Here is a 72,089-nt window from a genome sequence, read left to right as displayed (position 1 = left end):
ATCTATTAAAAAATAACACCTTGGATGCATTATGCACTGCTAGTATTGTGTTCTTTTATTGTAAAATGGTTTAGCTGATCTCTTTAGTTTAGGCACCGCCAAAACTGGGGGGTGCAGGTCAGTATTTTTGACGGACCGTCTTTTCAAAAATCTATCAAAAATCAGGTAATTATCCGATCAATACGAAATTTTCAGCGATTATTAGGAGAAGAATGAACTTTATAACAGTGTACTTATTTTTCATAAACGATATTTATATATATATATATTTTTGCTTACAAACCCCCCCCTTGTTTTGAAGTGGGAACAAATATGCTTAAAATAATCATCTGAAACTGAACACAAGATATTGTGTTGTTGTAAGGGACAGAATTATAGATTAAAAAAAAAAAAAAAAATTGTTTGCATACCTTATTTTGACGTCTGAATATCAGAACTTCGATTGTGTTTAATTATCCCGCTTTTGAGTTTTGAAGTGTGAAATTCGGTGAATATGTTAAGTAAAATAATTAATTAAAGTTAAGCAAAACAAAAAAAATTTTTTTTTAATATTTATACGAAAAAAGCCATTTTAAAATTTTTGATAAATAAATTAACAATTTTTTTTTAGCGAGCGAATAATGCATGACCATTATCAAACAGGGCATGCTTTGAATAATCAATACAAAAAAAAAATTCGATAAATATTGTGCCCTTTGTGTTAAAAATAGCATCATTTTTTTCGATCTCGTTTGAAAACGTTTGCCGCCTTTCGACTACGGTGGACCAAACGCGCTGAAATAATTTTTTTTTATTCTGCTTTAAATTGCCCCCCCCCCCATTTTGGGGAGCCTGGCCCCCACACACATACACATTAAAAACCAAACTCATACAAATGGTCACCCATCTGGTACTGGCCAGCCTCAGCTTAATAATACATTGAAATTTTCATCACTGAAAAATAAGTTTTTTGGGCCTGTTTGGTCTTCCATAGTTTTCTTTTTATCAAACGCAAACGTAAACAGTGTCGATATAGACTCTAGATCCACGCGAGATATCTGGTTACGTATATGAATAAGTGGAATTATTTGAAATTCAGGTACTTATATTATAATACTTTTGCATATTCTCTTAGAAAATCATCCTAAATCTTAGTTAGACAATAAATAAATAAATTAATTATTTCAAAAACCTTTTTTTTTAAATATTTAAGTACGTTTTTTGTGCAAGACAAAAAATGTCAATTGTTAACTTTTTGGGAAAATTTAACATCTAAAATTTAATTAAAAATAGTAGAAAAAGTTTTACATTATTCTGTTTTCTATATGATAAAATTCAGGGTTTTATCTTTCTGGAAAAAAAAAAGTTACTCAGAAATAATGGATTTTAATAAATGTAATTTCGTTTTAAAAAACAACAACAACTTGATTTTGCGGCCATTTTTGGCGGTGCCTACTTTAGTTATTGATGAAACTGTTAACGTAACTGCTATGGATCTGCTACTAGAAATTTAACTGGTAAATTTCAAGACTTCAATATTGATTTGACTTTCAATCAGCTTTTCAAACCTATACGTCACAATGTTGGGAATTCCCAAGATAACAGAATATTCTTTGCTGAAAGAGGTATCTTTGATATCTCAATTGACATGCAGCCTTTCTGTTATATATTGGGAGCAATATAAAAGTAGAGACTATGTTAACATATGAATTTTGACGAGGGTTCTATTAATACATGTCAGAATAACATGACGGCAAACTGTAATAGATCCAGCTGGAGTGGCATGATTGAAGCGAAATATCATGAGTTACCTCCCTAGAAAAAATGCGCTAGAAATGCAGATATCAAATAAAATACATAAAAATGATGTCACATGTTTAGAGGATAAAACAAAGTTTTGAGCAGTTGAAGTTGGGAAATGAGAGAGACAGCATACATCTGGAAATGTAAAGAGAATCTTAGTGAATATAGTTTTGACCCCACATGGCCCCACCAACAGGCCACTGTCCCCAAACAATGTGTGTGCCATGGATTTTTCATTCATCTTCTTATCTTCTTATGGCTGTATCATCATTTTCTCACTGGTAACCGTCGATATGGATGCATTGGTCCACAAGTAGAAAAATAAAACAAAACAAACGCAGGATAAACACAGACATCGATGCTTCACACATATGTTGGTTGGACTCTGAGTGTGTTTTCTACATCAACCCTCTACATGCTAGGGCCAACATCTTCGTGCTGTTGAGACTGAGTATGTCTATTGCTGTATCTGTAACAACATTGCATGCCTGGGTAACGCCAATTCACCTTGTTTACAGGTTGGAAGTTGGGTGCGGTTTTATACATGGGGTTTAGGAAACTTATCTTTTCTCCAAAGTCTGAAATATGTCTTTATTGCCGATATGATAAACAGAAAAGAACAGTAAAGTTGACATGGCAACAAAAAATCTGATTTGGTATCTAGGAAATATTTGGTCCACCTGTTGTATTTAAGTGGTAGACCACCAAGTAAGTGATGGGAATTGAACCTTGGAAGATAATACTGTTCTTTGAGAGAAAAATCGTTTGGGTTGGAGAGAGAGAGGGAAAGGGGAAGGGGGAGTTGGAGGGAGGTGTGGGTGCGAATATAAAATAATGGGATAGAGAAAGAAGAGATTCAGAGGAAAAGAGGAAGGATAATCTTCAAATGACAGAGAGGGGAAACAGAATGATATTAAGGGGTGAGTGGCTGGAGATTACGTTTGATAGGGACTGTTGTATTTTTAGAAATAAGAGATTTTGCTGGCTGGTATCAAGGAGTGCAGATCGCCTTGGGCTCCCACCCGGGAGGAGAGGAACAAACCCCCAGAAAAGCTAAACTGAAAAGCTCTTGTTCCCAGCTAGGAAATTGTCTAAATGAACTTAGTTGTAACAACCTGCATTAGAAGGCCGTTAAGAACCCCAAGGACTCAACTTTATGCAAGTGTACCCTGTATATCTTCAGGATATTTTATTTGTTTATTTTATTTGTTTATTTTATTTGTTTATAAGAAAATGACCCCGAGTTCTTCTTTACTTATCGAATGTCAGCTTGAGTGAGGATGCAGTTCGTTTCACATATACCCTGATGCCAGACGATGGAAGGCACAGATCAGATTCAGCACAAAGTTAAAGTGACGGCCAAAGTAAACAGTGTTGCCATGCATGTTTTATGTGCCCTGAGTATCAGAGCAGTATTTTCCAGTGACCAGTGAGAGTCTGGTCACCCTTGAAGGGTCCACCACTAGACAGAGCTAAAAGTGTAACCCTGCTGGTTTGCATTTATGTTTTGCATTTACAGTCCTGTCAAGCAGGATCCGACGAATGCAGCCCATAGGACATAGGGTTATACATCTCCCCATCTCCCTCAAAAACCTCTGAACAACCAACTGCCCTTGGCGGTATCCAAAATCCAACTGTCCACCTCGGAGTTCAGGCTTCAACTGACTAAGCATCCGATTGACTCCACCCTGTTAAGTGTCATTCCTATTCTTCCCTACCTATTAGTCGTTCAGTCACCTGGTCAATCGTCACACCCTGAATTAAACCCTACCCTTATTTCTCTTTGTCTGCATTAAAAACAAATTCCTATCTATTGTCTATTGATGCCCTTTTTAGTACTCACTATTCTTTGTTCCCTTCCTACTCTCTCAGTACTCAACAAACAGTATCACACACTTCCCATGCCTAACTTGTTATTTATTACATAAATTACAAAAACCATAGTCATGCAGTTATATTCACATCAATTTTACACAGTTCATACATTCATATTACATAATTATGAAACAGCAGACAAGAATGACAAAATTAAACCCGACCAAATGATTTTCAAACTGGAATCAGAAGTGTGCATCTAATCCATTCACCATCTAAAGAATATTTGAATTCCCTAAAAAAACAGCATAGAAATTCCTTTTCCAACAGGTTCCTGCTGACTAGTACATGGTTTTCATAGCAGAGAGGAAAAATCAACCTCGTCCCTCCATCGATGTAGAAGGACTTTAAAACACCTTCTATATAACCAGGCATTCTGCCATTTCACCCCCCCCCCACCAAAAAAAAAAACAGCGGAAGGAATTTTAACCACCTCTCACATAACTTTTGCATAAACAGGCATTCCGTTATTTTACTACTCTCCCTCCCCTTCAAAAAGAAAAAAAATAGAAAGATTTTAAACCACGTGATATAAAAAGGCATTCTGCCATTTTCCTTTCTCCCCCCCCCTTTTAAAAAAAATCAGGAAGATTTTTTCATCTCCTACCCAAAGGACCTTATGCACACCCATGAGCCTGTCAGGTATTCTTCCATTCTCTTTTTTATTTTACAAGCAATAAGAACAACATTCTTATACAAATTTACATAAGCAAAACAAATGACATTATTTTCAAAACAATTGACATTATTTCCAAAACAATTGACATTTTAACAAAAACACATAATATCTCTACTGTTCTTGTTTTCAACAACACTAAAACAACAATATAATTCAACACAAGAAAACCCACAACCTGGAAAAAACACAGCATTTAACAATCATAAGTTTCTTCTTTTTCTTTCTTTCTCATTGTTTTGTGACGATTAATAAAAATGCCTTCTACAATTTTACACAGAAAAAACTGAGGGAGTCTTTACAACAAGCAATGCACAAGATACAGTATTGAGGTAGATTTCTTTTTTATAACACAAAAATGTTCTTTTTTATAACAAGCCTCTTTTCTTTTTCATTCTGATTGTCTTGTTTTTAAGTGAGGAGCTTTCTCTCTCTACACACACAAATTATCGGCGTGCCTCTTTTAATTTTTGATCCCCTCACATGAATCATGGACTATAATAAAAAAAAAAATCACATTAAAATCCTAAAATTCTTGAGTGACTCCAGTACAATCACAACCTTGGTACTTACTAGTTACTCAATCCCTAAACATTAAGCTTTCACCCAATCTGCTAACATTTCCTGATGCGCAGTACACATCTCGACTCTGTATCATTTTTCTCAATGATTTCCTGTCTTAAATTGGGTCATAGAACCGATCACACATTCTGTGCCAGGTGGAAGACACATTTCCATGCACAGGGTTTCACTGTTATATCCCTATCTAACTACCCAGATCCCTGGATGCCTTTTTTTCACATTCCACAAAAATTTTCACCAACTTCCCTGGCCAAGTAAAATCACCTTGACTTAAATATTTTTCTTAACTACCACCCCCATCCACCAGCACATAGTGCAAGAGAAATCCCCATTCCCACTTTCCATCTTTCCTTCAATCAGATGAGACACCACCCCTCTCTCTCCTCTTTTAATTATTGGTCGCCAACACTTGACCAACACTACTACTATTATCGTAAATCTCTCTCTTGCTCTCTCTTAGTGAATCGCATGTGTAACCACTTTTTTTCAAAATAAAATCAAAACAAAATAAAATAAAAAAAAAGGCTATCACATCAAATGGGAGAAAATGTTGTAGTTATTATTTTCTTGTGCATAGAAGGACTGAACCCCCCCCCATCAAGTGTTGTTCCGATTGTTCCCTACTCTATTTGGCCATTCATCACACCCTGATTTAAACCTTACTCTTATTTCTCTTTGTCTGCATGAAGAACAAATTCCTATTGATTGTCTATTGATAAGTCCTTTTATTACTTGCTAAACCTACTTCCTTTTCTTGTGTCATCTATTCTTTGTTCTCTTCCTACCTCACTCCAATACTTAATGAACATAGTGACACATTGAGACTCTACCTGTATGTCGACCATGTTAAGGCTAAAGAAGAAAATTAAATAAGAAATAATTTATGTAATCTCTCTCCCAAATAAAACCTTTGAAACTCTAGCAAATCTCCATTGTGTTCCATGTACAAGTTTACAACCCACACATGGAAAAGCAACAATAAAAAGAATGAAACACCAGTGATCACGCACACATGTAAAATGACTTTATTGATCACTCACTTTATTTTAACTTGTGGCGATAGCACACATGTGCACAAGTATATTTTTGTTGGAAACGATATATATGAACAGTTCATTTAATGTTTGCTTAATGTGAAAATGTGACAATTCTTCCAAGGTCAATCAAATCTGCTTCCTGTGGGGACTGGAACTGAGTTGGAAAAACTTAGAACACATAATGAAACACTTTATTTGGAGATGTAAGAAGCATGCTATCAAATGTCTTTCAAAGGTTGTAAATTTTGAATTTCTTCAAACTATCTTCTTCGGTAAATTGATCAATTAGGTCTTCAAGGCCATCATTATCATCACTGTCATCATCTTCTTCTGGGTTTCATGAATGATTGAGTTGTTGCGTCTGATCAGTCTCTTTTTCCTCTGTGTAGAATTAACTGTTGGGACTCTCAGCTTCAATGTGTTAGGAATCAGTTTTCTCACTAAGTGGTGATTGACCTCATTTTGACTTGTCTAATGGTATAATATTATAGATATTATACATGGTATAATATTATACATGGTATAATAATATAGATATTATATATGGTATAGTATTATAGATATTATATATGGTATAGTATTATAGATATTATATATGGTATAGTATTATAGATATTGTATATGGTATAATATTATAGATATTATATATGGTAAAGTATTATAGATATTATATATGTTATAAACTTTGAATTTTGCAGCTAATTCTAACCTTTGCGACCAAGGCTACCAACCTCCAATATTTCCTCCTATATCAGAAAACATGCTATGTGATATACAAATATCTGTACGAGATGTTGCCAAGCTAATCAAAAACCTTGATTCCAGTAAAGCAACTGGCCCTGACAGTATTCCAATTATAGTACTCAAAAGACTTCAACCAGAACTTGCGCCCATCCTGTTTAAACGTTGTCTTAAGGAGAATTACTTCCCATCACATTCCCTCATATTTAAGAATCGCTCATCTCCCTTACAGTACAGGCCAATAAGTCTCCTGTGCGTCATGAGTAAGTTGCTGGAATCTGTGTTAAATAGAGAAGTAATCAACCATCTCAGCAAAAATAACCTTCTTAGTGACACGCAATATGGTTTCCGTTCTGCTAGATCTACAGCAGATGTGCTTACAGTTATATCTCATAGGATTAGTGAATCTCTTGACGGAGGCTACCTTTCTAGGGAAATTGCTCTTGACATATCAAAGGCCTTTGATAGAGTATGGCATAAAGGTTTACTTCACAAGATCTCCAGCTATGGTATAGCTGGAAATGTCTTCTCAATTGTTGAATCATTTCTCTCTGATAGGTTCATAAGAGTAGTAGTTGATGGGCAAAAATCAGAAGCTCTTAGTATTAATGCTGGAGTCCCTCAGAGGTCCATCCTGGGCCCAACTCTCTTCCTGATCTATATTAATGATCTTCCAAATCACATCCTTACATCATTCATAGACATCTATGCTGATGACACTACTATCTATGGTAGCACATCTAAGACCTTAAACAACCAAGTTTTCTCTGATTCTCTCTCCTCTGATCTTGAGCAAGTGGTACAATGGGGAAAGATGTGGCTTTACTCCTGATCTTAAATGGAACACATACATCAAATCTGTTGCCAAGGCCGCTGGAAAAATGGTCGGATCCTTCTATCGATCCAGTAGATATCTCACTGCTGATGCAATTCTCTATCTATATAAGAGCCAGGTACGTCCAAGGATGGAGTACTGTTGCCACATCTGGGCAGGAGCTGCTAGAAAGGACTTGTCCTGCCTTGATAGAGTTCAAAATAGACTTTGTAGCCTCGTAGATGTTCTTTTCTCTTCCCTGCAACCCCTTTCTCACAGAAAAGATGTTGCGAGTTTGTCTCTGCTTTATCGTTATTTTCATGGCAGGTGCTCGGCTTAGCTCCATTCTATGGTCCCCCCTCGCCAAACTTTCACAAGAAACACCCGTCTAGCAGAAAACACTATCAATAATTTCCCCCACTCTTTATCTGTGCCTAAACCTAAACGTAGATTCCATGAGCAAAGCTTCTTTCTTAGAACTGCACGCCTATGGAATTGTCTTCTGTTTTTCTGCTTCCCAGCTGACTACAATATGGTTGTCTTCAAGTCTAACGTAAACAAGTTTTTGATGAGCCATTTCATATAAGTTAACAAATTTACTGAATCTCCATTACTAACGGTTACTATATTGTCCAATTTCTACTGTACACTCTTTAACCCTTATCCTCGAGTGGCCTCTTGGCCTTGATAAGTGGTGATGCCTATGTAAAAAAAGAGATGATTTATGGTAGCATAGATCAGGGCTGTGGAGCGAACAAATAGATTTCTTTAAATTAAATCAAGATGACATTTTAAAATGTCACAAGTCAGAATATGGGTGAATTGTTTAGTACACCAACTTCATAGGATGGTTTTCATCATGTATCACTGAGGTCATTAAAAACAGAGGAAAAGTATTGTCTTAAAAACATGTGAGCTCACTTTAAAATAAAATAAAAAATAAATGGATTAAAATATGTCAAAATTAGCCTTTGCTGCTAATTTATAACAGCTTTGTAGGTTTCTATTCATTTTCCGTTGTAGAAAGATGGAAATCAAAGTATGTGTAAACAAGTGAGAAATTATCATTTCACAGAAATAAATCAATAACATAAAAATGGCTGCAAAATTGCCAAAAACTAGTGGAGGAAGACCTGATTGATGACCTCCTAGAGTTGGAGATTCAAACAAAAATATCTAGTCTAAAATTGCTTAGGGAGTAAATAGGTTCTGCTTTGCACTCCTGTCTAATAGGCAAGTGCAAAGGTACCTTCAAAGATACCCAGTGTTTGGCCTTGTTTCCTGACTAGGACAATAAATGCCACCTCACCCATCTTTACTTTCTATATCTGAACAATTTGGGGATGAATTTCTTGTCTCTTAGTTCACATGACTCATCTGCGCCACTCTTTTATTCTTACAGATTGAGGTTTGACAGCTACTGTTTCTAACCGGTAGTATAGAATCCCTAGGTAATGCTAAGAGCAACTGTTCTGTCAACAGTTTTATAGTATCGGCATAACTGTAGTGCCATGTCTTATATGGAAAAAGATCCTAGACTCATCTCCATAGAGGAGGATTTAACTAAAAGTCTAGTTGTTTGCACTTACTGGCATCAATTCTTTTTCTCCCTTGTAGAAATATCTGAGGGCTAAGAACAAACTTCAATGATGTAGAATCATTTATCATAGTAAATGCCCCAGATAATGAAAACAATTTACAGTTCTCAATCTCCTCAATGCTCTTTGAATATCTTGAAGACTGCGTGATATGAATTGGAGAATTGTGGAATCACTGGCTTATAAGAAGGATCGTAGAATAGAATTCATCAAAAAACTACGAAAACAAAAAAAAAAAAAAAAAAAAAGGCATGGTAAATTCCTTGGCGAGAGAGATAAGCATTAAAGTGGCAATTATGAATAGAGCACTGAACTAGAATCTCTGCCACTCCTTATACAAGAGTTGCAACAGCCAACTACTCACTACCAAGGCCTAAGATAACTCCTTTACAAAGTCAAGAAGCTCCTCAACAAGATGAAGCACCGAGTCAAGCCAGGCATGCATTGGTTCTTTTTAGACAAGGGTTTATTTTTTCAATGCATGGTTCATTTTGAAGAGTAATAATTAAAAAAAAAAACTAATCATTTTTTTTTTCTTTTTTGTGTTCACGCATACATATAAATCCATATTTATGAACACTACATTTATTTTATATAACAAAAACAGGTGCCAGTGAACAAAAAAAATTTGAAGAATTCATCTGAAAAAGTGTTCTCAGTGTTTTCATTTATCATTCATTTTGATTTTGATATATACTTAAAACACATTAAATAAAATAAAACCAAAGAATTGAATTTATTTAACACTTTCCAAAATAGCATACTCTGACAAAAAATGCTTTTAATAAGATTTAATGTTTAAAACTGTAGTTATATTTTCATGAACTATTTTCTTTCTATGTAAGCTTATGTTTTTATGTGGAGTGATTTGGTTATCCAATGAAAATACTTTGCATGTGACTTTTGTTTAATTACTTACAGTTTTCCCACTTTGTAACCAGTTGGATTGAAAATATCAACAAGAGCAATGATGTTGTAAATACACCTTTTTAAACTCACCAGTGACATGGAGCCCTTTCCTAACCTTTGACCTTAAATAAGCTCTTTCATTTATTAGTTTATCTAATATGCCCTTAACACGAAATTTAGAGTTTAATAAATCATCATACAAAAGCCCAACTTTCTTATCTCCATCTCCATATATATTTTGATTGCAGAAATTTCCCTCTAGACCAAATTACTGTAGGTTTGCAATAACAGATGTCACATAAAAATTTATTATGTCTAAACTGTCTACTATCTTATGCCGTTTTATACACATTTATTCATTATAATAAAGTCCTACATTACATCCTAGGAGAAACATGATCACAATCGTCAACATCTTCAGAGGAAGTAGTTACTACTTTTCCCTCTAAATCTTAAGTCCTCATACTGACACTAGTCAACACCGGGAACTAATATATACATTATACATATACTGTCCTGTCTACCTTCATAACTGGCTCATAACTGCATACAAAAACCATTACCTTTCCTTTTCCCGTTACAAAAACAATAATTTCTCCTTCATTCAGTCCCGGCAATTCTCATTGGTTGCCAGTTCAAAAATTGCTTATTCAGGAATACACATCTTAAATAAACAAACACACTAGACCTTAACAAACGTTGCCATTTTCTCTAATCAATGCAATCATTTTAACCTAAAACAAACCATTTTTTTCCTGTTTTTTCCCCTAAATATAATACTTCTTTTACTATATTAATGTTCATTACACTTTTTTTCCTGCATAACAGCAGGCAAGAGACTATGGAAGCAGATATACACGGACATATATATGAGAGAGAGAGAGAGAGAGAGAGAGAGAAAGAGAAAGTGTTGTCATCATCATAGCCGTGTTGAACTTTTGAACTCATTTTATTTGATTAAGTAAGTATACACGGAGAGAGAGAGAGAGAGAGAGAGAGAGAGAGAGAGAGAGAAAGAGAGCGTTGTCATCATCATAGTTGTGCAAAAATTTGGTACTCATTTTATTTGGGTCACAAAGTCATTCACGCCGCCTGATACATTTTAAAGGCATTATTTTGAAGGCCCGTAACAACAGAAGTTCACCATGGCCAAGACAACTAAAGCGTTTCCTTTTTCTTCATCTCTTTTTCCTCTTAGCCTTACATGTTCGAGCCTGACTACTACAGGTAATTTTTAAATTTTTTTTTGCGCTTGAAAGGGTATTCAATGCTATTTTCATTTTTTATAGGGAGTTGCTTAATTAAAAAAAATTTTTTTCTGAGGGCTCGCGCGGGTAATAACTAATAAAGGTTTTGTTTTTATTTTATTTTTAAATGCAAATAGGTCACAAACCTAATTAACTTGTTTTTGACTAATTGCCCACAATTTTATTTTCTTATAGGCGTATATATTGAAAAATGTCTGAACAATATTTCTTTCAAAAATAAAAAAAATCTGTTTCCGTAGTCTAAAATTAAAATTTAAAAAAGTTTACATTGAACAAAAAATTTTTTCGAACATTCATAGTATTTGTGCATGGGAATCTTGACAGCAATTATCAAAGTTACATTTCACGCAAATTTTTTGAAAACCATGCCCCTACTCACAAAATGGGGTGTCTATTCCGAAAGCCATTAACATGATGAGGTTGGTGGTTGGGCTAAAACAACAACAACAGTTGTACTTTAATTTTTTATGCAGGGAGTGGCAGGGGAAACTACCACCGGGAAAAACCAGTTAACAGGTCCTGCAAGTTGATATCCAAGTACCAGAATTACTTTTAGTCATTGTTTCCTTAAATTAAATAGTAAGAGAGGAGGCAGACAATTTTCTGTAAAAAAGTGTATATTTTTAGCCATGTGCAAGCGACTCTATAAGTCACTCCGTCGGTCGGTCTGTCCGTAACACTTTTGTGCTTGGCCTTTTTGGTTAAGATCAAAAGTCTGTTGTTAATAGATGCTGTTCTTAGCTTTTAAAGCTTTTTTTGGCCTTCGGGCTGGGATCTAAATTTGTTTTGTAATTTTGAATTTTGCTTTTAATTTATTTCAATTTTACATTGATTTAATTTGATTGTAATTTTCATTTTCACAAAATAAATTAAATATCTGGGATCAAAGTGTAGTATCTGTTCCGGCAGATACTGCAAGCAAAGACCATATGTGGGGGTCAATGTAGGGGCAACCCTTCATACCAACTGTCACTATCCAGCTTCCATTTCCCACCCATCGGGAGCTGGTCCCCTTTTCTCTCCCCCTCCCTCTTTCTCCACATTAAAAAACGGCCTTGTGCCTAATTTGCTCAGTGGGGAAGCAAATAAATACTCCTTGGTCAATGTAGGGGCAACTCTTCATACAAATTGTCACTATCCAGCTACCCTACTCCCCGGGGAGTTGGTCTCTATTTCCCTTCACTCCTCACATTAAAAACCGGCCTTGTGCCTAATTTGCTCAGTGGGGGAGCAAAAAAAAAATAACCAAACATATAAGACCTTAGTCAATGTAGGGGAAACCCTTCATACCAATTGTCACTATCCAGCTCCACTACTCCCCGGGGAGTTGGTCCCCATTTCCCCTTCACACCTCACATTTAAAATCGGCCTTGTGCCTAATTTCCTCGGTGGGGGAGCAAATAAATACCCTTTTTCTTGGCCTTTTGGCCAAGATCAAAGTGTAGTATCTGTTCTCATACCTACATCGCGCGAGGCAGTGCTGTTCTGGCGACACATTCTCGTGCCCAGAACACCTGACGAGCTTTTTGGGTAGCGTTCTGTCCACACCTTCACTTTGTCTGTCTTTCTCTGCTCTTCCCTCTCATGGGGGGAGGATCCAAGCTGATAATTTACAACCTTCCCATGAGGGAGGGTCGGAAACACTTTCTCTCCTTCTTCCACTAACTTCCCACTCCCTCTCTCAGTTCTATCGCCCCCTTTGGCGCCACTTCTTTTTGGCGCCAAAGTCGGCTCCCCACTTTGGACGCTGTCTCCACGTCAGTCAAAACAGTGATTTGTTTTTCGGATTTTACTACACACATTGAAACCACAGATACGGGAAGAGAGAAAAAAGAAACAACACCAGGTAATGAAATGATAACTCCCCCAAAGGACGACTCCCCACATGGGGGGAGCAACACACAAAACCAAAGAGGTGTACCGCCTGGACAACATGAAAGCAGGGGAAGCAGCCCCAAAAGACTGTGCCCAGGGAGAAGCTCCCCACGAGGGCAGCTCCCCCCAAAAAGAAGAGGCTTACAGCCCAGAAATGAACGCTGGCAAGGAGGTAGCCGCCTCAAGAAACATTATGAAGGGGTATGGTCCCCCAAAGGGAAGCTCCCCAAATAAGGGAGCAGTACTGGACACACCCAAGCAAAGCATGGGAGAATCAACCCATAAAGGGAAACTTGTCTCACAAAACACCTCAAAGACAGCGGAACGACCCCTCGCCCAAGACATCAGAGGGATTTGCATGGGGTAAAACCGCTGATAAGAGACTCTCCCACAAGAATATAAAGACTTGTACCTTACCAAGTACAAGGAATATATTGAGGGGAACGTCCTCAAGCCAATACCTGGGGACTGGGAGGCAGTGGAGGACAAGATCCTGTCCTTCATCACTTTAGACATCCGGGCAAATCAGCTCAAGGGGATGAAAAAAGAGGAAATGGCAGAGCTCCTCCAGAAACTGAATATACTCGCCAAGTATATACACCAGAGGAGCTTCATGATGTGGGACGTACTGCTCCCCAACAAGGATGAAGCAGAAAAGTTCTCATGCACAGAACTTAAATGCGCAGGTATCAAGTTATTGCCAGAGTATCGGGGCAGGAAGAGAATCCGAGTACAAATATTCAATGCTCCTGCTGATCTACGCACAGAACTGCTGGGAGCTTTCCTCAGTAATTTTGGAGAGGTGGAGCGGATGGACGCGGCATGCTCCAAAATCGGTGTCCACCTGGGAAGTTATACAGTAGCAATGTGAGTCAAAAAAGAAGGCTTCCTAGGCAGACCAGCAACAATATCTTTCAAGAAACCCAACATGACAGTGGTGGTTGAGGGTCGGCACCCTCACTGTTGGTTTTGTCTGAAGCAGGGCCACATGGCAAAGAACTGCCCCCAAAAAGCAGTTCCAAGCCAACCAGCGCCACAAGTAAAAACAGTTCCAGTAGCGGGGGTGGCAACAGCCACTGAAACTAGGGAATCACCAACATCAGCCCTTGAGTTGGCAAAGCCCAAGGATCAATGGAGTATGGTGGCAGGGCGTAAACGGAAAAATACATCTATCTCCACATCAACTCGACCACCTGCTCAACAGCAACAACAGTTGCAGCCACAATGACAACAGCAGCAGCAACAACATAAGTAGCAGCAGCAGGAGTAGAAACAGCAGCAAAAACAACAGCTGCAGCAGCCAAAGCCGCAAAATCAGCTGCAACAACAACTGTCGCAGCCGCAAAATCAGCAGCACCAACAACCACCACAGCAGCTAGAGCGGCAGCAAAATCAATAACAGGAGCAGCAACCAGAGGAGCAGCAACAACCAACGGTCCCCACACCAATCGAGACGAGGACCAAGCAGAAAAAAAATGCTACTCTGAGGATGAATCAGCTAGTGAGAGGGAGAAGAACCCAACCTCACCACTCTCTGGTTCATTCGAAATGCAGAAAAAGAAAAAGAAAAGAAGAAAAAGGGAAGACAAGGTGGTCCCCACTCTCTGTGAGCATACACCACCCCAAACAACAACACAACCCACTTCCCCCTCCAAACCACACACTGCACCAACACCAGACACCGTTCCAATACCAGACATTACACCAACACAAGATACCGCACCAACACCAACACCAGACACTGCATCAACACCAGACACCACACAAACACCAGACACAACACAAACACCAACACCAGACACCACACATACACCTGTCCCCACACAAATGCAGACTGAGCCACCACCCCAAAAAGAAAAGAGTGAACCTGGGAAGGGAAGAGACCCTTCAGCTTCTCCCGCTCACGGACTTATTGCATCAGAAACTCTTCCCCTTGAAATGAGGGAGAAACTGTGTTTTATAGACCCCCTGTCTGTGGCAATGGATTTACACCACTGACAGAGAAAAAATTAAAAACCTCTGCTGGATTGCCAACGGATAGGGGAAAAGACATTAATGTCCCCTCTAATTTCCCAGATGACCTACTGCTAACAACTTTTGTCAGGCTTCCAGAGGCTTGCAAGACAAATTTGTGGACAATGCTGGAGGCCGCTGAAAGGGGTGTTTCGGGAATTGAAAAATGACCCTTCCTTTGAGGAACTCGCAAAACAATGCAAAACGAAGGGTCCCAGTGTTGGTTCATCCATCACTCTATAGGGCCTTTAAATTGATTTTCCCTTTGGACATTGGCGGCATTGTGAGAGAACATCAGGATATGAAAAACCTGACCACCTTGAGCATTGCATACAGTGTCGGCGTTCTTTCCCCGACCGCTTTCAGAGCTGAGTGTAACACATCTTAAGGTAGGTACCATGGCTTTGAATTTGGCTAGTCTGAATGCGAGGGCCTTGAGATCAACGGGCCGGGCGACTCGCCTCCGGCACGACCTCTTGTCCCTTGGAGTGGATGTGGCTGCGATTTAGGAGACGCATTTTGTTTCTTCTGTGGACTGTCAGGTGCTGGCACGAGATTTTGAGGTTTTCTCAGCATATGGCAGCCCGCGGAGGAAGGGAGTCTCCTTGCTGGTTAAACGTACCCTGTCCGTGACGGTCAACGTTGTTTATAGGGATGCAAAGGGCAGACTGGTCGTGGCCGATGTTGCCATAAAAGATTGTTTCGGGTGGTCGCAGTTCATGCACCCAGCACCGCTCGTGAGAGGGTCTCATTCTTCGATCAGCTCAACGTGTTTGTAGATTGTCGGAAGCGGGTAGTGCTAATGGGGGATTGGAACGCCATCTTAGACCCCAAGATAGATAAGGTAGGAGGCAAAGCTAGACGGTTGGAGAGGTGCGAGTCCAGCCTGGCTGATCTGATGGCTAGATACGGTCTGATCGAGCATCCGAGGCGAGAGATGTGGACGTGGACCAATAGTGTTCCCTCCTATCCAAACATCTATTTAGACAGGATGTTACTTAGGAGAGGCGAAGTAGACTCCCTTTCTTGTCCCACGTTCACTTGGCTAGGCCAGACGGACCATAAACTAGTTATGGCCTGGCTGAAGCTAGGAAATAGGCCTAAGTTAGCGGGGTACTGGAAGTTAAACACCTCCCTTCTGGAGATACAAGACTTCCAAGATCAGTTAAGAGAACTAGTTAAAAAGGCACTAGTGGGGGTGGTTACCGGGAGTAAGTGGTGGTTAGGTCTCAAAGCCAAGATCAGAAGCTTCTCCGTCAAGTATGCCCAGCGCCTCGCACTAGATAAGGCCAAGACGAAGAAGCAGCTAGAGTGAAACTAGCCGGGGCTATGGGGATGGGTGATAAGGTTAGTCAGGAACTAGCTAAGCAGGACCTTCTATGCGAGACTAGTGAGCGTTACAAAGGCCAAGTAGTTAGAGCTAGGCTTAGAAAGATAGGCAACGAAGCAGTCAATTCTGATGCAGACGTGTGCCGTGAGGTTTCTAGGCATGGTTCGAACAAATACATTGTGAAAGTCAGACATCCGGATGAACGCACCCTGGAATCAATTCAGGAGATCTGCGAGGGGTTTCGAGAACATTTTGAGGAGCGTTTTACGCAGCAGCCCAATCTTCCGGTCCTTGAGTTTAGCGATTATTTAGCTGACTCTTGCCGCCTTGAGGCAGCTAGAGCGGCTAGTTGTGAGGGCCAGGTGACGGAGCGGGAGGTCTTTACTGCGTTAAAGCAAGTCAGCTGTGACAGATCGCTGGGACTCAATGGTCTGCCATACAAACTGTATTTGAGGCTGTCGCCTATATTTCTGCCTCTTCTGACGAATGTGTTCAACCATTGCTTTGCTCAGGGATCCATCCCAGGGCAAGTCACCAAGGAAGTGATCACATTGCTAAAGAAAGGTGACGGGCATGGAGGGGAAGATTTAGACAACTACAGGCCCATAACTCTGCTTAACACAGAGTTAAAGATTTTGGCCAAGGTCCTGTCGAATTGGCTGCAGGTTGTTATCGGCGAGTTGGTTGAACTGGAACAGAACTACGCTGTGAAGGGGAGATCGATTCAGAACAACTTGCACCTGATCCGCACGATCCTAGAGGGGGGAATAGATGACGACACGGAAGCTGCGCTGACCAATTTAGATCAGTCCAAAGCGTTCGATAGGGTCAAGCATTGTTTCCTGGCATCTGTCTTAGAGGCCGCCAGTTTTAAACCGGACTTTTGCAAGTGGATCTCCGTGATGTATCACAGTCCACGGCTGTTGTGCAAGTCAACAAAGGGTTTTGAGCGCTTTCCGTTATCTCTCGGTCGGTTCGTCAGGGTTGTCCACTGTCGCCCCTGGAGTCCTGGCCTTGGAGCCTCTGCACTGCAAGCTGAGACGTGGGGAGGCAAATTTGGCCCTGTGCAGAATAGCTCTGCCTGGCGGCTCAGCTGCCAAGATATCTGCGTTCGCCGATAAAGTCACAGTCTTTGTGTCGAGTTTCAGAGACATTGAGATCGTGTCGGAGGCACTCGCACAGTACGAAAGAATCACGGGGCCAAGATAAACCGCAGTAAGTCGGTTGGACTGCGGTTAGGTGCCTGGAGTGGCAACGCAAACCTCCCGGAAATGGGATGAAAATTACCAAATAGTTCTAATTATGTTAAAATTATATCATAAGTATACGTATTTAGAATTACATCAAACTTAGAATTAGGCTTGGTTTTTGGCTTTTAGGGAGATGAAATGCTCCAAATGTGGTTCCAAGCCCAAGATAAGAAGCAAAAGATAAATGTCAATTGAATTGGATTATTTCAAGCCGATTTATTTATTGTGGTGAAATTTCCAAATCTTGAATTCATGTGCAACCATTTCTTGGTCCAAAGATTGAAACATAATAGCAAGACACCAATTTCAAAGCCACTGCTAACATTTAAATAGAAACATTCAATATAGTTAGGTATTAAAATTAGTTGTGGCTACTGGGTCTATAGAAAATCATACAAGACATGATTTTGACATATGTGTAAAAAAAATTAAAATTAAAAAAAAGCTTCAATTGTATTTAAAAAAAAATAAATTAATCTTCTCTAAACATAATCTTGCTGCATCTCATATAAGATAATTTACAAAAGAATAGTTTAGGAAGAAAATACCTGTTCATGGTTAGGATCAGAAATGATTGAGATACAAATTGTCAAAAATAAAGTTTCAAACCTTTAGACCAAAAATTAACAGTAGTTTGGTAGAGACCATGCCACAGGCAGACAATATAACTTATATGGGTGAATTTGTGATTTAAAAATTATCACAATTTCCTCAAATATATGTAAAATATCTGCAGATAGAAATATTATCAAGATTATGTTTCTCTCCATATCGACATATGGTCTATTAGTGTTGTATAAAAATCAGTTTTAGGGGAGTCTTCAATGGGTTGGAAATTCAATCCTTACTACAAGCAATAATTAACTAAAATTAGCACAAAAAACGAACACTTCTACCCAGTCATAGGTGAGAGAATTTACGTTTATGAATTAAATAAAGGGTTTAATTCAAAATTCATTACAGATTCCCAAGTCCAAAAGATGCACCAAAAGAAAGTAAAAAGTTACATCATCGCAAACATGTGAATTCAACAAGATGAGAATAGTAGACAGAATAATTGAAATAATGAAAATTATCAAGATGTTTAAATCTATTTACATAACTGACATTTTTTTTTTTTTTTTACTTTATATTGGTCCCAATTCATTACAGTATTTAGGAAAGAGTCATTCTTATTCCTTTTGATATTACTGCTGGTTTTTAAATTAACAAGTAATCGATCGAAGACCAGTATATATATAAAAAAAAAAAAAATTTGTAGATAGCAAGGACCGACTTGGTCTGCATCTTCGTACTAATGTATTCTCATAAATTATCGAATCACAAATGGAGTGAACCTCAAACTTATATATTGTCTCATTAGATTATCTTTTGAACCCAATGACAGTAAACTTAATATATTGTCCCACTCCACATTCTAATGTTCAAAGCTTGGCATGAATCGTGATAATTAGATTAGGATTTCAAAAAAAAAAAAAAAAAAAAAAAACAGAATTACATGCATAATATGGCATGTAGAATGCTGGGCGTTAATTTTATGATAACTTCACATTTGAACAGCCACCACCATTATCAAAGGACATAAATAGAAGTAAAAAAAGAAGCAGCATAGTTAAAAAGTAGGGGATGCAAAAATAATAAGTGAAGCATGCATGGTCCCTCATGAGTGCACAGTGAATGAGGCATAAAAAAATGACTAAGTTCAGCACCGCTCCCCCCAATTTAGCCTCAAAAGTCTCCAGTGCAGTTTTAGATCTTAACATATGTAAATTTGAGTTCTGCACCATACAAAAAAAGGAAATTACTAAGTCCATCATTTACCCCCCCCCCACACACACAAGCATTTAACCCCAAAAGTCTCCAAGGCCTTAACATATTTAAATTTGAGTTCAGCACCATGCAAAACTGCTAAATAGACAAACACAAAAAATTTCGGACAAATATCGTAAAATAGTTCCAAAAATGGAATGTTTGTATTAGCCCTAAAAGAGCCCCTGGGGCACACCCAAGAGTTATCACAAAGTATAGACAAACAAAATTATATAGAAATCAGTTACAACTTTACAGAAAGTTTTATAAAAATCCAAGGCATCACTTTTTTTTTTTTTAATAAGCACAAAAGTGTCAATTTTAGCCTTTTAACCCAAAAGGCACCCCTGTGGGGGGGGGATTACCGGAGTTTTCCCGGAAAATCCGTTCTGTTACTTTTTTTTTTTTACTCATGTCATGTTTAATGTTTGTGCAAAATTTCCAAAGCGTAGTTATTGAGAAGTGTGGACAAACGAACGGACAAAGGTGAATTTACTTACAGGTCCGCCCTCCTTTTATCAGTGGAACAAAAATAAAATATATTGGAATTTTTTAGATGAAGGTAAATTATTATCACTGTTTCGGCTAATGTAACTTAACCTTTTTCAGATGCATCTCATTGAAACCTGTATGGAATTTCAAACAGACCACTTTATTTAATCCAAGAGAGTACGGCATGAAGACAGTATTCAGGAGTCTGAAAACATTGTGCAAATCAAGCCGCTTATGGAAAAAGCCATGTTGTATGACTATAACCTGAGAACCATTAATAAAAAAATAATAGAGGCCACTATTAATATATATATATATATATATATATATATATACACACACACACACACACTAATATAATTGAGAAATTTTTAAAAACTGAAGTGTCGAATATAATGATAAAATTTTTTTTTTTTTTTTTTTTTTTGTAAGTCCTATATTTCGCTAATACATAGCCTCATCAGGGTCGAAAGTCCGGTTCGTGAATTTCTTTTTCTTCATTTTGGTGTTATGGCGAAGAGGCAAGAATTTATGTGTTAGTCCGGTGGTTTCAAGTGTGTAGTGCTCCAGTTTCGAGCAGGATTTAAAGTAAAAGATGGTCACACACTTTTTGAAGACACTTTTTTTAAAGTAAAATTTAATTGAGAAATTTTTGAAAACTTTGAAGTGTCAAATATAATGATAAAATCATTGTTTATTGCTTTGTTTTTTTTTTTTTTTTGTAAGTCCTATATTTCGCTAATACATAGCCTCATCAGGGTTAAAGTCCGGTTCGTGAATTTCTTTTTCTTTTCCTTCATTTGAAACCACCGGACTAACACGTAAATTCTCATCTCTTCGCCATAACACCAAAATGATGAAAAAGAATTCACGAACCGGACTTTCGACCCTGATGAGGCTATGTATTAGCGAAACATAGGACTTACAAAAAAAGCAATAAACAAAAATGATTTTATCATTATATTCGACACTTCAAAGTTTTCAAAAATTTCTTAATTAAATTTTACTTTTAAAAGTGTGACCATCTTTTACTTTATACTAATAAATATTTTTAAAATTCTTATTTACATGTGTTTCATCCTTTTTAGGAATCATCAGTATGGAGGATATTTGTTCTTCCAATCACAGGATTTCAAATCCCAAACACAAGTCAACATTTTGACTTTTGTCTGAATGCCTAGAACCATGTGGTCAACCCAATAGCCAGATTGAAAAGAGGTAGTTTAACTACACATCTAAAACAAGAATAGATTTAAGACTCCCAAAATTTATTTTATAATTGTCTACAAAGACCTGTGACACAACGGATATAAGTGCTAAGTCATAATTACATTTAAGTGACACTACTGAAAGTTAAAGGCTCAATTTTCAGTTTGATAAGATGCACTTGAACTTTGTGAGAATTAAATCCAAAATGAAAATTTTGAATAATGTAATAATAAGTTCAAGAGACCAAAAGAAAAAAAAAATACTGGAGATAATGTGTTACTCCATAGTGTTTCGAAAACCTGAAGGAGTTAGTATTTTTAAAAATGTTTTTTTTCTTTCTATAGTAATTGTAATTTAATCCGTTTTTTTTTTAATGAAAATTTGGTCTGATTTTATCAATTGCCATATTTAATCAGATGGATATTTAATTTTGGAAGAAAGATACAATACTAAGATTTTGTATCTTGCTGATGGATATTCTAGTTAATTTATAATTTTAAGGTATAAACAAAGTATTCATGAGAAATGAATTTCAACATTTAATTGATTTCATTAGAAATCCATTTTTTTTTAATTATGTTTTTAATGGTACAACTATTTTCTTACAAAAAATAAAAAATTTTGGTGCAACAAAAATAAAGACTCAACGAAAACATGGGTGTAATTAAAAAGAATGAAGCAACATCATGATGTATTACTTCAATTAAGGAATGGGTCAATGATCATTTGAAAGAGGAATTTTCTACATTTAGAATGTTTACCACAAAGATGATGATGATGGTGCATGGTTCCTTTAGAAATGTTCAGTTGTTTGTCCACCTTTGAAACCAAGTCATCCACAAAAAACATTTTGTTTTTTGTCAAAACAACTTGTCTGTCATAGTGTAGTATGCTTTTAAAAATCTTCTCTCTTAAGAACATTCTAGTTCAAGCAGTTTCAAGAGAAAATGTAAAGGGGAGGCCACAAATTGAGCTAGTAGTGAGCACTGCCATGGCTAAAAAGTCGATTACATTTAAAATCTTACAGACTATGTTTAGGCATTTAAGAATACTGAAGAAGTGAGTGAAATCTTGAAATTCAATGCTCTTTCTGGTTGGCATGTCAGATTCTCAGCATCTTACTTTTTTCTTGTGAAGAGATAGCTTTATATCCCCTCCCCCCACAATACTCATAGCAAGTTTAAACATTGGGTAACAACAGTGAACAATCATAAAAAAATTTTAAAATACAAACAAAATGAAACCTTACTATGATATTCTAAATAATAATCAAATTAAACTAATTAAATAATTTATCATTCTCAGCAAATGCAGTATTTGGCTAACAAAATGTTCTTGCCAGTCTGTTCTTATTCATGATCCATTTAAATTTTTTATTAATTCTTTTAAAACACAAGTAAATCCAAATTCCATTAAAAAAAACAAAAAAAAAAACAAACAAAAAAAAAAAACAACCATAATTTTGTAATTTCTTTTCATTGTTTATTTCATAATACAACTTAAAAAAAATTGTTGGGATTATAAATATAAACCATCATATACAATCTGTGGTCAGACATTCCATTAGTGCCAAAAGATTGGGTTGTTCCAACAATCAACCATTTATTTTTATGCTCAAAATATATAGTTAATTTTGGAACACTATTTCAGAAATTTAAAGGATTATGAAACCAAGCTAATATTATTACATTTTCACCTTGTATCATTTTTATAACATTATCTTTTGTGAGCAACAAACTATGTCCTCAAATGACACAGCAGAAATGCAAAATCAGACTAAGAAAAATGCTTACGTTTGTTTAATACATTTTCTTCATCTTCAGTATTTTTTCTAAAAGTAAAATAAAACAATCTCGACATTTTGTATCTAGAGTTATAAGCAAAAACAATTCTCAAAAGAAACTGGATGACAATTGAGACACCAAAATAAAATGGCAGAAAAGGCATCAGCATCCAAAATAGTATTTCACTTAAAAAAAAAAAAAAAAAAAAAAAAATACAAGAGTTTTCTTTTTTTTTTTTTTTTTTTTTTTTTTTTTTAAGTGAAATGAGGGGAGGTGGTCTTTTCCACTTATATTAGTACATCTTGTGGTTATATTTAAAAAATGTCACAAGATAACTAAAAAGCTAAACAAATTTAAAAACATACAACTAAGAACAATATAACAATAAAATAATATCACCAACAAATTCCAAAGAATTTAGTGGTGATGTTATCTTGTCTCCACAAAAATATAAGGATTTGTTAATATTTTTGTCATTTTTTAATAAGAAATGTTAATTCAATAAGCAAAATTCGTTTTTCATATTGTCTTAATATGAAAAGCTTAACAATCAGAAAGGCGTTTTATAGAACATCATAATTGTATGAAGGTTATTATCGAGTGAAAGAATCTTACAAGCCATGTTATGTTTCAGTGGGTTAGCAGACCAGCTAGAAGAAATATCAGAACAAACAACATCTGTTGTATCTTCCCCAAGTATTATCATATCAAACAAAAATGGATTTTATTTTTGGTGAATAGACATATTTTAACGCTAAAATAATAAGACAATTATTAAATTTTTTTAACGGGAATGGAATTCATAACTGATACAAATCATTTCTTTGGTAATGCTTTATTTATAAAAAATTTTTTTAAATGAAACTGAAAATTGGTCGTGTGTGTGCCTGCAACTGCAACTACTATTTGATGTAACTTACTTTTTAGTTGAAGTTTTATTGATTTATTTCAGGAGAAATTGAAACCTTCCATTACTTCAGTATTTTTCTAAAAGAAAAAAAAAATTGCCAGATTGCTGTTGCAGCAATGAGTCCGGTCGCCAGTGTTGTGCGGTGGGAAAAAGTTTGGCGGTGGTCAGCTAAGCTTTTATAACATATCCTTACATCGAATGAAAACCACAAATAATAACAATATCAAGCGCAGTTACCAGACACATGATGGGCAGAGGTAGAGGTTTTTTTTTTTTTTTTTTTTTTTTTGGTTTTGTAAAAAAAAAGGTCCCACAACCAGCATTCCCTTCTTTCGTTGCAGTCACAGAATGGATTGCCTACTATGTGGTATGAGATGAACTTCACAATGAATAAAAATATCCACCATAGGTGGAACTTTTAAGATCCTTCTGGACTGTCTTTTAGAAGGAGTGTCCTGGATGATGACTGCAACAGAAAAAATATCTGGTCGGCCTATTAGCTATTATTAAAGACCAGTTGCAAATCGCTTTGTCCAAAGTCTGGCCACCCTATCATGTTCTGGTCGGTTCTGGAGAAATTGGCTTGCAATACTGCCGACCAACGGATCTTGAGGATTGCAGTCAGTCAGCAGTGAACAAATTGACAGAAGCACTTTGGATATGGTGAGCGCTGGGCTCCAATTGTCCTTGAGAATGTCCAAACAAATTACACCCTGACTGTTGATATTACAATGATAAATCCGAGTACGGAAAGTGACCTGAAACATGAAAACAAAGTTTTAATTCATTGAGCAATTAAAGTTAAAAAGCACAAAAAACAATACTATATATGCATATGCTTGATATATTTGAACAAAAATATTATATAAGTTGGTTGGTTGTTTTTGTTTTACGGCATATCAACCCTTTACGGGTTATTTAATGCCGAATCCAAAGATTTTGAAGAAAAATTTTTTAATAGAATATATTTGTTGTTTTCAAGTCGGTTTCTATTTAACCCATAGTTGGAACCCTAACAGGTACTACCACTCTGGGTCAGAGTGGACTTGGGAGCAATGGTAATTAAAGGGTGGCTCCACACTCCCCAAAGCCCACAAGCTGGGGCCCTCACCACTGGATATAGTTTAAGGTCATATCCAGGACCCCCATTGAGGGACTTTTACCATCTGCAGGGGGGCAGTCGGTGTATTCTAATGCCCCACCGACAGGGCCTATTATATAAGTATATTTAATAGATTAGCTAATAAATTGGAAATCTGTTTATAGTTTAGCAATAAAACATTTCATACAAAAATTAAATGCTGCAGGAAATGTATTTGTTTCATTAAATTTTTTTATTCAACATCTCTGAAAGTCAGTAAAATAAAATAAAAAAAACAGTAAATGTAAACTTGTACAAACTACTTTATTGAAATTAAAAAAATATATATAAATAATCATAAAAATTAAAAGCAAAAGACTTAAAATTTAAAACAAACCACAAAAAGAACACTGTGCAACAAATTTCAGATTAAAAAAAAAGTACATGCCATATAACACCTGTTTCAGTATAAGAAAAATATCCTGATACTAAATTTGACCTCTATTTCTCTAGATCAGGCACCATTTTCATGTACTATGAATCATATTTTATTATTATTGCTTATGAATAAAGAACACAAATTTGTCAGTTTAAACAACATTTGTCCTCTTAACTTTCTTTTTTATATTTTAGCAGTAGTCTGCCAACATGCCAAGGTTTCATTTTCATTTAAAACATTTCTCCCTCATTGAAATATCTTAACGAAATCTTCTGCCATATTCATCACTTACATCTTCTCATATTCTCCACAAAATCCTTGAAAGTGACAATTTTGAAAAAAAATTAAAAGTTAAAAAAAAAAAAATGTACCTAATTTGACAAAAAACAAGAAATGGATTTGCAATGCCATTGTGCATAGACAAAAATGGCTACAGGGATTGTGTACATTTTTTTAGTGTCGTACAGTGTAATTGTAAACATTGTTGCAGACATTTTTGTTTTAATCTTTTCATTTCTTACTTTTATTTTAAAAAAAGTAAAATTTTATAAAATTAAGAAAAAAAAAAAAAAAATTTTTTTTTTTCAATGGAAAAAATCATTTCATCAACTACGAAATCCAAAATTAGGATATGGCAAGGAGGAAACCTATTCACCTTTCATGATATAACAACATAAAAGGAATACTCAATGATCCTCAAACAACAACTCATAGTTTCCGCAATTCAAATAAACCAGATCACGTGGGCATAGCAGCCATGTAGAATTTCTATCTTAAATCGATTAACCCTCATTCAATGCTTTCAGTCATATTCAGAGTGGAAGTCAGAAATGTATGGGTATATTTGTTTGGGTTACATATGATGGAGATTGAAATGATCGGATCGGATCAGACTTTTTCAACCATCTGTTTAGTTCAAGGATTAAAGTGAAGTATTGCAACTAATTGGTTTTTGTTTAGTTTTATGATTATCAGCTGCTCAGTCAACAAGATCTCATCTTTAGAGCATTACAGGTTACCAACTGTAGCTGTTTAGGAAAAAAAACATGAATGGAACATGCAAGGGTAAAAACTGATGCTACATGAATTACTGGAAGCAAAAAAGCTGTGACAACAATCATCTAAATATCTACTAGCATGAATCAAATAGAATCATCATCATCATTATCTGAATCAAAAACGAATTCAAACATCTACATTGCTTTTTCTGGGTTGATTATGTAACAAGGTAAGACCTTGAATATAACTACAATTGGGAATTTATTTTCCATTTAGGCAATCAATCAGTCGCCTCAAAACTTATAATGAAATATTAAATGAAAGGAAAATAAGTTCAGTATAAATATATTGGTATTATTAATATATCGGTAAAAATTAATATGAATTTATTTTCACTCATACTGAATATATCAAACTTGGTGGCGATAGACAAAGGGTCAGACATGCACTCAATGTATTTCAAGTTTTTTTCCTTTGTGATTTTGAATTTTTTGTCAACTGGTTATAAATGTATCAGTATTATAATTATTCCAATTACCATAAACCAGATTACAACAAGTTTTTTTTTTTTTTTTTAGCCACACTGATTTAGTTGTATGCCAAGTAGTGGTGGGACGATTAATCGGAATCAAAATCGTTAATCGTAAGAATCGTGTATTTTGGGGGGAATCAGAATCGCATTGTTAAAAAAATACCTTAGATTTATGATTCTTTCATTACAATTCTCTTATATTTTTAAGTTGAACTGTTTGTTTGAAGTGAGATTAATGCTCTCAAAAATTTATGATAAAAACGTCATAAAACTTTTCATAACATATTTAATATGATGTACAAGAATTTTATTAACTACTTTAAAGGTAATCTTTATTTATCTTAATGAGTTTCGAAATTTCTTGGAATTTTTTTCTTTTTTTAATTAAAAAAAATTTTTTTTTTTACTTTTAGCTTAACTTGCTTTTATATTTCATCATTTCGTTTTTTAATAATAAATGCTTCTCTACATTAAAAACCGACTTTGTGTCTAACTCTGCTCTCATGGGGAGGCAAGTAAACAGGAAGTAATAAGGTGTCTGAAAAACGTTTTTCGACCATCATAAAAGCATTACAATACATTTAAACCCTGAAGAATTTCTGCCATGCGCACTTGTTGTTCTAAGTTAACTAGCCACTACTTGTGTTTAAAACTTAAAAAATAAATAAATAAAAGCGCTTTAAAATAGTAAAATCACTAAAGCTTTTTTCATTTTGGAAAGAAGGATTCAGGCGCCCCTATTATCCCAAAGAACCAGCAATATTTTTCAATAATTATTTTAAAAAATATTCTTTACAATTAATTTTTATTTAAAATTCAGAAATTATTTTTTTTAAATATTTTGTTTATATATGTTTACATTTTGTTTTTAAGTAAAATTAAGAAATTAATTTTAAAAATATTGTTTATATCCATTTTCATTCAAAAGGGTTATTTTTTGGTAGCTTCATCGGTTGTTAACTTAAATTTTCTGAATGTCAGAATGAGGCTCGTCTGCCGGACACACTTATCTAAGCTTCAACGATTTTTGTTATGATTTTATCTGTTTTCCATTTTGACTTTCATCAATTTTCCTGTTTAATAGTTACATAAACTCCGGCAAAAAGAAAGATAAAATCATAACAAAAATCATGCGCAGATTTAAAAAAAACAAAAAAACTAGGTCACACACACAAAAATTCTTTCCTTGTAAAGATAATAACTTCTCTCTCAGTCGAACAACGTACAACATCGGAGCCGATGCGTATTTCGCTACAGGGGTAGCATTTGTGTACATCTGCCCTTTTTCTTTATATTTTTTAATTGATTGTTATTAATTTCATCGTGCATGTTTAATTCATGGTTAAAATATTTGTTTTGACTTTTATCTTCAATGAAAGAAATTTTACAAAAAAAATCAAATCGTTTTCGAAATTTCCTTCATTGTATTTCCACTTCTTTGCTGTACCAAATTTTTTTGCTACACAAAAACTTTCATTATATAATGGCATATTTCAAAACAGCAATTCAACGGGAATCGGAATTGAAATCGTACTTGGTATCGGAATCATTAATCAACACTTTCCTGGAATCGGAAAAAAATTTAGGAATCGTCCCAACACTAATGCTAAAACTCTTGAATTCTAGAATATCTGAGTGAATGGCATCATTTTCTTTGTGGATTTAAGAAAAAGGAGAGATGTATCTTAACAGAAGAAGAATGGATCCACTACATCAAGCAGTATCTAGCTCAAAAAAGTGTCTCATCACAAGCGCTATGAATATGCTGGAAGAGTGGTAAGGAAATTCAGAAGTTAAAACAATCTGCGTAAATCTAAGCTGCTGACTAAAAATCCATGCAAAGAATTATGGGTTTGCATGTTTGTTGTGTATTCAAGACATTACCTCTAAATGACATCCAAAGGCATCAGAAATTAGCTGAAAAGTTACTGAAGTGGCTCATATGTAGATGAGCATGAATGTCTACAGAGACTCACAACAAATCAAAGGTTGTATCCAGACTTAACACTAGCAAATTTTGAAATGGGCAAAAATGACATGCTCACCACACATAAAATGTCCTATAGTGACTCTAGAAATTATTGTCAAGTCTAAAGGTAGGAAAATTGATACCAATGTGCTAATGGCAGGCAATCAATTTAAAAGGAATGTTTCTACCATAAAAAAAAAAAAAAAAAAAAAATGCCAGAAAGAACACGTCTGAGAAGAACTTTAGCTTGGACAACCAGTTATGCTTTGTATGTTTAGAAAAGAGGGATACGTCTAAGTAATGCTAAAAAAAAAGATAGTGAGTGTCAGTCCTGGCCAATCAACTTTTGTGTGACCACCTTAAAAAAGAAAGAAAAAATCTAGTATGGAAATCCGACTTTGATGATACGAGGATGGAATTGAAAAGATACCTATTCCAAGAATTTCATTCTTGTAAAAACGACACGCATCTCAACCCAAACAGCTAAGAGATGCCTCTACTTTACTAGAATTGTATATCATATTCACTTATTCGAAAACTGTAAAGTTGGATCACTGATTGAATACAATTAGCCTAAAGCTTTGGCATCTAGAAATCATATTAGCTGGAGAGATAAACCCATTTATTTGCAATGGTGTATTGAAAGGCATGATCCCGAGGAAAACTCAGGTGATGACCTACCAAGTTGCAACACACTGTCCCTGCAAAATTTGCATACACAATTAAACAAATGATTACTATGCTAAACCACTCACCCATAAGTCTGCATGAAAAGCCAATGGAAGTAGAGTCGGATTTCATCAAAAGAGGAAGTGAAAAGGTAATTCTCTTCAGAAAAATCGTCCATGTTGTTAATATATATTTTGCTCAACCTTTCAAATGGGACAAACTTAAATTACCCAACAATACTATTACTGAATTTTATTTGCTACACCTGAAACCTGGTTTGTTAAGAGATGAGAAATACTACCAAAGTTAGCATGCAGCAAAAAAAGGGGGCTGAGGAAGTGGCTGATAGACTAAGTGTCACTTAAGAAATAAAACTTTGCTGAGTTACCAGTTAAAATGATCACTTATTGCAAGACAAACAGGTTGAGGCTTTGTGACAAAACTCATATTTAATAACTTCCGGTTTCTATAGGAACCTTGGGAAGAGCTACATCAGAAAACCCAAAGAATATCAGATAAAGGTAAACATTTTTGGAATAGTTTCCTCCCCCGTGTGAACAATTAATATCTTATAGTTTATTTTACATATATATTCCATATATGTACGATAAACTATAATATAGAAACCTGGACTAGATGCTTCAAGGTTTTTATACTTTAGAATTTATATAACAATCATATGTTGTTGACGTGCAATTACCAATTGACATCATTATCTGCAAAAAAGAAAAATGCATTTGCACAAATTTATTTGAAATGACAGAAATCATTGAACTGACTCCAACCAGTGAGACATAGGATTACCTAACGCTCATTGACTGCTGGCTATCTAAGTTTGCGATATAGCTGCCGCTCCGCCGGCAAGATATGGCAGCAGTCATCCATCAGCTAAACAGCATCTTCCTTGAACGTGACAACGGAGATACTAACTGATAATGGCACCGCTTTCACCATTCAGAAAGTTTGCTGATGGCTGGGGAGTACATCTGCGGTTTTGATGTGCCCACGTACCGAGCGGGAATGGGATTATTGAGCAGAACCACAGGACTGTCAAAACTATCGCCGCCAGAACGGGCTGTGCGGTACCTGAAGCAGTTTATTTATACAACGTGACCCCAAAGGATGCTGTATTACTCTCTACAGCGCTGGCCAACACATTGTACAGGTATCACGTTAGGGTGAAGAGCATAGAAACGAACCCAGTACCTGAGACGAAAGTAACTGGAGGGAGGCTGGAAAAAGGGGATGTTGTCTGGATCAAGAACCTGCGCGGCAAATGTATGACTCAGTATGGACTTGGATACATCACTCAAGTGATCAGCAAGCAAGGCAAGCAAGCAGTGTGTGTCGACGGTGTGCCCTGTCGCATTAAGGACTTACAACCGACAACACAATCGCAGCTACCCGTGAACAACGGGAGCTAGTCCGACTCCAAGTCAGGGACCAGTGAGACATCGCCCTGGTTCACAGCAGCTTCCTCAGAAGGCGACTGATTGATATCAGTAGCCTCCCAGCAGAAGCAGTATTCTTCAACCCCCAGTATGTGGACGAGAGCTTGAGTGAAGAAGAGGCATGCATCGTTCCCCTTCGGAGAAGCACCCGGCGACGGCGATCAGCACCCCATTGCCATTTCTGTGATCATGAGATTAGGAGGGAGTGTGATAGACATAAAGAGGACCTACCTCAGAAACGGGAAAGAATCTGTCCCGGCAGAAAGACAGAAAAGAGGCCAAGATGGCAGCTGTTGTCTTTTAAAGCCTCCGGTCACGCGTAGATCTTGAGCAGTCTCGTGTGGTATATGCAAATTGGGTGTGCCTGAAACATTAACGGCGAGTCGCTGGGAGGAGTGGGAGAAGCGTTTTAAGACATGCGAATAGAGAACATCTACGTGTATCTCGTATTGTGAACAACGAACACTACTCAACTCGTGACTAGCGAACCTTTGCTTGACGTTTTAACCAAGATGTTTTGTTGCTTTGCGTTAGACAAAGACTTCTGAAGTTCCAAAAGATAAGTGATGTTGCCATAGTGATACGATTATTCCTGGAGGAGGGATGCACTAGCCCTATACTTGAAACTGAATGAGCGAGAACAAGATGATGTTGATGCAATTAAAGTCAGATTGATCCAGGCATTTGCTGAGGGGCCGTTTGAGACATTCACTAGATTAAAAAGAGAAGAGGTGGATGAGGGAAATCCATCAACGTGTATGCTAATGAGATTAAAAGATTGGTGAAGCTATCAGGAATTAAGAGACAAGCAGCAAGTCACATGGCCAAGATGGCATTTGTCACTGGGTTCCCAAAGGAGATTTCCAAGAGGTTACAATACGTCCTGGATGTCAAGACCTTGGAGGTGAGCAAGCTGGTCCCAACTACAAAAATATTAGTGAGCACCCAACCTTCTAGGTCCATAGGAATGGCGGCAAAAGTGCGGAAGGATGTGAGCAGAAGTCAGCCGATACCGTGAGGTGCATGTTTCAAATGTGGGGGCTCGCACTTGCGGAGAGACTGCAGGAAGTTCCATGAAAAGATGGTGTGCCACAGGTGTAACTGAAGTGGTCACATGACAGTGAACTGCATGAGTCTGGGAAACTAGCAAAGGAGGAGTGTCTCGGGAATAATAGGTCGTTTGCAGCAAATACCCAAGCGAGAGAGTGTTGTGGAAGAACAAGAAGTCATAGCCTTGATCGACATTGGCTGTACCACTACTATGATAAACATAAGCCTGGTCGGAGGTTGGAAAGGGAAGGGCGAAGTAGTGGCATTCGATGGATCACGAGCGAAGTGTCGAGGGAGGAAGACTATCATGATTGAAATTAAGGATCACTGGATGAGCGTCCATGCGGTCGTCGTCACACAACTGGTGCCTGGCATCCAAACGATTGTCGGAATGGATGTAATATGCCGACTTGGAGGCATCACAGTCAGCAGCAATGGCGTGAGATTTGGACCGGCAGGGTGCGCAGTGACAGAGCAGGTCAACAAAGGCAGGGCTCTACATTGTGAGTAAATCACTCGCAAATGCAAGTGATTTTTCCAGTTTGCGACTAAAAATTAAAAACACTTACCTTTTTGGTGACTTTTTTTTTTTTTACTGACAACTCTTCTAATAGTGAATGAAAAATGCTTTTTCAACTTATATTTTCTTAAAATAAAACAAGCAAAGTCAAATTATTTAAACAGTAATAGAACAATATACTTTTTTTTTCTTTAAAAAGAAATATCTCTATAATGAAATTGATCACGTGGTATTATTTCGCAAAACTTTAACAGTAGTCGGCTTCTTTTGAAGTTTCAAAAAGAATGTCATTGCAATAACATTAGAACTATGCATGCTAAGTGGTGGTTTGCGGTTAAGGTCTTCAGAAAATTAAAAAAAAAAAACAATTATTTTGCTATCTCTTAAATACAGCGTTGTATTTAATTTAAGCTAGTACTGCAGTAGGTGTATCAGAATTTTTGTAGGAATTTTTGACACCCCTAACACGAAACTGCGAATAAAATATAAAAAAACTCGTAATTTCTCTTTTAAAAGTGGGTTGTTTATTTTCTTTATGGATTATACTTCCAAAATAAACGATTAAAGTTGTATAAAAGGTAATAGAAATATATTTCTATTTTTTAAAAAACAGTAATGAAATTAATTGAATTTTACGAGTTCAGTATTTTTCAATTTTTAAACTTTAAAAGTCTATTAAAATTTTTCTATTAATTCTATTTTTACAATATTTTCAGGATCAATGTGAAATTTGATGCAATAAACTGAATATAATATTTTAGACAAACGTTTTTTTTTTAAATTCATGCCCCCCTCCCATTTTGAAATGCCTATTAAAAAGTAAATAATTTACTCACCAAAGTGTTATATATCACAAATTGAAGATAAAAGATCAATAAATAATATATTCAAATTTAAAACAAAAAAAAAAGGTTTTTTTTTTTTAGAAATTTACCTGTAAATCCGAAGTTTAAAACCTTTTTTTTTTTCTTAAAAAACCACGTTTTTTTTTTTTTTTAATTTATTTTTTTAAATGAAACCTTGGTCCTTACTCCTTTAATTGAAAAAAAAAAAAAAAATTAAAGTCTGAATTACATTTTTCGAGTAGTTATAAGCTTGGAAAGACAGGGGTGGAATTATTCAATATTTTTCACAAAGTTTCTGACACACCTACTACTGCGGTAAGTCAATTTTCAAATATTTTTTTTCTTTAAAAAAATTTACATTCTATTAAAATATTCAGCTAATGAAGGAAAAAAAAAAAAGAAAAAAACGTGTTGATGCTTCCTTCCATATCTTAAAAACTATTTGCCAATTTTGAATGCAATATTTGTTTAACACACCTGAAATTCTATGAAAATTAAGATTTTAAAGGCAAGTCCTGCAGTAGCGTATTATCGACATTCACCACAAAAAAAACAAAAAAAAAAAACAATTGCTTTTCTGAAATTATCCGCAATTTTTAAAAAATTCATTTCCATCTAATTTTAAATTGTCTGTGAAAGATTACTACGCCTATGTGATAAGTCACTTTAATACGCATGTGCACGCACATATGGCACACGAATAGCCTTGGTGTGCACTCAAGCGTACCTTAACGAAAGCTGTAAAATGGCCGAAAATAGTCTGAGGGTTCAAAGGCGCATACCCACTAGCGTAGCTAAGGGGGTGGGGGAGGGGGAATGCGGTCTGCCCCGGGTGACAACCCCCCCCCCCCTCAATTTTTTTCAGCCAAGCTAAGATGCGAAAATAGTCGGAAATAGAATTTATTTATTATATATTATGTAATTTTTAAGTTTTAATTTAAGAAAATCTTTTTTTTAGAATATTATAAACTCTTAAAAAAATTAGTCATTGAAAAATCTTTTTTGCCGATTTTTATTGAAAATGCTTTTGAAATCATTTGATGACATTTCATTTTTTTAACTGTAAAAAATAAGGATTATATATATATATATATATATATATATATATATATATATACACACACACACGCGAGATAAGACACTGATAGAATTCAGATGAAAAATCCTGATAGATATTACTTGAAGAAATACTTTCAAGGAGATCCTAGCCAAAAAGGAAAAGCTCAGTATTTAAGAATAGAGCAATATATAAGTTTCGTGGTTCAATTTTAAATTCTGAAAAAACATATAGAGACATATATTCGGACTCTTACCTCAAGCAAGCCGTTCCAGCGTGCTCTTCCGAATTTCATCACCATGATTATTTTGCCATCTTTGGTATTTTGATAACTACACTATTGATTCCGAGGTCCATTGTACACTTAATTCAATGCTCAAATTCTATTACTCATGGTGATAATTACAATGGAATGGTATATCCACCCAATTTCGGATATACTTTATCAACACGGAGAAAGCATTTGGACCACAGCAAATAACACACAATCAACGTAACAACGAATAAGGTTGCCCGGTATACTTTTCGAAATATCAAGAAGGAGCAGTACGCTTTCGCTATATGGGAATATCACTTTCTCCCATGTGCCTATTTTCTGCCCACCCGGATTTATAACCCTGAATGACATTGGACTCCTTCCGATAATGGACTACCCAGGTTGTATCAACTCCTCTTTTCATATAATTTTCTCCATATAATTAATTATCCACAACCACTCAAAAAACTATTTTTAATAATTGTGCTGAAAAGCAAAATAGCGTCCATTCGCAGCTGAACATTTTGCTAACTGCATTTCATTTCCTCTGATGATATGAGCCATTGTTGAAAATCCATGGATTAAGGAAATTAAAATAACCCCTTCTATATATTCCTTTGTCAAACAATAAATTCTCGCCACACACATGCAAATGGGGAAGATGGGCTGTATAAAAAGCAGCCCAAGTTGAGATGAAGTAGGATTCTGACCTTTGACGATTGTTGGATTTCTAGCCACATGTTTGGGGGATGCTGTTATGACTTCTGACGAGTTTATCAACAAAAGAACGATAGCTATACTCCCTGGGCTGAGATGGTGCAATTATGTAGCAAGTGTGGCACTGGGATGTGGTTTGATGTCTGATGTTAGCATCCAAACCCAGCCAAAACAATTGCTGTCTTGCATTCACCAGCACATTATTTCCACTTTGATGTGCTGAGTCGAAGGATTCCAATACATCTGCACAAAGTTGTTGAAGTGTCAGGATTTTGTTGCCTTTAATAACTTCTTCCAGGCAATATAATTTTTTATGCATATCCCCCAAAACTTGAGCTATGGATGGAAGGATGTTGTGTGACTGAGAGAAACCATTTTGGATTAGATTTAAGTTTCTGCATTCTTCAACTGTGGCTGCTGTAGCCACAACCCTTCCCCATGAAATAGCTTTCAATTTAGGATCACTTTCATACATTAATATGAAGATGGTTTTGTCTGCAGTGTTGATTATTTGCTCATGGCTTTTTGGCGAAATATCTGCTGGGATGCACAAGCAGGAGCTAAATTAAGTTTTCCAGGATGGTGTTTTATCTGGAATCTGTACATCAGAGTCCTTTCCTTGAAATTTAACAGTGTTTTTTTTTTGTTTTTTTTAATTTTCCATTTTGAGAATATTTTTATCAATGGCAGATGATCCAGTGTTACTAACAAATCCAGGCATCCAGGTATAAACATCTGGTAGACCAAGTATGAACATCTGGCAGAGCAGGACTAAAGCTTCTCCTTTCACTAGTGCATATCGGGATTCTACATCATTTGTAAAATGAACTTCCAGTGATCATCTCCACAACTCATGTTCAATTCATCCTCACATCTGCAGTGTTTCTGAAATAGTAAATACAATATTCCAGTTTTATTATGATCTGTCACTCTTCATTTTGAACATTCGGATACCTTTCCCAATTCTCTTCACTATTGCTCTCGTTGAAACCTGATTGAATGGGGATGAGGTATAATGTCTTTCTTTCATAGTGGCATCATTCAACTTCTGTAAGTCTACCATGTGCCTTGGAGATCCATCCTTTTTAGCATGACCACCATCCTTGAACAGCAAGTAGTAAGTACACTTACCATTGCAACATCTGTGATCTGCTGCTTCACCTACTTTCAGTGATAAGGAACAGGTATTGGTGCATGAAGCATTGTTACTCTTGGGATGAACTTATCTCTTAAGGGTTTACCTTCCATTGTTTGCAGTGGTTGATGTGGATATGTGTTGAGCGTGCTTGATTTAAAATGTTACATTGCCATTGTTTCTGTTCATGTCTGTTGATTTGAATAGGATGGTATCTGGTTTCCGCTGACGACAGACATTCTGTGCAGACATCTACATTGAGCCAATTCCTATATGTTCTTCAAAGAGCTATTCTGTGATAGCAAAGTGAAAAATTGGGAGGCAATAAGTCTAGCTCCTTCAAGTCCATTTGGAACAAATAAAGCCCAGAGGTGTTTCCCGACACGTCTCCTGTTGTTCATTCGGATTACAGCTGGGTCTTCCAATCTGCATACATCTTTGTATCGGGCTCATATGTCCAAAAACAATGCCTATTCTTCAAAGTTCTTATCAAGAGTCATTTCGTTTTTTTTTTTCATTCATGGCATGTTGGGATGATTGTGAAACATCCTTTTCTTAACTCAATATTTTCTTTCCGAAGCTTCAATAGATGAACGCTTTTTTGCTTCATGATGTTTGGTAGTGAGTCCGTTAAATATCCATTGTATTGTTTACAAATTTACACACTTTACAACGTTGATCCTGTTCATAGCACCATGTAAAGTAGAAAAATGACCCTTTTCAGTTGTTTGCTAAGATCCACATAAAAAGCAAATGGCAGTCTTCATTAATATATCCAGCTATAAGGGGAGATCATCCTGTGATTATATCTCATTTCAGGAGAGATAACTACAGACACTTATCAGGAGCAGATAAATTTTTTACTTATACAATATTAAAATGGAATCCTGCAAGTGTGTAAAGCAGGTTGTGAATGGAATGACGTCCTTTCATTGATAAATTGTAACTTGATGGGAAGTCGCAGTTACTGAAACTCGCATCAATGAAGATTCTACAAGTTAAAAAAACTTCAGAGAGGTCAAAGAAATTTAACTACATTAGTTTTCTTATGCAATCAGTATAAGCTATGGTCAATGTTTCAATCTAAAAGAGGTAAGCAAGTAGATTATTCCTCAGTTAAGGACAAAGTACAGGTGATTTTTATGTGCAGTCACTGTTCTCAGTCACAAGTTGCAAACAATTGTCACATGAACAGATTATTAAATTAGCTGAAAAATGCCAAAAATAACTTCTGGATTAACAGCTAACACATTGAACCTTCTTAATGATTTATCAGCAGAGATCAAACTAGATTTTTTGTTACTAATTGTAATTTAAGAAAAACAAGTGAAGCATACATGCTCTCCCGTGAGTGCACAGTGAACGAGGCATAAAAAAAAAAATGCCTGAATGCCTGAGTTCAGCATTTCTCCCCCCCCCCATTTAATCCCCAAAGCCCCCAGGGGATATCAAATCCTGGTGAAAATGAACAAACGGAGCACTTTTAGGCCTTAACATATATGTAAATTTGAGTTCTGCACCATGCAAAAAAAGACTAAGTCTATCATTTGCCCACACATACACACACATTTAACCCCAAAAGTTCCCAAGGCCTTAACATATTTAAATTTGAGTTCAGCACCATGCAAAACTGCTAAATAGACATACACAGAAAATTTTGGACAGATATGGTAAAATAGTCCCAAAAATGGTGTGTTTTTATTAGTCCTAAAAGAAGCCCCTGGGCACACCCAAGAGTTATCGTGAAGTATAGACAAACAAAATTATATAGAAATCAATTAGTTACAATTTTTCAGAAAGTTTTATAAAAATCCAAGGCATCAATTTTTTTTTAATAAGCACAAAAATGTCAAGTTTAGCCATTTTAACCCAAAAGCCCCCCCCCCCCTGTTTTTTTCCTGGAAAATCCGTTCTGTTACTTTTTTTTTTTACTCATATCATGTTTAATGTTTGTGAAAAATTTCCAAAAAATTCCAAGGCATAGTTATTGAGAAAGTGCGGACACACGAACGGACAAGGGTGAATTTACAAGTCCACCCTCCTTTTGTCGGGGGGGACCAAAAATGAAAGAAGATAAAGTCCAGACCATGAGAAACATACTGACAGAAAAGATAAGTCGTTTCATGACCATTTGAAGCAAAAAGATGAAGAGCTGAGAAAAAATAAAGATGAGATGATACCAAAACTTTTTTTTTCTTTTACACCTCCAAAACACCCGGGCAACGCCGGACACCCCCGCTATCTATTATATAAAAGGTCTTAAGTGTGTGTGTGTGTGTGTGTGTGTGTGCTAAAAACTTTTGACAGACGCATCAAACAATGACAATGTTACAAAGATCAAACTTTCAGAAAAAAAAAAAAAAAAAAAAAATCAAAATTTGTTCAAAAGGATCAATTCTAAGTGGGTCAACTGGCTGGTTATTTGCAATGGGGGGGGGGGGGCTAAATTTTATGAAAAAAAAAAAATCAATGTTATTCCTATGTAATTTAATACATATTTAATGTATTTTTATACATAATTATGGTGGGATCCTTCTATCGCTCCAGTAGATATCTCACTGCTGATGCAATTCCCTATCTATATAAGAGCCAGGTACGTCCAAGGATGGAATACTGTTGCCACATCTGGGCAGGAGCTGCTAGAAAGGACTTGTCCTACCTTGATAGAGTTCAAAATAGACTTCGTAGCCTCGTAGGAGATGTCCTTTTCTCTTCCCTGCAACCTCTATCTCACAGAAGAGATGTTGCGAGTTTGTCTCTGCATCGTTATTTTCATAGAAAGTGTTGAACTTTCACAAGAAAAACTTTTTTAGCTGAAAACACTATCAATAATTTCCCCCCACTCATTATCTATGCCTAAACTTAAACGTAGATTCCATGAACAAAGCTTCTTTCTTAGAACTGCACGCCTGTGGAATTGTCTTCCGTTTTCCTGCTCACTGGTTGTCTTCGAGTCTAACGTAAACAAGTTCTTGATTAGCCGTTCCACTTGTTAACAAATTTACAGAATTTCCATTTACTAACGATTACTATATTGCCCATTTTCTACTGTACACTCTTTAACCCTTATCCTCGAGTGGCCTCTTGCCCTTGATAAGTGGTGATGCCTATGTAAAAAAAAAATAAAAAAATTGAAAAATGCTGACTCATGTCGCTAGAAATTACATCAGCTCTCTTTAATGGCAATGTTTTTAGACTTTAAATAAAAGACTGGTTGTGGATGAGGTTACAGTATAACACAGAATAAAATACTAATTTTCAACTTGAACCCATCTCAATATATTGAGAATCTCCTTTATGACGTCAGAGGTGTGGCCAACAATGTGATTCTCTCACATTTCAAATTGCGAACAATTGCTGCATTCCTAAATTGAATATCTATTATCTTTTCAAACTTTGCTTATGGGGTTCGATTCTATCCTTTTTCAAATATCATTTTCCAACTTATCTATTTAATTATTGGGGTCCGTCCCTTTTTATATAACAGAAATATATACTAGCAGAAGGCCCAGTGTCACCCAGGATAAAATGAAATCAGTGGAATATATACTAGCAGAAGACCCGGCGTCGCCCAGGATTGAATGAGACGGGTGGAAATATACAGTAGCAGAAGACCAGGCGTCACCCAGGATTGTGTGAGATAGGTGAAAATATATACTAGCAGAAGACCTGGCGTCACCCAGGATTGTGTGAGACAGGTGGAAATATATACTAGCAGAAGACACTATGTCGCTTGGGATTGAATGAAATAGGTGGAAATATATACTAGCAGAAGACCCTGTTGAGTTATGTTTAAGAAATGGTGTTATTTCACTAAAAATGATGGTGTTGGTTGTCGGGAGGAAAAGAACACTGTAATGTGAAATTTTATAGTGAAGCAAAGGTTGCCTAATAACTAAGCTTCTCAATGTATTTGTGTATTTATTTGTAAAACCTGCTGAGTAATTTTCTGAAAATGACGTTTTTTTTTCCAAAAAATATTGGTGTTGGTAGTGGGGAAAGAAAATGAAATACAGTAATATGGAATTTTATAATGAAGCAAGGGTTGTCTAATCACTAGCTGTATCAATGTATTTATGCATTAATTTGAAAATCCTGTTGAGACATTTTCTTAAAATTATAGTGCCGATAGTGAAGAAAGAAAGAAATCCAGTAATGTTAAAATTTATAGTGAAGCAAGGGTTGCCTAATCAATAACCAAGATAATGTATTTATGCATTAATTTAGAAATCCTAATGATCCATCTTCTAAAAATGATTTCATTTTTCTTAAAATTATGGTGGCCTTGGTGGGAAGAGAAATTGTTTGATATATGTTGTACAATACCTGTCGAGAGTTAAAATGTTTCAGATGCATATTTACATTATACCCGTCTGAGGGTAAGTAAAATTATTTTAAATATGTGTCGTACATTACTCGTTCTAGCGAAAGTAAATTTCTTTCATATACATACAAATATTTCATACATGTGTAATACCCGTCCTAGGGTAGGTAAAAATATTCTTTTGCTCGAGATAGCAGTGATACATAGACATAAAAAAATTCCCTATCCTAAGAATAACAGGTATGTTCAAAAGTAACTTCATTTTTCTCATTGTTTTACACAGTCCCGAGCAACCCCGGGTAGCTCTGCTAGTTAAAGATGAAAAGAAATGTCAGCAAATACAACACAGCCAAATAACCAATTTGATAGGAGAATGCTTTGGCGATTTGGATTTTAGCATTTTCAAGAGAGGGCATGCATCTTTACACCAGCATAGCAGCATCAATATGCTGAAGAAAAATAAGACTTCAATTTGGCTTGATAGTAAATCTGAAAAGGAACAACTTGCTGGGATTGTGTGGATCCAAATCCAAAGAAATGAGAATGAAACACCAGGCATTACAGAAGGCGATACTTCAGCAACAACTTTCTAGCAACAACTGGAGGAAACAAAATGAGAAAAAGAGAAAAATGCAAGGAAACTAACCAAGAGAAAAAAATCATTGAAAGCGTGAAGAGACAGGGGGCCATGTTTCAGTAAATAGAATGTCACACAGATTCTACATGTGCTAGGAAGCAGGAATAGTAAACTTGACGCCCTGAAAGATGAAATAAGGTTTCAGAGAATAGTTCTTGGCAATAAATGTGAACATTTAAAACTTGACCGATCCTTAGAGTCGCTAGCAAACCACTTGAAAGCATTTTTGAATGGCACAGACCTAATAAATGACCTTGAAACACTGCCAGACAAGGAATCAGGAAGCAGTGAAACAGATGGAGAAAGCACAATTTAGAAATTACAGCTTCAGTAAATAAGGACAGTTTGTGGCAGTATATGATGACGACTTTTATTTAGGCCAAGTGATTTGTGCCACAAGCAGTGAAAAAGGACAGGTGAAATTTTTAGATAAGTGTAAGGTAAAAGTAAATGCCTTTTGATGGCCTAGGTCAGAAGTAGAAAAAGTTTTTTCTCTGTATGTGTTCGACTGGAGCTTTGAGGTAATCACCTCAAATGGACGAATGTGGTCAGTTGCCAGCGAAGAATTTAACAGAATTACAAAGAAATAACAATTGTATAAAGAACTCTATTGTTGATAACATGCAGCTTTCATTTCTATTAAAGTTAAATTGTTGAACATGTACGTTTGCTTATCTACATTGCCATGATAAACAAAGTGAAAAATACTACATAAAATTATTGCATTTTCTTGAGGGTATTATTTAAGAACTACAACGTGTAAAGAGCTCAATGTTCACTTTTCACATCTCAAAATTGAAGGCCAAAATTGAATCAGATATAATTGTACTTTACCTTCTGTAGAGTTGAATGTAATAAGCAAAGAAGAAAGCATCCACATGTGTGTGCATTATGTGGCTATACAACTTACCTTCAGGTGGGATCTGAGAGAGAGAGATTAAAGATAGCGGCCGTGAATATATATAGTCTCGTGGAATCACATGAGATCAAACCGCCCACTGCACACATATGCAAAGGGAATGGAGTCAATTTTTTAATAAAATGCCTGTTGGCTGAGGTGATGGGGAGAACGTGCGCTGGAAGTTGAGAGAAAGTTGACAGTGACAAATTCTAGCAGAACTCTTGTTTATTTTATTTTTTTTTGCTGTTTCCCAGCCCATTTACCTTTAACATTTTCTTAGACTAGGAATATCACCTTGTTGGACACCATTGTCAACTGGGATTTCATCAGATAATTTTCCATTAAAAAAGACTCAAGTTTTCATGTCCTTGCGCAGTTCCTTGAATATTCTAACAAAGGTTGGAGAACACTCTACTTTCTCTAAGATTAACCAGAGATCGTATCAACTAGAGATAGTATCAACCAAAGGCGTTTTGTCTTTGGTTAAAACAATGGCAAAACCGCCTCCATCTCTGTGGACACTTTCCAGTTTACCAATCCAGAAGAGAGTGAAGCCTGATGATATCTGTCATTTGATCTTCTCCAGAGAGACAGGTTTCTGATAGAGCAGCAATATCTATATTAAGTCTCCATAGTTCTGCAATGACAAGCACTATCCTGTGCTCTAGACGATTGGATGACCCTTTACTAAGTGGGTGTATATACCTTCCAACAGCATAAGTTGAGTTTTACTCCTTTTGAAAGAAATTTTTTGTTTTCTTCCGGCTTACATGAACCACCGTTAGCCGCAGGAGACTAACCAGTCACAGTATGATGCATCTTTTCTGACACTTCCACAAGACTGAGTGAGCAGTGCTCTTCCTAAATAGGGCTACTCAGTCCCAGGAACCCCCACCGGAGTTGACCTCTGTCATGTGAGGGCACAACAATGATGTTAAGATAGGGTTCCTGTCACCTCTGTGCAGATTTGTGACTATGTACCTCTTACTAGTCACGTCTGTACACATTGCCACTCCTCCATCTCCATAGGACTTGCAATATGAAAAAAGAGACACAAAAAAAGATAAGATATAAAAAGATAAAAACAAAGAGAGATCCCAAGTGACATCTGTACATCATTGTATTAAAGTGACAAGCGCTTATAAGGCACGAGTGCCATTCTCTGAGCCTCCACAACAATAACCCAGTGACAAGCCATTGCAAAATGATCGGTAATTGCTTTGGCCACAGATTTTTCATAAGAGTTGCCCTCTCCTAGAAGAATTGCCTTGACCACGGCTTGTAGGAACCCCTTCTACCTCCATAATGTCATTTACCCATGATTAGGACTTAAGTTACTCAAGGATTATTGTGAGCATGTATTAAAAGCACACAGAAACTCTAGCGTTATATATAGCGAGTTCTGCTACGATAATGGGGCTCTGATAAATGGCAAGTGTTCAGCACCAGAAAACTGGATCCTCACTGCCCTGTGGGATAAGGTTTTTGAACCAAAGGCTAAGGATGAGATAACCCTGACAGGCACTTTTAGAGAAGTTTAGGCCCTGCTGACTCCGGCATTGATGACCCACCAGCATGTGGATTATGCTCTGGTGCCCAGTTACAAATAAATGACGTGTAATATATATATATATATATATATATATATATATATTAGTGGCTTGGCAAGGCCACATGGGGAGACAACCAAACAAAAAAAAAACCCTAAGCAAAATTCATTCCAAAGCAGCAAAATTAAAGCTGACTTACCATGACACTATATAAACAAATCTAGGCAAATTTGGGCATATTATACTGGTTTGAAAATATAGGTTCATTTTTACTAATTGTCATAAAATTTTAATCATAGAAGAGTATTAAAGTCTTCTAAAGCCTGCAAATTTTCATGTAGTTTCATCCTATAGAACAAAAGATATGAGCTTTTTCAATAGTCAATTTAGCTACGAGTATTAGATATACCACCTTTTTTGACAATTTTATAAATTCTAAATCATGGCCACTTTTGATTAGAATTTAACAAATCAAGGCTCGTTGGAAAGCTAATGACCTGAATTGTGTAGTGGGCTACGTGACATTTGCCCTTAAGATAACACATTATCATTTCAGAAAAGTGGGGGATCACTTTTCTATATCAAGTTAACGTAAAATGAGCACCCACTTTATGGCCACCTTGGGGGGGGGGGATCTGTTTTTTTGGCCTGGTAGACCAACACAAAACCTACCAGGGTTCTATCCTTGGACCTCTATTGTTCCTGATATTCATAAATGACCTCCCCGACAACATTGCCTCTGAGATGGGTATATATGCTGATGACACTACACTCTATGGCAGGCACGACAGGAAGACGAATGAACACATTTCTAAAGAAATGGCAGAAACACTAGAGGAAGACCTCCAATCTGTAGTGGAATGGGGACAAAAGTGGTTGGTCGCGTTCAATGCTGCCAAGACTAAACTAGTTTCATTCAATAATTACAAGAAACCCTCTCTACCACCCATAGCAATGGCCAACGACTCTTTATCTGAGAGTCCATCTTTCAAACTCCTTGGCCTAACGTTCACAGGAAACACGAGTTGGAACAATTACATTGAAGGCATTGCCAGGGCCGCTGCAAGAAAGGTGGGCTATCTCTACCGTGCTAGAAAACTACTAACACCCGAAAGTATCCTGTACCTCTATAAGGCCACCATTCGCCCATGTATGGAGTATTGCTGCCACATCTGGGCTGGTGCATCTGCTACTAGTCTCTTGCTCCTTGACAAGGTTCAAAAGAGAGTCGCAAACCTGATAGGCCCTGAACTGGCATCTAAGCTTCAGCCTCTGTCCCATCGACGAAATGTTGCATCCCTCTGCCTTTTCTACAAGTATTTTAGTGGTGAATGCTCTGACGAACTGCAATCACTTGTGCCCCCACGACGTGTGCACCCTCGACAAACCCGACAGGCTGCTAAATCCCACCCCAACACTGTAGAGATCCCTAGATGTAAAAGATCTTTTTACTCCAATAGTTTCTTCCCCAGAACCGCTAGACTCTGGAATTCCATTCCAGGTCCCTGCTTCCAACAGTACTGACGTGCAGAAGTTCAAGTGTAACGTGAACCGACACCTTGCTGCCCAAATCCCTACATAGTACCCCAGTAGTTGTTGCCCCTGATAGTAGCCCCCTACACCAAAGTGGCAATTTGCCTTGTTTGGGGTGAAAATGTAATGAAAAAAAAACCTTAAAAACTTGTTTTCTATAGGTTTTCAGGTGTGCTAAAAACAAATATGGCATTTAAATTTTCTGCAAATAAGTATTTTTCTGGAAATTGAGCAAAATTATGTGCGTGTATGTACAAATACAGCAGTGGTCACCACTTCTAACAAAGAATTACATTGCTTAATACACCAAAAATACTTATTTGCAGAAAATTTAAATGCCATATTCATTATCAGCACAATTGAAAACAGACAAGTTTTTTAACGGTAAGTTTTGTATTGGTCTACCAAGCCACAATTACCAAATAAAAAAAATAAGCTGCCTGCCCCCACAGGTGGCTATGAAGTTGGTGTTCATTTTACGTTAAATTAATATAGAAAAGTGATCCCCACTTTTTAAAAGTATAATTTCTTTACATCTTGGAAACAACTCGTTTCCTGTGATTTTAACTGTTATTTTCGTTTTCAGCACCCTTGAAAACCTATATTAGTGGATAAAGGATTTTTTGTGGGGTGGAAAGATACTACACCTTTACCAATGTCTCAATCATAGTCATTTGTTTTTCTAGTTTTGCACATGAATTACAAATATTTGATATTTCCCCAAAACCTCTGGCCTTGTTGATAGAGTGGAGACTAAAACTTTTTGCTATATGATTTCAAATGATCTGAAATAAAAGCAAGGAGAGACTTGATTACAAATATTTCTCATGTTATATCTTCCCGTCTTTTGGAAATAGGATACGATTATGAATATCTCCAGGATCAAATAATCTTTTATACACTGAAATTTACTTTATGTAAAAACAAAACAGGGGAGATATAACATATGAGAAATATTTGGAATAGAGTCTCCCCTTGCTGCTATTTCAGATCATTTGAAACCATAGCAACAAGTTTTTGTCTCCCTTCCATCAAGGCCAGAGGTTTTGAGGCGTGGGGTCACCAACATTTGCCATGTTTTTTATACTTATTTTATTATTTCATATTTTCCTTTTTAATTTTTTTGAATTTAGATCATTGTAATAATTTTTTACGTCATTGAAATCATTTTTTGAAATAGGTTTAATGCATTTCGGATGTAAAACATCCTGTTCAGAAAGTTTGTAACATATTCAAGATTTTAAATATTCAAAATATTTAAAATGTTGAATAGCTGACCATTTTGATGACGTTTTCAAGATTTGTAAATGTTGGGTGCGTTCCTCTTCTTCCATTGTTTATTGGGAGTCACTCCATCGTTATTGAGTGCTGCTGTTTTTTTGCTTTTTACGTTTCTCCTTTTTTTCCTTTTCTTTATTCATTTTTCTTCTTCCTTGTGTGGAGATGTGGGGCGCACTCGTGCTTGGTCATATAAGTGCATCTGTGCGCATGTGTTTGTGTGTGAGTGCATGTATGTGTTTCCTTGTATTGTTTTGTGGAATGTGTGTTCCGTCTTATAGTTTGAGTAAACTATTTAGAATTCATTATTTGGTAGGGATGGTGTCATTCAATTTTGATTTTTAGATTTTAATTTCTTTTTATTGTGATTTTCATTTTAGTTCTCGTTTTTGATGGGATATTCATAATATTTATAATTTGATAATTACGTTTGTTGATATAAAAGAACGAAATTTATGAATAAACATATATTTCTTAGTGTTTCGATTTGTCTCCCCACATGGGCAGGGTTGGACACAGGATTGGTTTTTAGTGTGGGAAAGATCCTCTTCCCCAAAAGGGGTGGGGGGCTCTGGATAGGCACAAAAATAAGAGTTGTCTCAGTCACAAAGGATTTCTCCTCCACTGACTTAGGGTAGGAGAGAATAATATCAGAACAGATACTACACTGTGATTCTAGGTATATCTTAGTGTTGTTGGTCTCATAGTAAAGTAAGGTTGGTATTGTTCAATGTGTTACCTTAGAGATGGGAGGAATTTTGTGCATGTGTGTGTGTGCGTTTTAAGGTGTTGATTCTGATTCAGGTGTGGAAGTGTGTACATGTGTGTGTATGTATGTACATATGTATATATTATAATCCATGATAAACTGCAATGTTAATCTTTTAATGCAGGATCAGCATACTTTTCTTTGTAATTCTTGTTTTTCTTTTTTTCTTTTTTTTAATTGATATTAAATAAAATTAAATTCAAGTATAAATTGTGTTTATTATTTTTCTTTTTTCAATATATTTAAAAGTTTTTCATACTTTTCTCAAAAAAGTGTCATTCATTATGGACAGATTGACTGCTTAACAGATCTTGTTTGCTTTGCCTACTATGCGTTACGTCATTAGGCCTTGTTTCTCAGTCGTGGTAGTTCTGCTTACTTCGCCTCTCTAAAAGGGGGTATAATGAACTATGTTCCAAATTTCATAAATATGTGACTAGAGGTTTATTTATTCACGAGTACATTAATGCTCAAGGAGAGGGGAGGGAGTCTTCAGATGCTTCTTTACTCCACTAAAATAAATCAAACAAGTTTCCCATGTATATTCAAAAAGAATCTATGAGCAAAAATCAGACAGAAAACCCAACAAGCAAAAAAAAATAAAAATAAAAAAAAAAATACATACAATTTCCTTATTTGCCAAATTTTTTGATTAAAAAACTCGTTTAAATTTTATTGTACTCGATTTTTGGCAAGGGAAGCATTCTAATGAATATCACAAATCAGCAGAGGTTAGAGTGCGAAAATGGCTAAATATAAATATATAGAAGTTTTCAATTTCAACTTGTGATATCATTTCATTTTTTTAAGGTTATTTTTAAAACAAACAAAATTTAACTTTTTCTAGTTATAAAATGTACAAGTATTTTTTATTCACAGCTACTTAGAGTTAGATTACTAGTTTTGGTGACAGGCAATTTCTAATTTTACATGGAAAAAAGTGTTAGCATCTTTCAAATTTGATGCAAGTCATATTGTGCATGCATATAAAGATTAGTTACATTCATTAATTTGCTGAACTTGATATACGGTTTTAATATAGGATCTTTCAAAAAGAAAAAAAATTCAAGTTAAAAACTTTAGTAAATGAAGTACTTTTTCCTCTTATCAAATTGTTTTAGTCTATTTTAGCATGATAAATCAGAGTTTTATTTTTACTGATTATTAAATTTTTTATTGATTATTAAAAAGAAAAACCTAGATTTCTGCTATGAATTATTAAGATTCAATGTATTAGCTGCTGACATAAACTTTAATGTGCTTTCATGTGATTTTTTTTTCAAAGTTTAGACTGGTTTGATCTAATAATTATTAACTTCATTATGATATCATGATACATTTATAAAGATTTTTCACTTGTTTTAAAGCCTGCACTTTTGTTGTTATACATTGAAAATTATCTTTTTGAATAAAACATGTGGAGAGGAAAGTTAATGCAAGTTGAATATGGAGATGCTATTACTATTTTCTTGAGTCACCCGTGTCTATTTGAGTTGGCTTGAAATGAAAAAAAATAAAATACTAACAATCTTTCAGCAATTAAATCAACAATAATGCAACAATATAAGTCAAGTTTGTCTGGCAGGTATGTATAGCAGTAGAAATGTCCAAGTTGGTCTTGAGTGCAAATTTGTATCTTGTCTCCTGGGAGATAAGCTGATCCAATCAGATTTGCATCTAGGTTTGAACTGATTATATTTGGTGCCAAACTGTGGAAATTAGGAAAGCTGCATATGAGCAGAAGTGATCAAATTGATTGATGTATTTCGTCAACTGACAAAAACACAATACTGCACATTTTCTAATTTCTAACAAACTTTCAATGGTCATAATTTGATGACTAATTAAACTACAAGAATAAATCTGGTACCATTTTGAAAGATTTTATAATCAGTATGAATGAATTTTGAAAGATTTTATAATCAGTATGAATGAGATGTAGCTAGACAGTGTAGAAACTAATGATCTAAATAGAATAGGCACCGCCAAAAATGGCTGAAAAATCAAGTTGTTGTTGTTTTTTAAAACGAAATTACATTTATTAAAATCCATTATTTCTGAGTAACTTTTTTTTTCCAGAAAGATAAAACCCTGAATTTTATATAGAAAACAGAATAATGTAAAACTTTTTCTACTATTTTTAATTCAATTTTAAAAGTTAAATTTTCCCAAAAAGTTAACAATTGACATTTTTTGTCTTGCACAAAAAACGTACTTAAATATTAAAAAAAAAAGGGTTTTTGAAATAATTAATTTATTTATTGTCTAACTAAGATTTAGGGTGATTTTCTAAGAGAATAGGCAAAAATATTATAATATAAGTATCTGAATTTCAAATAATTCCACTTATTCATATAGGTAACCAAATATTTCGCGTCGACGTAGAGTTCAGATCGACTCTGTTTACGTTTTCTTTTGATGATAAGAAAACTATGGAAGACCAAACAGGCCAAAAAAACTTATTTTTCAGTGACGAAAATTTCAATGTATTATTAAGCTGAGGCTGGCCAGTACCAGATGGGTGACCATTTGTATGAGTTTGGTTTTTAATGTGTATGTGTGTGGGGGCCAGGCTCCCCAAAATGGGGGGGGGGCAATTTAAAGCAGAATAAAAAAAAAATATTTCAGCGCGTTTGGTCCACCGTAGTCGAAAGGCGGCAAATGTTTTCAAACGAGATCGAAAAAAATGATGCTATTTTTAACACAAAGGGCACAATATTTATCGAATTTTTTTTTTTTGTATCGATTATTCAAAGCATGCCCTGTTTAATAATGGTCATGCATTATTCGGCTCGCTAAAAAAAAATTGTTAATTTATTTATCAAAAATTTTAAAATGCCTTTTTTCGTATAAATATTAAAAATTTTTTTTTTTTGTTTTGCTTAACTAAAATTAATTATTTTACTTAACATATTCACCGAATTTCACACTTCAAAACTCAAAAGCGGGATAATTAAACACAATCGAAGTTCTGATATTCAGACGTCAAAATAAGGTATGCAAACAATTTTTTTTTTTTTTTTTTTTTTTAATCTATAATTCTGTCCCTTACAACAACACAATATGTTTTGTTCAGTTTCAGATGATTATTTTAAGCATATTTGTTCCCACTTCAAAACAAGGGGGGGTTTTGTAAGCAAAAAAATATATATATATAAATATCGTTTATGAAAAATAAGTACACTCTTCATTCTTCTCCTAATAATCGCTGAAAATTTCGTATTGATCGGATAATTACCTGATTTTTGGTAGATTTTTAAAAAGACGGTCCGTCAAAAAGTACTGACCTGTCCCCCCAGTTTTGGCGGTGCCTAAAATAGAATGTTACCTTGCGTACGTCCATCTGCATCTCTTTTCTCAAATTAGAAAACTAAGTTAATGAAATAATTATTAGTTAATGATCTCTCTCTAAGTAAATTCTCTCCAATAAAACCTTGAAGAACTCAGCAAAGTCTACTTGTGTTTTTCATGCACAAGTAGTTTATTCATTGAATTAAACAGATGAGGCGATCTACAAGCAATAGATGACACTACCATCGCTGAAACAGTGTTAGACAAGACAATGAAGGCGTGCACGTATAGATACCCATATACGTAAGTACATCTAAAGAACTATTATTGGACTGCTCACAGATGAGAACATAACAGCATTATCATTCATCAAGATTGGTGTACACATTTCATACAAAAAATATTGTCAAGATCAGAACCAATATACAATTTGGGTAAAAAAAAAACAAAAAAAAACAAACAACCAGAAAAGAACTTGCCTTCGGAGGTTTGAATGGATAATCTGGAGTAAAGTGTATATCCAAAAAGAATACGCCGCCCTCGTATACAGAGCCAGGAGGACCAAGAATTGTTGAAACCCATTCATACAAATTATCACCTTTTGGTCCAGCACTGAAAAAACAATTGTAATCGAACAGATTTCATTTCAATTTCTTTATTACTCTATTACATATGCGTGTAAAAAAAACAAAAAACAATTGTCATCTAACATATTTCATTTCAATTTCTTTATTACTATTACATATGCGTGTAAAAAAACAAAAAACAAGCAAAACAGATACAATAAATTATGTTATAATCTAGAATTTTCAAAAAATTCACCTAAATATTCAGTTGGATAGAATATAGCTATTAGAGATAGAGTACCCAATGGCAAATAAAAAAGCTGAAATCAAGATATATTTACCAACCGAGAGGGGGGGGGATTGTACATCTCGAAGGATGTGCTCTTGATATGCATATTAGTTTGTACGGGTTAGGGTCCTTGCAGAATTTTTAATTTTGATTTGAAATGATATATTTTCAAATAAGTTTTCGTTAAAATACCTTTACTTTAAATATCATTTTAAAGAGAATTTTTGTTCTATCGAATTTGTTTAAATTACAATCATTTTAAAACAATTTTGTCTTCATTTCAGAACATTCAATACAAGGTAGAAAAAAAAAGCAAATTCGCACAATATTTTATTTCGCTTCAAACTAGGCTGAAAAGCTGCTGAAACAGCTTGCGATATCCATGAAGCATTTGGCCCAGGAACCACTACTGAATGCACAGCACAATGGTGGTTTAAGAAATTTTGTGGCAGCAATAACAGTCTTGAAGATGAGTAATGGTCAGCTATCGGAAATTGGCAACCATCAATTAAGAGCCTTAGCCAAAGCCAATCCATGCATAATTGTAAGAGAACGTGTTTCTGAATTAGATGTAATGCATACGACAATTTCCAATCACTTGAGAGAGAACGGAAAGACAAAAAAAACTTGACAAATGGGGGCCTCACAAATGAAACGACAACCAAAAGAAACACCATCATGAAGTGTCATCTTCACTTCTTTTACATAACAAAAACCCGTTTCTCGATCGGGTTGTAACTTGCGATGAAAAGGGAGTTCTTTACGACAACCGGCGACGTTCAGTCAACAGAAAAGGCCCAATTCTCCATGACAATGCTCGACCACATGTTGCTAAACCGACCGTGCAGAAGTTGAACAAATTGGGCTACAGAACTCTGCCTGATCCACAATATTCTCCAGATCTCTCATCTACCGACTACCACTTTTTCAAGCATCGACAACTTTCTGTATCAGAAATGTTTTAAAAAACCAAAGCGATATCAAAATGCCTTTAGTGACTTTATTGCCACCAAAACGCAAGATTTTTATGTTACTGGCATAAATACACTTGCTTTGCGTTGGTAAAAATGTGTTGATTCTGATGATACTTATTTCAATCAATAAATTTTTGATTGAGCCAAGATATGGTCATCTGAATTTAAAACTTAAAAACCACAAGAACTTTCTTGTCAACATGATAAAGATAATTAAAAATAATTTATAGTCCAAAAATTACTTTACGCATTTTCTCCAACTCCAGTTTTATTGAGAGAGTCAACATTAAAAGACTGTGACCCAATGACCTATAATGGTCGAAATTTACATAAAAAAAACGTTAAAATAGAGCTAAGTCAGAGCTTTTTATTATGTGGGCAATCCCAGGCAATTCCCGGTTGCCTCAGTGATTCCATTTGTTTGGTTGGTGACTTAAACCAAAAAATGAAAAAACAACTGAGTAGATTTGGATATTATCAATACCCAAATCCACTCAGTTGTTTTTTTTTATTTTTTGGTAATAATATTTGATAATATTTAATAATAATATTTGATATTAATACTTAATAATATTTGATAATATTTAATAATAATATTTGATAACAATATTGTTTTGTGAAGAAACCAATTGCATGGCGTATGGTGGTATTCACGATTGCCTTGTTTAAACTTGAGAATCAGTTGACACAAGGTCAATTCCAAAGTTCACCCTGTGTGAGAAACTTGATGGAAAATTACTTAATATGTACAAATGATTTTACCAAATTAGCCAATCAGGGAGAATTCAATTTTGATGCTGCAGAGGCAAATTAGCTGAATAAAACTCCAGACCATGTCAGACTCACTGTTACCTTCCGATAAGGAGCAAGTTTTGGTAGTTGAATTCAGTTGAGAGCAGTTGTTTGAACCACCTTCCACTCATGCTACCCACCTCACCCCACCCCCTCGCTCACCGACTGAAAGAAAGAAGGAAAGAAAGCAAAAAGGGACAATCTTGTCGAAAAAGTATTTTTTTTTTAAAGCAAACTGTTCACATGACTGTAAATATTTGCGTTGCTGGAAAAAAAAGGTGGGGGGAATACATATATTTTTTTCCCATTTAACTTTATGTATAATAGCAAATATTGTAGTGAGGACTTTATTAATAATTAATCTTTATAAAAAGAATTTACAACAGGAGATTTTATTTGTTTAGATGAAAAATGATCCCATTTTACTTATCAGTTTTTGCCTTATAAAAAAAAAAAAAAAAAAATTGAATGTTCGATTTTTTTTTTCGTCTCAAAGAAATACATGAAATACAGAAAATTCCCCCAAAATTCTGACACACCTAGAGAAACAGACTCCCTAAAATCAGGCAATATACATTAGTATGAAGCAAAGTAGAGTCTGGGCATTGTGGTGACTGCAATGATTCTAGTTCTTAGTAGGATAAACAGACTGTGGATAATGACCCAACACATACAGACACTTTTGATGACCTTTTGCCCAATTTGTTAAAATGCATTTTATTTCTTGCAAATAAATAATTAAAACTATACATTTCTGTCCTAAGTCAGTAAAAGGGAAATCCTTCTAGATGGAGGCAATTTACTTTTTGGAAGAGATGGATTTTTCTTACATTAAAACTGACCTTGTGTCTAACTGAACTCTGATCTCATGGGGAAACAAGTAAATAAGATAGGTACAGGCAAAAATGAGTGGACAAAAATGGGGGACGTAGTTTTGAAAGCCGATTTATCATAAGTTTTTGTAGGTTTCTGACTACTTTTTGATTGTATTTTAAAGATTAAGGACTAAACTTATTTCCAAAAGGAAAAAAAATATTTGTATACATGAAAAAAAAGTTTGTGACTCAAATATCAAACGAATGCTGTCTACTTAAATTGATTTCTTTTTTTTTTTGGGGGGGGGTCCAGCAAAAACCGTCCTCTCGTGACAAGTTCAGTTCTACGCATGCGCAAATGACGTCGGAACCTGATTTAGTTTAAAGATTTAAAAACGACCTAATTTCATGGATGTCGTCTTAGCTCAGTTGCTTAGAGTGCGGCCTCATTATCTAAAGGTTTTGGGTTCGAATCATGGTGTGAAATGTCTTTTTTTTCGATTTTTTAAATTTTAATATTGGACCAGCGTTATTTAAGCCATTTTTCATGTAACATTCGTTTTTCTGTTTCGCGTTTGTCTTACATTAGTTTTTTTTTTACTTCGCTTATTCTTAGGTTATCATTAACGCCCCCCCCCCACACCTGCCCAACCACACACACACACAAAAACACCCAGGCAACACTGGGTACCCCCCCACTCCCCCGAAACCATCTTTCACATGTTTTTTTTTTTGGTGGGGGTGGGGGAGTTGGGGGGGCTTATTTTTCAGATTTTTTAAAGTTTTAACGTTCGTTTTTCTGTTTTCTTTTTGTTTTGTCCAAGTTTTACATTTAACATCGTTCGTTTGCCTTACGTTAGTTTTTTTTTGTATTTTTTTTTATACTTACTTCGATTATTCTTATGTTTTGATTAACACCCCCCACCCCCGCCCGAGCACACACACCTCCAAACACCCGGGCAACGCCGGGTACCCCCCCTGCTAGTAGTATATAAAAGTAAAATTCTAAGAACATATTTTAGATATGTTCTGATTTTATTTCATTCTTGACAATAAATTGAAAGCACTTACACTGATGAATAGATGGTCATTAGGCTCGATAATTGTTTTCGAAAAGAAAAGATGAGATAATGTAGAAAGTTATACTTTTGAAAATTAAATTGAAAAAAAAAATTGAAAAGAATTTGGAGACGTTTAAACTGAGGAATAGAAATATTTTTAAACTTAAAAATACGAGAACATACATAAGGATGCAGAGAGGTAGATAATTTACACCAATCCTTAGAGGAAAAGAAACCGCCAGTACTAACGTTTTATAATGCATCCAGATAAGGATATGGCATTCTCAATTTTTTAGATATTTTGTAGTCAAGCACTCCGCTCAAGTTGTAATTAATAACATAGATGTGCTCATCACGTTGTTTGAATTTGAAACCACTGGTACTAATGGTAATTTTATATGACAGATGAATTTAACAACAGAAAGAAAAGATTTTTTATGATTTTGTACTCAAAATGTAAACAATACAAGCCGTAATGTGTATGGTTTAAAATAGAAAGAAAAAAAAAAAAAGAGAGGAAGAAATAGCATTGTAGGGGTTACGTGTGGTTTGATCCTCATTTAATCCGTTCCATCAAATCGAGACAACTTGCAAATAGAATTATTTGCAAGGATTCGCAGTAGGCTAACCCAGCATTGCCCGGATTTGTGACAATTTATTTTTTTTTTAGCAAATTCTGTTGTTTTGAACTCTGGCCAATCAGGGCGAATTCAATTTTGATGCTGTGAAGGCAGATTGGCTGAATGAAACCCCCGACCATATCAGACTCACCTTGTTATCTCCCTATAAGGTGCGCAGGAGCAAGTTTTTGGCAGTTGAATTCAGTTGAGAGCAAATATTTATAAAATGCTTGCTGTGTGTGGGAGGCTGGTATATGGATCGGCAGAATAGATTTCCACATAGGAGTCAGGAATCGAACATCTCAAAGTCGGAGACGTCATCCTACGAATTCTAGAGTCGGATTTTTACCATCTGACTCTGCAATCCTGATTGCTAGTTAAACACTTTTCTATTATGTAAATTAAACAAGGAGGGAGGGGGGTACAAATTATTAAGATATTTCAACATTTTTTATCAAAACACAATCACCAGATTGCTACCTATGATTTATTTTAGTTGAAGGAATCTAAGAAACTGACTAGGAATTATTTTTCAGTAACTTTGTAATTTGTAACTGTTCATTAAATAAATTGGAATTAACATCTCAACATCAACAAATCATTCATTCAAGATGTTGGTCAGATAATAGCCACTTGTAGAAAAGAGCCCGAAATAGACCACTTGGAGGTTACAGTGTATCTCCCTAGTTATTAACAAAGACAACAGCATGTCCATTTTCATGTCATCCAATAATGTTCAAGTGTTGAAAAAATAAAAAACTTTGCATAGAGATCGTTTGAAATCCACTTATTTAACGAAACATTTTTCAAGACTGAGATTGCGGTTTCATAGTTATCATTATAATGCAAAAAGAAAGTAAATAAGAATTAAATTCTATTATTTAATTGCAAATATAATTAAAATTTTTAATTAATTTCAACCAAGTTTCACAAGAGTAATATTTTACTCACCTGCAATTTGGTGGTGGGTCCAATGTAATTTCTGCTAATTCTTTTTGAATGCTGAAAAATTTTTGAAAGAAAAAAGTTAACTAAAATAAAATAATTTCTCAAAAAAATTGTTATAATTCAGTACAACTAACATTTAATAAAGCATTATTTTGCTAAGAATAAAAATATATTTTGGAGTGAAAAATGTTGAACTTTTCAATTAGAAAGAATATTGGACAAAGAAAGGTATAAAGACCCCAGCCGATGAGAGAACAGATTATGGTAGATTTCAATTTCACCTTGACACATACTGTCTTTATAAACATACTAGCATGGGTGCCCGGCGTTACCCAATTGTTTGGAGGTGTATGTTGAGCAAGAAAAAAAAAGTGGTAGTAGAAAGGCAGGCTTGAACCCGTACTGCGAAGGAGGAAAAGAAGGGGGAAAAACTTGACGTCTTTGCTGTTACAACCACCACCAAACTGGAAGTGACGCAGGTTTTAATTAAGGCTAGACAATCGACAGGAGAGGATGACTTTCGAAAATATCGGCGAAAAAAGCAACCACCCCTTGTAGAAAAATGCCCAGTTGAAGGTGAAGATATTAATGTTTTTAGCCAATTTTTTGATATTTTTCGTCTGAAAGGCCGAACTTCAAAACGATACTGATCTTGTGAAAATCTATCGCCTCTGTTGAAAGTTTTAGGCAGACATGCAAAAATATATACATTTATATATTGGTAACTCAAATTTTCGACCCAAACCGATTAAAAAGCTTGCCCTATCTCTGAATACCCTTTATGTAAAATTTCAAATGTTTGGACCAGAAATTGTCTGAGTACTTTGGAAGAGACTGAAGTGGTCAAATTTATTTTAACTTTGACTCCTGTTATGACCCCTTAACATTTGTTTTGGGCTCAAATTAAGTTATTAAGTTAGATCCATGTCCAAAGAATCTATACCTATAATTTCAAGTGTTTAGACACAAAATTGGCGGAGGAGTTTGGTAGAGTTCTCAAATCTCAATACCCGGTATATCAAATTTCGAGTCTGTAGACTAAAAATTGACAGAGTTCTTGTGTAGGGAAAAAATACACACACTTTCACTTTTATTGATATATAGATATAAAATAACCAACATTTGGATTTTCGGCAACGTGTGTATTTTTTTAAAAATATATTTACAAAACTTTAATAAAACTATTTAAATCAAACTTTAATTGTAGTGATTTTATTTTTTTTTAAGTAAGGAAAAACCTGCTGTACCAATTCACAATGTTTCAATTTTGGAGAAACAGTAGGAGTGTCAGAAGTCGCTATTAAAAAAGGAGTGATTAATAGACTCACTATCTTTCGAAGCTTATAACAATATGAATAATGTAATTTAAACCCTAATTTTTTATTTCAATAAAATGAGCAAAGTCCAAACTTTAAAATAATAAAAGGTTTTATCGAAAAATATACATTTTTTTTTTTTTTTTTTAAATCGGTTTTCTTTAAAAAAGATCTGACAAAATTCAACAAATTTTAACTTAATCTAAATATAATAAATATATATAAATTCAAAAAAAATCACTTACCTATATAAAAGACTAATCAATGGATGCTTCTATTCTTCATTTATGAGAATTTGTCCATATTTATATTTTATATTCCATGTATTTTTTAAATAAAAGAATTTTTTTAAACAACCATTTGAAAAGACCACCATTATGTAAGCATTAACCGGTGTCAGCAAGCCAGTGTTTCTTGCTTTCTCCCTGTTTTGAAATACAGATGGATAAAAGGGCTATAAAATGTAAAAACAACACATACGCGTGAGCCGGCAAGCCTTGTGCATGAAAAAATATGGGTCACTTTAGATGAAAAATGATCCCATTTTACTTATCAGTTTTTGCCTTATAAAAAAAAAAAAAAAAAAAAAATTGAATGTTCGATTTTTTTTTTCGTCTCAAAGAAATACATGAAATACAGAAAATTCCCCCAAAATTCTGACACACCTAGAGAAACAGACTCCCTAAAATCAGGCAATATACATTAGTATGAAGCAAAGTAGAGTCTGGGCATTGTGGTGACTGCAATGATTCTAGTTCTTAGTAGGATAAACAGACTGTGGATAATGACCCAACACATACAGACACTTTTGATGACCTTTTGCCCAATTTGTTAAAATGCATTTTATTTCTTGCAAATAAATAATTAAAACTATACATTTCTGTCCTAAGTCAGTAAAAGGGAAATCCTTCTAGATGGAGGCAATTTACTTTTTGGAAGAGATGGATTTTTCTTACATTAAAACTGACCTTGTGTCTAACTGAACTCTGATCTCATGGGGAAACAAGTAAATAAGATAGGTACGGGCAAAAATGAGCGGGCAAAAATAGGGGGACGTAGTTTTGAAAGCCGATTTATCATAAGTTTTTGTAGGTTTCTGACTACTTTTTGATTGTATTTGAAAGATTAAGGACTAAACTTAATTTCCAAAAGGAAAAAAATATTTATATACATGAAAAAAAAAAAAAGTCATGAAAAATGTTTTCACGGCGAGCTACTCAATTCAATTCAGCTAAATTTTGAAATTAAATAAATTCCTTGTAAAAATCCTTTAAAAAGATAAATATTAGTTTTCTGGGTCTATTTCAAAGATAATTTGTAAAGTCCTAAGATATTGAATTAAATAAAAATAAAAAAATCTTGTTTGTGCAAAAATAACTTAATTAGCCCTCAAAAAGCAAGTAATTTACCATTCACCAAAAACGCAACAAATAATGGTTTGTAAACACAATTATAAGGAGGCCCAAAATTTCAGCCAATCGAAACGCTGTTTCAAAATGAAGTCATGATAATAAAAGGAGGTAGAAATGTCCGATTTCTTTTTTTTTTTTTTTTTCTCAAACGTGCATGCACACATTCGTATTCTGAACGTTTGTATCAATTTTTATCATTTTTTAATTTAATTATTTTTTATGTTCCTGTTTTTAAATTATTTTTTTTTGATTATTGTTAGAGATTATATAAAAATTATGTTACACCAAAAGTTTCACACGAGCAAGGAAATTATTAAAATCTTGCATATAAAAATTATGCGAAATCTGTAATTTAAAAAAAAAAAAAAAAAAAATATTTTTGCTATTATAATTTTTTTTGTGTTAATGCTTAATTCAATGGTAATATCGGTAGTTCGAGAAATTCATTTTTCTTCCAGTTATATCGAATTCATTAATACGGATTTAGGGACTTTTCGTAATGTTCCTGTAAAAATTATTTTTTTATTGTTACAAATTACGATGCTTTATTTATATAAAAAAAAAAGCAACAAATTCTTGCGTTCTTTATTTACTACTGAAAGCCATAACTTTATTAAAGGTATTTTTGTTTAAACAAAATAATACATTTCCACTCAGATTTAAATAAAAATAATTTGTTCATTATATTCTGCGATCATTATTTGATAAATACTGAAAATTTCATTAAAATTGGTTAATTTCCTGATTTTTGGTGAATTTTTTAAGTAAAGGGAGGGGTCAAAATGTTTATACATTTTGAGCATCGGCATTCATTTTGCCCGTACCTATATATAAGAATATCATCCATCTTCAGTGATCTCCCAAATCACATTCTTAGATCATTTGTAGACTTTTATGCAGACAACACTACGATCTATGGCAACACTTCAAAGGCCAGCAATGACCAAGACCTCTTCAATTCTCTCTCCTCTGATCTTGAGCATGTGGTGCAATGGGGAAAAGGGTGGCTGGTTAATTTTAATGCAGCTAAAACCAAGCTTATCTCTCCATTATCAACACTCTGACCCCCATCTGGCCCCAATTGAAATGGACAGCTCTCGTCTTGAGGACGCTTCATGTTTAGGCAAGCTTTTTGGTCTGACCTTCACTCCCAACCTAAAATTGAACACATACATCAAATCTATAGCCAAGGTTTCTGGAAAAATGGGTGGATCATTCTACCACTCCAGTAGATATCTCACTGCCAATGCAATCTTCTATCTTTATAAGAGCCAAGTACATCTTAGGATGGAGTACTGTTGCAACATTTGGGCAGGAGTTGCTCAGAGCACCCTATCCTGCTTTGAAATAGTTAAAGGCAAACTCCGTAACCTAGGTGATGTCCTTTCCTCTTCCCTGCAACCCCTTCTCCACAGAAGAAACATTGCAAACCTGTCTCTGCAGTATCATTTTCATGGCAAGTGCTTGTCTGAGCTGCAATCTATGGTTCCCCCTTACCAAACTTTCACAAAAGACACTCAGTTAGCTAAAACCACTACCAATAATTTTCCCCACTCTCTATCAGTGCCTAAATCTAAATGGATTCCATGAACAAAGGTTCTTTCGTAAAACTGCCAGCCTATGGAACCGTTCTGCTCCCCAGTGGACTACAATATTGTCATCTTCAAGTTCAACATAAACAAGTTCTTGTTGAACCGTCCTCTTAATCAAATTACACCAAATTTCCACTATTAACGATTACTACGCTATTGTCCAAATGGCTACTGTACACCCTTATTCTGAAGTGGCCTCCGAGCCTTGATAATTGGTGACTCCCTTTGTAATTATATATATATATATATATATATATATATAAAGAATAATTCCCATTAACGGATACGTGGTGATGCTTCCAAATGTTTGATGCGATTTCTTGCAGAGGAAAAAAAAATTGAAAGAAAGAACTAACCGTTTTAAGCTGGTACTCATAGCTTTCATATTTTTGGATGAACTTGGCGGCGGTGGTGGTGGACCCCCACGGGCAGTGGCTTGGGAATGATCGGTCGAATGGACGCTGGTTGTGGCGGCAGTTCCATCTTCACGGACGGAGGAGACAGTAGTGCCTCTTCTACCTCGACCACCACGACTCCCCGTTGACGCCGTCGCCACCACCGCAGAACTGTTACTGCTCGAACCTCGATCACTGGACATCATCCGCCCGTTGGAGTCTTTCTATTCGCGCGGGTGTCAACCACGACAACAATGCACGGGGCGAAATCACCTAAGAAATTGTCAATGAATAAAATTGTTTTATTTAAGTATTTCATAAATTAAGTTCTTTATTGTCTATACAAATACAGTATTATTTATCTTTCATCTATTAATTTTAAAAAAACAAATTCATCAAAAGAAATAATATTTTAACAAAGGAAACGTTTAAAAGTTACTCCGATGTAGTTTTGAATATCTTTATGGTTTGGTTACAGTTTTTTTTTGTTTTTTCATGAAAAAGTATACATAGATTTTAATCAGGAAGGACTAAAAATAAAAATAAATACAAATTAAAAAAAAACAAAAAAACAAACAAAAAAACGGTCTTTTCAATTTTGTCAAAAGTTTGAAATAAAGACTAATATTGCGGCATGAGACGGAGACGCCATGGATAAAATGTGTATTTATTTGAACAAGATACGCGGAGAAAGTAAATAAACTCATGCCAACTGGAGCTTTTTTTCTTTATTTTCTCTCTTCATAATTCTACCTTTTAAAAGAAATGACATGATCAAAATGTGAAAAATTTGGATTGATAATTATTTTTATTTAAAGTTTGTTTACATGTAAAGAATTCACCCATAAATGCGAACATGAAAATATTGTCTTTCTTCGTTTAACGAGGATTTTATTTAACACAAGACAACGATCTCTCTGGTGGACTTTGTTTAACTTCTACCGGAAATTTTGTCAAAAAAACACGCTGATTGACAATAATCTAAACTTACAAAATTTTTCGACACACACACAGATTATATGTAATATATATATATATATATATATATATATATATATATATATAAGTGTACAGCAATAACAGTCCTCGGCGAATTTAAAAAGTCATTCTTAAAGGGATGATGGAAGTTGTTTTTTTTTAACACTTTCCTTGTGCAGACGGAACTCTCCTAAAATGAATATATGCCGAGATGTTCAACTGTACAAACACCAATTTTTACTTTAAAAAGCTAACATAAAAAATTATCCTTTATATTTTGTCTCTAAACAAAAAAATTAACTCACAATCTTGCAGTCTTGCACACCGCCAATATCAAATAATAAAAAAGTTTCATTTAGGGTATATATATATATAAACAGAAATATCACAATCGAGAAATGCAGACTTGGTGTAAGTATTCATAATATTGATTTTTATTAATTGATAAACTTTATGAACATTTATCGTTGCCTTTCACAAAAATGTCGGCTTCAATCGATTATCCAAAAAAAGTCGATTTTATGTATTGTTATTATTTTTTTTTATTTCAATGTTAATTTGGGGTTTTATTTGCGGATCTTATGCGAAATAATTCTTGTAAATTTCTAATTCTAAACAGAACTTGAAAAATGTCGTTTTACTGTTTTATTTAAGCACTTATTAGTGTGTATACGAAATTAGAAAAGTAATCAAGAATTCATAAAATAAAAAGCCATGTTTAATGTTTGTGCTGCGTAAACGAAAAGAATGTTTTTTTTTTTATAAATAAAAAGTAGGAAAAAAAAAAACAAAAAAAAAACAAAGTCCGACGACAGAAATTTAAATATCTTTGTGTGTGTGTGTGTGTGTGTGTTGAGAACAAGCAATCATTCAAAGAGAAATACAACAAAGAGAAAGAAAGCGGATTTGTTTTGTTTTTTGTTTTTGTTGCGCAGCCAAACGCAACATTAGCGAAAGAAAAGTGATAGAAATTGAGAAAAGAATAAGACGAATCCATTCATAAGTTTATACCTTTCACTTGGGACCAGAGTGGAAAGTTGGTCCGTCGGGGAAATGCGAGTAAATTCCACGTTTAAAAAAAAAAATCATTCGAAATGAACGAATCAAAAAAAAGGGAAGACGACAACGAAGGGGGAAAACGTGCCGCCGACTGCCACCACAAAGTCGAACAAGAACATGGCTTTTCTATCACAGGTTCGGATTGTACAGTTTGCGTGCCGAAATCCGACTTAACATCTTTTGCGTCTTTTACATCAAATACGCCAGATAACTAAATCGACTAAACAAAACGTCTGCATTATTTACACGCGTTTGCAAAACTCGTGATTGAAATGTTAAAAATTTATACGCTGAACAAAGCTAACATTTCGGTGGGAGTTAAACATAACAGCAATTATCTGTGGGCGATTTCATTCACTTCTATTTTGTGGGGGTGTTAGATTTCACGCGATATTTATTTGATGCGTTTTTAAGCGATAAAAAGTATTATTGCTTTTCTAATGTATAGATTTATTTACTATAAATATCAGTAGAAGAAAACTATTGAATTAGCTTGAATTTTACTCTCGACATGTTACAGGTCTCACCCCACCCACCCCCTTTTGTTCATGTAAGCACATCATCGGACTTCCGGTGTGACGAGGGAAAGGTACAATCTGAATCACCATTCATTCTAAAAAGTTTCGAGAAAATTATTTTTCTTCCTGTGCGAATCATCCCGAGACGTGTACAACAATGCATCTAGCTAATAATAATCCCAAACATTCATACACCATGCGGTTTGGTGACAGTAGCTGCTGCACTCTGAATGAGACCGATGAGGAGAAGGATTTTGATGTGATCATTGATCAAAGGCTGTCTTTCACTCAGCATGATGAATTGATGAATTCCAAGCCAACCAGGATCTCGGAGACATCAAACACACCTTTACAATTCTAAGCACAACATTTTCCTGCTTCTCTAAAAGTTCCTAATCCGCCCACACTTGGATTTGCTTTTGTGGTCTGATGCCCGAAACTAAGAAAAAGCTGCCCTAGAACAGATCCAGCATAGAGCAGCAAGACTTGTACAGGGCATCCCCAATTTGCCTTTCTCTTGAATTCTGCAGACAATGTACCAATATATTACAGACCTACAAAATAATAAGGGGTTTCGATAATGTTCACCATAAAAGATCTTGCACCAACTGTGGCAATTGTATGTTCGCTCCAGCTCAGGGGACATGATCTGAAGATGCAGGTCTAACATCATCCTTGCTCACGTGGCCAGTTCTTCTCTAGCAGAGTTACTCCTGTTTGGAATGTTTTTATATCATTAATGCCTCCTCAGTAAATGCCTTGGAGTCATGTGTGGGGGTCGCCTTGCCTTTTTTTGGGAACTGACTTCCTCCACAAATAATAAAAATAAGAAATCTTATGTGCAACACAAACGGAGGTTTATTTCCGGAATAGAAATAACAAACAATAACAAGCAAAACATAGTTCTCAATATTTCAGAGTTCCTTTTTTTTGAGTTCATATGAAAGATGGAGAGTCTCTTTTTTTGTGTTCTTTGAATGTTCAAATATGTAACAGAGACAATATTAATGTTCGTCTGTTAAAAGAGAGTATTAATGCAGTGGAAATGAAATAATTGATGTTTGCACGTGTGGCAAGTCCTAATGAGAAAGCGTTGAATGAGTCGGAAGAGTTTAAAGAGACGAAAGAATGCTCGAAAAGCTAAGAGACTAAAGAGATAGATTTTGTGTTTGTGCATGTTTATATATGATTTGATCGGCTCCAAACGAGCTCTAGAAAATCAGTTTTAAAATATGTCCTAGGAGGAATTCCATTGGACGGAAGACATCACATGGGGTGCTTTCAACTAGGTCCGCACCTTTGGTATATAAAGGTCACGCCGGAATTTGCGTGGGTGTCATTTTTCATTTTTTTTAACGCGCCAAAACAATCAATTGAACTGCGCGCCTAAATTGCATTTAACGATTTTAAATTTGAATATTTAACAGTGTCAACTGGCACAAATACTCCCCCCAGATTGGAAAAAAAAAGTTTTTTTCAATATGTAATGTATTCCTTGAAATGTTTCGGCCAGTGGACTTTCCTACCCGTTTTTGTCGTGGGTTTGGTGTCCTCGTCATTTTCTGCTGGACTCCCATGTTCTAAGGGAATTTGTTCTGGTGGGGAAATTGTCTGAGGGTATTCCTCAATGTATGCTGGTTTAATTCGGTCGATTGCGATGTTGTCTTTCCTGTCTTTCCGTTGGGCAGTAAAATATTTTTCACTTCTGTCCAAAACTTGGTATGGTCCAGTGTAATTTGGACAAAATGGCTTTTTAACCGCATCATTCCTGATAAACACAAATTTGCATGTGTGAAGGTCGTTCGGTATATATGTTTGTTTGTCAGCCCTCCTGGTGGGGGTAAATTTGAGAGAAGACATTTTGTTCTTTAATTCCGTCACAAATGTAGCCGTGGGTGAAATATCTGTGTATGCATTAAAATACTGTCCAGGTAGTGTGACTACGGATCCAAAAACAAGCTGCGCTGGTGTGCTTTGTTAGTCTTCTTTTATTGTGTTTCGGATCATTAATAGGATTAATGGTAAATTATCTGACCAGTCCGCGTTGTTAAGACTCGTAGCCAAAGAAGTTTTTAGCTGTTTGTGAAAGCGTTCAACGAAGGGTGATAAGCAATAGTCTTTATGTGGGTTGTTCCCAACAATTGGTTGAACTCTGCGAAGAGTTTCGATTGAAATTGCGAACCTCTGTCCGTTGTGAGTATTGACGGTACTCCAAAAATTGCTATCCAGTCTTTTAGTATTGTTCCAGCTACTGTCGCCGCCGATGTGTCTTTCACGGGTATGGCTGTTGGCCATCTGCTGAACCTATCGACTATGGTGAGAATGTGGGTGTGTCCTTTTGAGGGCGGTAATAACCCCACCAAGTGAACATGGATATTGGTGAACCTGGCATCAGGCGCACTGAAAGTGCCCAGCGGTGACTCCGTGTGCCTGTGTATTTTATTTTTCTGACAGGATACACACGTCTTGGTCCAATTTCGAATATCTGCATTCATATTCGGCCAAACAAAGCGGTCTGTTATTATTTTTACAGTGGCTCGTTTGCCTGGATGCAACATATTGTGAAAATGTAGAAAAACATGTCGTCTGATGCTTGGCAGTATGTATGGACGCGGTTGTTCTTTTGCTGTATCACAATAAAGTGTTGTTACACTAAAAGGTACGGGCATTTCCTTCAGTTGCAAAGACGTTTTCTGTTGTACGTCAGTGAGTGTCTTGTCCGTCTTTTGTTCTTGTGCAATTAATTCCATAGTTAACGAACTGGAATTTAGTGAAGTTATTGCAGCTCGTGATAATGCGTCCGCCACGATGTTTTCTTGCCCCTTGACGTATCTGATGTCTGTGGAATATTGGGCAATATAATCAAGGTGTCTGATTTCTCTTGGACCATATTTATCTACATGCGTATGCAGTGCATATGTTAACGGTTTATGGTCAGTGTAAATACAGAAGTTTCTTCCTTCTAACAGATGTCTAAAATGTTTAATTGACAAATAAATTGCTAATAGCTCCCTTGAAAAGGTACTGTACTTTGTCTGTGTCTTGCTCAGTTTGGCTGAGAAAAACGATATAGGGGTCATTGCATCCCCTGTCAGTTGATGTATAACTGCTCCTACAGCTATATCTGACGCGTCTGTTGTAAGTGTAAGCTTCGATTCTTCGCTGTCCTTAATATAATTCAATTTTGTGAAATTGACTAAGGCAGTTTTAGCTTGATGGAAAACTTTTAAAGCTGATCCTTCCAGTTTTAATTGTTGGTTTTTCGTTTTGTTCTTCAATAATGACGTTAACGGTGCAAGGATTGTGGAACAATTGGGTAAAAATCGTCTGTAATAATTAATTATACCTATGAAGCGACGAACTTGTCTAACAGACGTAGGTTGTGGAAAATCCGTAATGGCGCTTACTTTTTCGGGTAATGGTGATATACCATCCTTATCAATTGAATGTCCAAGGAAGTTTACTTCTTGCTGACTGAAAATACATTTGTCCAAGTTTATTTTTAAACCGTAATGGGACAGTTTTTGAAAAACTTGTTCCAAGTGTTGTTTATGTTCGTCGAGGTTTCTACTAGCAATTAGGACATCGTCCACGTAAGCGAATACAAATGGAAGGTCCCTGAAAACCTCGTCTATTAACCTTTGGAAGGTTTGACAAGCGTTCCTAAGTCCGAATGGCATTCTGACGAATTCGTAAAGTCCAAATGGTGTGGTCAGTGCTGTTTTGTGGATATCTTCATCCGCCACCGGTATTTGGTAATATGCTTTTACTAAATCCAGTTTGGAAAATACTGTGGCATTTTGCAGTCCAATTGCAAAATCGTGAATGTGTAGGATAGGGTATCTATCCGGTACAGTTTGTGCATTTAATCTCCTGAAATCGCCGCATGGACGCCATGTTGTCGCGTCTGCTTTCTGTACCATGTGTAGAGGAGATGACCACGCACTTTTGGAAGGTCGGATAATTCCCTGTTGTAACATGCGTTGAAATTCGTCTTTTGCAATCTTGTACTTATCCGGCTTCAGACGTCTGGGGGTGGCATAGACGGGTTGTCTATTCATTTTAATATAATGCTTTGCATTATGTTTAATATTATCCGTGACTTTGAATGGCTGAGTAAGTTGTGGGTATTTTTGAAACAGCCAACAAATGTACGTCTCTTCAGGTAAGGCAGAACTAATCCCAGTAGACTGGTATCTTGTGGTGATACCTTTAATTACGATTTTTGTTTGGTTATCAGTCAGTGTGCGACTAGTCATGTCTACCGATAGATTAAACCGTGCTAGGAAATCTGCTCCTAATATTGGTGTCGTCACGTTGGCTATGGTAAAAATCCACGGAAATGTGCGGCGCAGGCCGAGATTGACGTCTAAATATTTTTCACCGTATGTCGGTATTTGTGTGCCATTAGCTGCTTGGAGGTGGTAAGGCTGTGGAATAGCTTTTTGTTTACGTAGAGGTGGTATCACGCTGATTTCAGCTCCAGTGTCTATTAAGAAGTTATATCCGTGATTATTATCACGAATATAAAATAGACGACCTTTAGTGGAAAATCCAGCGACAGTCGTCGTCTCGACTGGCCGGAATAATCGTTTCCCTGATTCTTGTTTTTAAAAGAACAAGGATAAGTGCAATGCCGAGCTTGTGTGCCGAATTTTTTGTGGTAAAAACAGATTTCGTTCGCTCGTTCCCGTGTGTTGCTTCGACCTCTACTAAGACTTCGTTTTCGGTACTTCGATCGTTTATTAAATGAGTAACGATGGTTTATTTGCATTAATTCCTGCACTTGTCGAGTGAGATTTTCGACCGTCATTTTTAGTCCCGATATATCGTCGTCGCACGTCTGTTTCTGCTGTGCTTATGCTGAGTTTACTTTGCGGTGCCTCAGATTTTCATGGATTCAATCTGCCATATCGGCGAGTTTTTCAATATTTGTCTCTTCCGTTGTGGGTGCTAGAATTTGTACTGTTGTGCCTGGAAGTTTATCCAGCCACAGACTTCTCATTATATTTTCGGACATTTTGTTGTCCCCTAGCAATGTACGCATGTATCGCAAAAGTTGTGATGGAGTGCGATCTCCCAATTCTACTTGGGTGAAAAGATTGCGTAACCTTGTTTCGTTTGAAAAGCCTGTCCGTCGTAAGATGGTCTCCTTAAGTTCGTCATATGGGTTGTCTTCTGGCACATTCTCCAATAAATCCGCCACCTCTTCGACGACGCCTGCCGGGAGTTTTTCCACCAAGTAACAGTATTTGGTTCGTTGAGACGTTATCCGCTTCGCGTCGAAAAGGGCCTGGATTTGGATAAACCAGGTCTTTAAGTTGGTAGGATTAAATGCTGGTATATTTACCGTTAACGTTGCCAGAGGTTTTTCAACACAGGAAGGTTCCATGTTTGTTTTCTTCGCTCGAAAGTGATTTCAAAGCCTTTAAACTGTCAACTGACTTTTTCCGAGGACGTGGAGCTTGAAACGGTGGTCGAAAAAAAATTGTCGCTTTTGCCGCTGAGTCATGGTTGTTTAATAGCTTATAAGATTCCGTTGTGCATATGATTTCTGCGTCGGGTCACCAACTTGTGGGGGTCGCCTGGCCTTTTTTTGGGAACTGACTTCCTCCACAAATAATAAAAATAAAAATAAGAAATCTTATGTGCAATACAAACGGAGGTTTATTTCCGGAATAGAAATAACAAACAATAACAAGCAAAACATAGTTCTCAATATTTCAGAGTTCCTTTTTTTTGAGTTCATATGAAAGATGGAGAGTCTCTTTTTTTGTGTTCTTTGAATGTTCAAATATGTAACAGAGACAATATTAATGTTCGTCTGTTAAAAGAGAGTATTAATGCGCGGAGCAGTGGAAATGAAATAATTGATGTTTGCACGTGTGGCAAGTCCTAATAGAGACTAAAGAGATAGATTTTGTGTTTGTGCATGTTTATATATGATTTGATCGGCTCCAAACGAGCTCTAGAAAGTCAGTTTTAAAATATGTCCTAGGAGGAATTCCATTGGATGGAAGACATCACATGGGGTGCTTTCAACTAGGTCCGCACCTTTGGTATATAAAGGTCACGCCGGAATTTACATGGGTGTCATTTTTCATTTTTTTTACGCGCCGAAACAATCAATTGCACTGCGCGCCTAAATTGTATTTAACGATTTTAAATTTGAATATTAAACTGTGTCAACTGGCACACATGCCTGGCTGCAGAATGGAAGGACCACCAAGATTTATATCACTACTAAATTTCTTAGTGAGCCAATGACTTCACCCTCACATATTTTTCATGCGCAACACTCTTCGACAGAAGAGAATAAAAACCTTGACCTATGGTCTTAATACCCTAGTTGAATAATCAATGACCTATATTTAAGATTAATACTTAAGATAAATACTCAAGATAAATTCTTAAGATAAAGCTTCCAACTTTATTTTCTTCTTCTGGATTTAATGAATTGTATCTGTATCACTTTGATTAAGCCATCTACCTAAGTTGCTTTTATTACAAAGCAACAATTTTAAAAAATTGGAGAACTTTTGGAAGACATTTTTCAGCATGTTTCATTTTGACACTCACCTTGCATTTTTGATGCAATTTTTTTTTTTTAGACCAGTAGTCAGAAACAAGAAAATTCATAAAATAACACATTTTAATATACCACCAAATGATTAATTCTTGTATAATTATCCAAGATTACTACTACTACTACTACTAATAATAATAATAATAATGATGATTTTCTCATCAAAGCACCCCCCCCCTCCAAAAAAAAAACAAGAATGTGTCATAAAATTTGTGTATTCTTCATAATATAATCATTCCATTAATTTGTGTAAATACTATTGTGATATGTTAGTTGGAGGATGATTGGTTTGGAAGAATGTCAGGATAAAGAAAGTCACTTTGTAGAGTTGGCCGTATATGAATGCATCTGACTGAAATTGAATCTTGAATTAGAAAAATGTCACATCTTCCATGAAAGACGTCAAGCATCTCAACTAAAATATTCAAAAGGAATACCGACATACAAAGAGAGTTTTGAGTTCAGCTGACTTTTGTCACAAACTGGAAATAGTTGCATGTAAGTTTATCTTGCTTGCATGTACCTGGGACAATATGAGAATAAAATGGGAGGGACATTTTGTCGGCGCAAAATCTACTGATTTGCCATTAAATCCTCTGGGTGGAAATCAGTGACAAAGTCGTTGAGTTACAGTGCGAGTTTATTACGAGAAAATAATTCTGTATAGGGGTTAAAAATATTGTTTTTAATATATGAAGAATCTTTTCGAGTTAAAATATATTGAGAAATACACATTTTGTATTGAGTAATACATGCTTTAAATATGTAAACATTAGCGCAAGTTATCTGATATGGCCCAAAATATTTCCATTGAGTGATGCTTGAAAGAATATAAATGGCAAAAAACAAAAGTTAAAATGAGTCATTTACTCGTCATATGAGAAAGGTTTGTTAGAAAAAAAGAATTATTTCCACATAGCCTCATATTTAAGAAAAATATTTTGATGTGCTTTATCATTTAGGTGCAAAAATTGTCATCTTTGTTTGGATACTGTGAGTATTATGATTGAGAGTTGAGGTTGACCGACTATCCATACAAACTTTTGTGTGTGTTTATAATCATAGGTTATAGGTATTTGAAAGTATGCATCCAATAAATCGAATTTGTAGATTTTTTTTTTCCTATTTAACTTTGAAAATATATCTTCAGCCGTTTGTAAGAGTTTAAACAATCATTTAGTCTAATCAACGCAAACCCAAATTTTGCTGTT

At 35.5% G+C, this 72,089-nt stretch overlaps 1 protein-coding gene across 1 annotated transcript; it reads right to left on the bottom strand.

Moving 5' to 3' along the window:
* Nucleotides 1-23,863: 23,863 nt before the first annotated feature.
* Nucleotides 23,864-64,120, bottom strand: LOC145247371 (ubiquitin-conjugating enzyme E2 E1-like). The gene is made up of 5 exons (XM_080109051.1): nucleotides 63,727-64,120; nucleotides 61,699-62,010; nucleotides 57,026-57,076; nucleotides 51,437-51,569; nucleotides 23,864-24,712 (listed from the first exon to the last, which is right to left on the bottom strand). Exons 2-5 carry the CDS (start codon nucleotides 61,941-61,943, stop codon nucleotides 24,461-24,463), a joined length of 681 nt encoding a protein of 226 aa, XP_079965177.1. The 5' UTR covers nucleotides 61,944-62,010; nucleotides 63,727-64,120; the 3' UTR covers nucleotides 23,864-24,460.
* Nucleotides 64,121-72,089: the final 7,969 nt, after the last annotated feature.

Source organism: Euprymna scolopes, chromosome 25, assembly GCF_053919585.1.
Source record: "Euprymna scolopes isolate OS-2025 chromosome 25, ASM5391958v1, whole genome shotgun sequence".
Classification (NCBI taxonomy): Eukaryota; Metazoa; Mollusca; class Cephalopoda; order Sepiida; family Sepiolidae; genus Euprymna; species Euprymna scolopes.
Note: the sequence above shows the minus strand (reverse complement) of the source record. Positions and strands in the feature narration are given on the sequence as shown.

Excerpts from the sequence above, each read along its gene's own strand:
- LOC145247371 (XM_080109051.1), bottom strand. The coding sequence starts at position 61,943 with ATGATGTCCAGTGATCGAGGTTCGAGCAGTAACAGTTCTGCGGTGGTG. Across the intron at positions 51,570-57,025 it reads GACCCACCACCAAATTGCAG|TGCTGGACCAAAAGGTGATA; the intron begins GTGAGTAAAATA and ends TTGTTTTTTCAG. Across the intron at positions 24,713-51,436 it reads ATCCATTCAAACCTCCGAAG|GTCACTTTCCGTACTCGGAT; the intron begins GCAAGTTCTTTT and ends TTCATGTTTCAG.